Source organism: Leucopleurus acutus (assembly GCF_964270905.1).
Source record: "Leucopleurus acutus genome assembly, chromosome: 12".
Lineage (NCBI taxonomy): Eukaryota > Metazoa > Chordata > Mammalia > Artiodactyla > Delphinidae > Leucopleurus > Leucopleurus acutus.
In genome coordinates this window covers 58969338-59041426 of record NC_139154.1, presented here as the reverse complement: position 1 = coordinate 59041426, position 72089 = coordinate 58969338, and the positions used below count along the sequence as shown (strand labels likewise).

Sequence of the window (72089 nt, the reverse complement as noted above, 5' to 3'; positions counted from 1 at the left end):
GGTCTGCTGCTTTGACTCATTTACTTTTTTTGTTTGTTTCTTTTTGCAGTACGCAGGCCTCTCACTGCTGTGGCCTCTCCCGTTGCGGAGCACAGGCTCCGGACGCACAGGCTCAGCGGCCACAGCTCACGTGCCCAGCCGCTCCGCGGCATGTGGGATCCTCCCGGACCGGGGCACGAACCCGTGTCCCCTGCATCGGCAGGCGGACTCTCAACCACTGCGCCACCAGGGAAGCCCTCATTTACTTTTAATGGAGGCCTGAGCAGGGGAGGGCTGTCTAGCTGGTCCAGGCACACTGTAAGCATCTCTGCAATTCGCCAGGAGGACCCAGGAGATCTAATTACGCTCAGAGTATCTGTGACCGGCCTGGATGCTGCGTGGAGCCAGCAGCAGCTCCCAATAGCGAAAGTGCAGCTGTAGCCTCTTAGCTTTTGGAGCAAAGCCAGGCTTTCTTATGCAAGTAATTATTTTCCTCTTAGAAATAACTCTTGCTATGGAGGGCCTGACCACAGGAGACTAGGTGACCACGTGACCTAAACTGCCGAGCTTGCAGTTTGATCCACCAAGCCAAGAGTTCAGTGGGCCCAGCCCGGCAGCACACCCTCATCAAGTGGGAGTGGTATATATCAGCACCGGGGGCCACGTAGCGGATGGTGCCCGTGAGCTGCAGGGACCTTATCCTGCGAGGCGCCTCCTGCCTGCCCCTCCCCGCCCCTCCCCTTCCTCACAACCATGGTCCCGTGGAGAATTCCCAATGAGCAGTTTGCCAGAGGAAAAAAAAGTCAAATCTGGTTTGGAGACGGCTCTGCCAGTTTGGCTGGCACCTGCTGAGGCATTTCAGCCCCACTTGGGGCCGAGGGACAATGGGGAAAGGAGATCGTCTCAGGGACCAGAACTTGGAGTGGTCTGCACTGTATACTTTACCTAGAAGGAGAGATGACCTGGGAGGAAGGTAACCCACCACGTCATGGGCAGTGGCTACCACTCGGAAAGGATGGTCGGCGACATGGAAGGAGGTCTGGGGTAGAGGAATGTGGCTGGACATCTTAGGACGGGCCCCAGTGTGGGAGAGTCTTTGGGTCTTAACCACCGGAAAAGTCAAGAATTCCCACCATGCATGAGGTTCTAAGTGTTCAAACGGCAGATTGCCTGCCCTGTGCCTTCGGCCCCTGTCCTCAGCCACCCTCGCTCAAAGGCCTCATGGACAAAGTGGCCATGGTTTCAGGGACAGAGATAATGCATTGGCCCGACAAGGACTTCTCATCAAGGCTAACTGCCTACTGCCCCTGCTGATGAATTTTCAGCAGCAGTGACCAACCCCGAGACTTGTTATAATACCCCATCGAGGAGGGGGGTTAGAGTGGAGACCCTTCCCTTGCAGAGAGGGCAGTCATTTGTCCTCACTGGACTAACTGCTCACTCTGGACTTGGATTCTCCAGACCAGACACACCTTTCATGAACTTCCCAAATTGCCTTAATTCACTATCATTTGTTTCCCGGCCACAATGCTTTTCACCAGAGTTCAGTTACAGTGGTGTGTGTGAGGCAATAGACCTAGGCTCACAGAATTTCTAGTCTTATAGCATCTACGCATCACCTGAAACGTAAGGCCTGAGGGCAGGGTGGAATGGGCTACTCGACACTCAACTGTGCCAGCAGAGAAGTCCTTGAGAGGCTGAGACACCTCCCTGCAGGATGCTGTGTGTGCTATGACCCAGCGACCAGTAGATGGCGATCTTTCTCCAAAAGTCAGGAAAAAGGGACCAAGGGGTGAAAGTGGGAGGGATGCCTGTTACCATGTCCCTTCTAATGAAACAGGCACCATGATGGAATCTGCTTTCCGGAAGGGTGTCAGAAGCATCTAGCCTCAGGAGTCAGTAGGGACAGAGCGCAGCATTCAGGGCCCAAAAGCAATGGTACAAGCTGTGTTATGGGCACCCAGCAGAGGCTGCAGTGGGTCATTGTGACAACAGCCCTGTCATGTCAGTTGGTTGGTGTTCCTGGTTGAGTAGCCACCTAGACTAATTTCCTGACCTCTTGAACACCTTAATATATTTTTTCAATGAACTCCTTTTCTGCTAAACTACCTAGAGCCTATTCTGTCGATTGCAGCTGGAGACCCTGCCCCACACACCCGGGTTACTAAAGCCCACTCCTGTCCTCCAGGCACTGCCCATCTCATTCTCAGTAGGATGTTCACATCTGTTTTGCATTTATCCTTTTGCCGAATTTTCCAGGTCTGTTTAATAGTCTTTGCCACCTCCCACCCAAAATTGCTTTTAATGTTTGGGCCTCTCAAAGATGTTGAACGATACAGTCTTTTTCATTCTGTGCCTAAGCCTTAATTGAATCTTTAGGAGAAAAAAAATGTGTGAAGGTGGACATCTTTGTGTGTGTAACCAAGATGCAGCAAATGGCAGGTAGAAAATGTGCTTCTTCATGGACTTGAATGACAGTGGCAGACATATTAAAGGCAGTGCTTCTAATTACCTTGGCGTACTTGGCAGAATTAAATCATGGTTTCAGTGTCTGCCTAAATAGCTTTAATATCAAGTGCACAAGAGATAAAGCTTTTTGAGAATTTTCCACAGTTTGAGGATATCTTCTAGTTGGAGTATTCTACAGGACTTTTTCCCCTTTGGCACAGGGTGTGGCCACCAAGAACAGTTAATATTTCTTGGACTAAATTAAACTGGCTCCTATTAGAAGATAACAAATAGACGCCTGTGGATCTGAGGACAGTGAACCAAAGGGACACCCAGAAAGCCATGCGAGAGACGGACAGCTGTCAGGGGAGACACCTACTCTCTACATGACCTGGAAAACTAAGCCTCATCAGAGATTCAAAATATATTGATTTTTCAAGAGGAAACACTCACTTGGATATTAGGTAAATATGATTGTGCAAGGAGCTACGCAAGAAAGCTTTGGGGCAAATATTAGGTGAGATGCAAGGTCTTCACTGAAAAATCTTGGTAATAAATCTTGAGTATTTTCATGCATGTTATACAAACACTACGTATTTTCAGAGTGTTTATAGCCTTTTCAATTCTCTTATTCTTTCGCTCATTCATTTGCTCCTTCATTCATTCGACTGCCAAGCATCTCTGGGAACTTGCTGCATGTCAGGCTCTGGGGATGCTCGATGGTAAAGCAGCCCTGCCTGAAATGCTGCTGTGACAGCTCTCCAGGTGAAGAGGCAGGCAGGGAGCAGGAAAGTGATAGCCAGAGGTCCCAGTGTATGACAGATAGGGTTATCCTCGACCTCTGGAAATAGAGGGATGAAAGCACTCTCTGAAAAAGCTCGACAAAGAGAGAAAGATGAACAGAGTCCAGGAAAGTATTTGAGAGTGAAGAAGAATTGATTTGTGGGGAGTTTAAAAAAAACAACAACTGAGGGCTTCCCTGGTGGCACAGTGGTTGAGAGTCCGCCTGCCGATGCAGGGGACACGGGTTCGTGCCCCGGTCCAGGAGGATCCCGCATGCAGCGGAGCGGCTGGGCCCATGAGCCATGGCCGCTGAGCCTGCACATCCGGAGCCTGTGCTCCACACCGGAAGAGGCCACAACAGTGAGAGGCCTGCGTACCGCAAAAAACAAACAAACAAACAAAACAACTGAAAACATGCCTAGGTGTGGTTAGCTTCGTCTTTTAGTTACATCCTATGAATTTAACATGTTCAAGAAAATCAAGAATTTGAAGTGTCATTTTGCCACCTGAATGCCACAATCATTTAATGTTGTCAGTTTTCATCAAGTTTCTTCAGCAAGTAACTGCCTTCTCAACTGTGTAACAAATGAGAGCAATTACAACGGGTCCACCCCCTGCCCATCCCCCTCCTCTTACACATTTTTCCTACCACTGAGTGGCCATCCTTCTAGCTGCCCTTCTGTGGCTCCTGCCCTTGGTATGTCTACGCTATTTGCGGTTGGGCACCTTGGAAGAGTGCGCATATTAACCACATATTCTGCCAGGCGTCCCCAGATGCCCAGTCCTGGCCTCTGGGCACTAACATGATTCACTGGGCCAGAGGTTTTTTGGTTTTGTTTTTACGTAAGTCAGATGATATCACTCTCTTGCGCAAAACCCTCCAGTGATTTTCCATTTTCCTCAGAATAAAACCCGAAGTCTTGACCTGGCCCCTGGCACCCCTCTAACTTCATCTCTAACACACCCCCTTTCATTCTGGCTCCTTGCTGACACTGGAATGTTGCAAAGCTCTGTCCCATTTCAGGCCTTTGGACTTGCTGGCCCTCTCCCTGGACATTTCCCTGTACGCCTACACTGCTCAGGCTCTCTGCTCAAATGCCCGCTTATGAGCATGGCCCTCCCTGGCCTCCCAACCTAAGCCAGCCACCAAGGCACCCTTCACGCCTAGTCTCCTAGCCACTCCTCCATGTCTCTTCATGTGGCTGACATGCTTGCCTGTTGGCTGTCTCTCAGCCATGACAGTGGCCACTCCATAAAGGCAGTGGCCTCTTTGATTTGCTCACAGTTTATCCCCTGTACTGAAGTCAGTCTCTGACACGTACTAGGCACTCAGTAAAGATTTGGTAAATGAAGGGCCCCCGTGAAGATTCCCTTCCATAGTCATCTGCCAACCAGACGAACAGAGCCAGAAAGGCCCCGGATGCTAGAGCAAGTTCCCCCTCACTCTAACCAAATCCATGCCCTCCAAAAAGGAAATGTGTTCAACTGTTATTCCCTGCAGGGAATTTTTTTCCCCATTCTTCCTCTGTGATATTCGAATGTATGGAATCACGCAGCACATAACAAGCTGCTCAGTCGTTACTAGGTAAAAGCCTGACATTTTCTGTGCTACCCTTCTTGATTACGTAGGCGTATCACAGCCCCGCAGGCTGATTGCTTTTAGAAATAACGAAATTGTACTAAATTTCACCTTAACCCATGACATTCTTCACTCCTCTGGCTCCCCGAAGTATCTGATGTGTTGTTCTGTTTGTTTGTTCTGACAAGGTTGTGAGAAGAGGGCGTCCACTTGTCCCGCCCTGCACCCTCTCAGCCCCTCAGCCCATCCCACATTCTTCCCTCTCCTTCACTTCAGTTCTCTTGAAAACCCTTTCCCACTCCTGTGAACACTCTTTAAGCTGTTACTTGATTTGGAAAATTCTTTGTTTAAGAACTGGCTCATCCTTCAAATCAATACTGCATTAATCACTTGTCTTATCTCCCCCAGATTACCTTTCACACTTGGTTCAGTTTCCATTCCCGAGTCCACTTTATCTGAGAAACATGTTGGCATGATAGCGATTTACTGTATTCACAGCAGAGACATATAAAGCAGAGGCTGATGCCACCTCGACATGTGTGCAGGAATACAGATACCTCCTTTGGCGACCTCAAAACCTCATTAGCTCATCTGCTGGGGAAGATTAGACACCTCACCAGAGACTGGCTGAGAGACCTTGGGTTAATACTCAGAGTCTCAGTTTCCTCTGTTGTCAACAGGATGACAATCAGAGCCTCCATGGACCTCCCAAGGCTGTCTTGAGGTTTGGTTTGGCTTTTGGTTTGGTTTTGAAGTCACCATGCAGCGACCAACCTCTCCAAGAGAAAGTATAAAATGAAGTACTCTCCTTGATTCATAATAAAAACCTTGGGGGACATCCTTGTTTGACTCGACATCAGACGGCTTTACTTTATTGCCTGTGTAATTTCCATGCCCTGTTTTCAAAATCAGTTCTCATTCAACTTGGATAAGTAAAAGTTCATAGAGGTATTCAAAGTATTTCGTGGGCTTCTCAAAAGTGTGGTTATTGAAAACATCCCTGGAAATCACATCAGCTCATGGAAGTGTCCAGAAGTTCTGTAGAGATGACTGGCTTTCAGGACCACACATCAGGACAGTCACAAAACAAGGACTAAGATTCAAGAGTCTCTGAGTTCCTATCTCTAACCATATAGCCTCCTTTTGTAGTAGTTGCTTTTATTTAATAATTTTTTTTTTTTTTTTTTGGCGTTATGCGGGCCTCTCACTGCTGTGGCCTCTCCCGTTGCGGAGCACAGGCTCCGGACGCGCAGGCTCAGCGGCCATGGCTCACGGGCCCAGCCGCTCCGCGGCATGTGGGATCTTCCCGGACCGGGGCACAAACCCGCGTCCCCTGCATCGTCAGGCGGACTCTCAACCACTGCGCCACCAGGGAAGCCCTATTTAATAATTTTTAAAAAGCCATCAGGAATGCTTTCCCAGGACAAAGGAAGGAGGACCTGCCCACTTAAATATTAATCTTTGAGCCACCCTGACATGGGAATTTCTCAAAATGTTCTGTCGGGGGAGTGCCAAGAAGGTAATTAAAATTGCTGTCATACCTTTAGGCTACTGCAGGGGACAGGGTCTGCTGAAGGTCACTCATGTAAGGAGAGTTTCCATGCTTATAAAAAGTCTGACATTCTTTACAGAATTACAAAGGGCAGTGTGTACTCCGGTTTAGAAATGCAGCAGCCTGAGGCCTTCCCTGGTGGTGCAGTGGTTGAGAGTCCGTCTGCCGATGCAGGGGACACGGGTTTGTGCCCCGGTCCGGGAAGATCCCACATGCCGCGGAGCGGCTTGGACCGTGAGCCATGGCCGCTGAGCCTGCGCGTCCGGAGCCTGTGGTCCGCAACGGGAGAGGCCACAGCAGTGAGAGGCCCCGCGTACTGCAAAAAAAAAAAGAAAAAAATAGAAATGCAGCAGCTTGATTAAAAACTGCAGAGCAATAATTTCCAAGGGGAACCATGAAAAACGTGGGGGCCGGTGAACCTATGTAGATGTATAAAATTTTGAAAACTAAGCTCAGATGTGGTTCAAAGTGCACTTTAGGTGTTTGTGCTGCATTTCGTGTAGGTGATGTGGATGTCATGTGGAAAAGTGGAAAGAGAAACGACTTTGGCGTGAGCAGGCCAGAATCCAGACCCTGGCTCGGCTACTTGGTACCGTAGGGAAGGTGGTTTAACCTCTAGGAGCCTTAGTTTCTCCATCTATAAAGCAGAGGCTAGAAAACCAAGATAAGGTTTGTAAGGAACATGGCCTGGGACCGTCCCTCAGGAAACAGTCCATCCCTTCAGCATCTCATCAATGTCGAGAGACAGAACTGGAGAGGACTTGAGAATCAGAGCTTTCTTTTCCACTTCTCATTTATATCTAACATTTACAAGCCTGAAGGAGACCTAGGAATTGATAGGAACGGGACTCCAGCACCAGCTCTTAGAATCAAGTGCTTTGAAAGTGGGAAGTGGTTTTTTGAGCACCTGAGAGAGTCCAGAACTAACAAATGGAAACCAGGGCTTAGGGAGAGATGAGAAAACCTCAACAATTTATGCAGGTGTCTGGGTCCCTTTTGTCCTCCTATGCTTCACAGCTTCCATCGGTGTGATGAGCTGTGACGTGTTTCACGTGTGGGGAATGAGTTTGAAGCCCACTGATGCCACAGCTGGGTGAATTTCAGTTCTGGCGTGGCCAAATCCCTAAAGCAAGTATTGAAGTGCTCATCACAGTCAACTTGATTGACAGGCAAAGCCATGAGGATAAAAATAAATGGTGTTTTATAATTCAAGAACTAAACATGCTGAGCGTGACATCTGTCTGAGACTGTGAGGGACTTACTGTGTTCTGAGGGCATTGTCAGCGGGGTCCCAGGCCCTTCGTGCCAGGATCTAGTGGAGACTTCATGAACCCCCGATCCAGCAGTGCTTCCATGCATTTCCCAGAATCCCCAGAGGATGTCACGCCACATCTATGCAGCTATTGAAGGAATTTACCTCTATGGTCCTGTGTAGATGTAGAACGTTTCCTAAAGAGCCTGACGGTACAGCTCATCCATCCTCACCAACCCACGCTCAAGGTGATGGCATCACCTGAGTTTTGGCCATCCAGAATGAGCAGATGACGGGGCAGTTGTCTGTGCATTTTGTGAGTGTCAGTAATGCCAGCCCTAAGACATGATGGAAACTTAACGAAAGCAGGGCAATAGTCTCTGAGGTAGGATTTAAGCTGGGGGTGGCCAGGGCGTGACATCTGCCTTACCATTCACTCACAATCACTATATCCTTTCCTCTGTGGCTGGACTGAAATCTTCCCAATCACCACTAATTGATCAAGTTCACACTCAAACTGAATCCTATTTGCCAACCCTGGTATAGGCAGCTTCTGGAGAACAACTAGAAACCAAAGAGGAAGAGGCTGGCCATTGGATCAGTTAGAGAAAAGGCGTGTTGGGGTCATTGGACCATATTCTCAACTATGGCTTTTCAATCCTGGGCTCCACTCAGTTAAGGATTTATCCTAACCTAGGTGCCATCCTGGGTGACACTGGATTTGCCATAAAACTTTGTGGTTTTTTCTTTTTTCAAATTATGGTGTCCCCTTTTTGATACAAGAACCATAATTTCCTTAGTAAATAACCTAACTCTCAAAATTACTTAGTTGTCATCCTTGATAATATCCCTTCTTTCCCCTCTCCATCCACTTTACCAGCACACCTCATCAATTCCATCTCTAAAATCTATCCGCCCACTTCTATCTTCCTCGCCGTAGTCGTGGCCACCATCGCGTCTCCTGAACTCCAGCAACAACCCCCTCCTCAACGGGCTTCTCCACCTCCAGTCTTGCCTTCTTCTAATCCATTCTCCATCCAGCGACAACACTGACATCGTTAAAGCAGAAATCAGATCCCACTGTTGTCCTTTAAAGACTTTCATTGCTTTCTATTGCCAGAATAAAACCCAGTGTCCTTATGGTGGCCAGCAAGGCTCTGGCTATCTTGGAAATCTCGCCTACACCACTGCCCCCCTGGCTCTTGCCACTGCATTCCTGTCTGCAGAGAGGCCCTGACAAAAGTCCATGTGTAGCCCAAGGTCTTACACATAGCAGGCAATATTTACAGTACATGCTGACAAGAGAAAAAAATAGGAAATAAAGACAGAAAGGTATCTTACTTTTTAGCCAACCAATTTGTTTTCCTCTTAAGGTTGCTATAAGAAGACATGTTCTATGAGGTTTTAGAACAATTAGAAATCTTGCTTTGAAGCATGGCAAAATATAGGTTGTGTATAAAGAGGAAGTATGTTGGATAGCTATGTTCCCAGTATGCAGTGGGGTGCCCTGAGTGTCTTCAAGAATTTGTGGTTGTCCTACAGCAAGAACTTCCAGTCAAAGGACAGGGCCTGGGGAAATTCAAATAATGCCATTTCAAAGGGTTAGGACTTTGCTGGTGGTGCAGTGGTTAAGAATCCGCCTGCTAATGCAGGGGACACGGGTTCGATCCCTGGTCCGGGAAGATCCCACATGCCGCGGAGCAATTAAGACCGTGCGCCGCAACTACTGAGTCTGCGCTCTAGAGCCCGCAAGCCACAACTACTGAGCCTGTGCACCACAGCTACTGAAGCCCACATTCCTAGAGCTGGTGCTCTGCAACAAGAGAAGCCCACGCGCCTAAACGAAGAGCAGCCCCTGCTCACTGCAACTAAAGCCCACGCGTAGCAACGCAGACCCAATGCAGCCAAAAATTAAAACATAAATTAATTTTTAAAAATAAAATAAAATAAAAGGGTTCTTGGTCAGTAAAGCTATTTGCTTTCAAAGGAAATCCTTTTTGAAGCACTCCTTTCAGAATTCCAATTAGAGATTTGAGACATATCGGCGCATAAATGGAAGAGCTTTAAACTGTAGAACAATATTGAGGTTACTAACGTAATACCGTTTGAGCCATCAAATAAACGTTCCACAGTATTTAGTTCATAACACGTTTCAAGTTATATCTGTGTTAGCGTGAGTTAATGGTCCCTTTAATTATGCTAATGAGACCCCCTTGCTTGCCAAGCCACGTTCTCATTCCATTCAGCCTGTCACGCTACCGTTCATTTTCTCATGGGTTCCCTAAAATTGGTGGTAAGGGAGTCAGTTCTGTCCAGGGCAGCGGGTACTTTGTCTCTGTGACTCTGAATTCACGCATTTCTTCCACAAAGGATTATGAGCACCTGTTGGGTTCCAGGACTAAACCCTGGAGACAAAACTCAACCAAGACACAGTTTACACCTTGCAAGAAGAGTCTACGATCCAGTTAGGGGTGAGCAGGTGATTAGCATGCAGAGTGCAATTGGGCAGGAAAGGGGTTAAAGCAGGGGAGCGTGCTCAAGCCTGGCTTCTAGGAGTGTTGTGTTGAAGCTGAGACACAAGGAAAGTCAGCAGGAGCCAGGGAGAGTAAGAGCAGGTGTCCCAGCTCAGAGGAAACAGCCTGAGAAAGACCTGGCGGCATTAGCATCCCATACGCACTGGCCTCCACTGGGTAGGTTACCTTGACCTTGTGGCCTGAGTCTCCAGGATCCCAGGTCCCTCTTCATTCTTAGCTCAGATACCCTTAGGAACCAGGTTCCCTAGCTCGGGTGACTGAGGCGTACTTGTGCAGTACACCTTTGTGTTCTCAGATTTCAGTTTCAACTGGGAAATCCTCGAGAGGCAAACTCATCCCCCACCACCACAAAAAAAGTTAAGAATGTACTTTTTATGTTACTGAGGATAGAGTCAAATAAAATGATATGAAGTGAAATATACAGCCAATGAAAACGTAAGTCAAAATAAACTTATTTTAATAACTGGGTTCAACTAATTTAATCTGGGATTTATGAAATCATGTGGGGCTTGAAAGGGTGACTTGACTTTTTTACTTGTACTGAATTTTACTAGAATAAGCTTCACAGGGGCAAGAACCTTGGTCTGTTTTGCTTCATGGATGTTTCCCAAGTGCCTAGAATACCACTTGGCACACAGTAGGAATTCAATAAATATTTGTTGACAGATACAAGGACTTTTATGGAGAAATTACATTCTGGGTAAGTTTCCTACATCCTGGACCCTTGATTCTCAAGGGTCCATGGTGCTGTAAAGAAGGAGGGGGTAGGGTTCCCTTGGAGTGGGCAGCAATGTTCTAACATTGCAAATAAACCAAAAATGACATTGGTAAGAGGAGGGGCCTATGGGGCCTATGGTTGTCTCATCAAGGATTTGGGTAGAGCTCTTTTTTGGTAAATGTTGTCTATATTTGGCAGATGGACATGAGTCTTAGTCTATAATCTCAGGTGTCCTGTAAATCCATTTACTTTCTATCCACAGTCCTTTCTTGTGGGTTTGGGGGGAATTAGCCCTCATTCATTACTGCAGACACACACACAGCTGTACCAATGTCCCTGGACCTTCCAAGGGTCAGACTGGCTGCCACTGAGAAGCCCATTATTCCAAGGCTTGGTCCTTCCCAGCCCATTGATTCTGCTGCTCTGAAACCACGGTTGGGTCATGAGAGCCACTGTACCAAGGGCTCCAGTATCTCTGGACACCCCATATAGCCATCCTTGCCGAGGTCCTGATAACCTCAAGAAATGCATGGACCCAGCTAATCACAGGACTGCCATCCTTTTTCTTTCCAGTCTCCAGGATGCCCTTAAGTACTTCTAGCCTACAAAGTCAGCCCTCTGGCCTATCCTCCCTTTAGGGCTCAATGCATCCTCACTTCAAGAGATCAGCTACCTCGGCCTTCTGCCCTGCAAAAATTGCCCAAGGCAAAAAACAAAACAAAAAAAAAACACAGTGTGGCTATAGGCATGCAACTAGAATTGGGACAGAGGAAACATAGGAAGAACAAACAAATTATCTCAACGAATTCTTCTGCTCATGCAGTACTGTGCAGCCATTTCAATTACTCCTCATTTGCAAGCCAATTAAGAAAACACCCCTAAGAGAAGCCTAAGGACTGGGAACCAAATGCAAGACTGGCAACATTTACACTCTGTGAAATGTAAATAGAAAGGAAGGAAGCTTGCTCTGAGCTCACTTTGGCTGAAAGGCAGGGAAGCTCTGTTCTTGCCAACACACACTTGAATCCGAAGTGAACTCCCCTGGCTTCTGGGCAAATCTTTCTGGTGTGTGAACCCTTCAACCTTCTGTCATTCCGAGGCTCTCTTCCACTCACACCTCAAACCCCTGGGAAGCTTCTCAGAAACTTCAAAAGTCACTCACTCAGACGCTGCTTTGGTGGTTGGAATATAAATGCTCAAGAGTCTTGACATCTTCTATGGGGAATCTTTAAAGAAAACTTCAAAGAAACAGCTCTCCTGCTTTGAAAAGTAAGTAATAAATGAAAGTAATAAATGAAAATAATTGCTCCTTTCTCTATGTCTCTGATCTCATCCAGAGGGATGGGTTTATTAAACAGGCCGGAGAGATTGCCAGGGAATACAGCCACAGGCCTTGGTGAGAGCTTGTGTGGTCACCGGGATCACCTAACCTCTTCCAAAAGGCTTACGTAACAATATGTGGACACCGTCACTTGGAAACCAGGCTTGATTTTTGGGTGGGGGTAGGTAGATTATCATTATCCTTTTACAAGTACCAAATCAGGTTTTATAATGAAAGGGAAAAAAGCATTTATTTTTTTTGCTTTTGTTTTTTGCGGTACGCGGGCTTCTCACTGTTGTGGCCTCTCCCGCTGCGGAGCACAGGCTCCGGATACACAGGCTCAGCGGCCATGGCTCACGGGCCCAGCCGCTCCGCGGCATGTGGGATCCTCCTGGACCAGGGCACGAACCCGTGTCCCCGGCATTGGTAGGTGGACTCTCAACCACTGCGCCACCAGGGAAACCCGGAAAAAAGCACTTTTTATTAAATTAAAGTCTGAAGCACTGTTATACTTCTGGTATAGCACCTTCCCTCTTTTACAGACCATCTTTCTCGTGCGTACAATACAGGATAATGATGGAGTTAAAAGGAAAAGTGTAAAAGTTAGCTAGTGCCCACCCTTCCATTTAAAGATAAAGAAATACCATGGAAGGGTTTTAATTTTGTCCTACACCCACGCGTCGAAAAAAATGAAGCAAATGTTCTGAGTCTGCCCTTCAGCTTCATTATCAGTAAAATGGAAGAAGAGTTACCTACCTGTATGGTCAGGCCGCCCCAGACGGTTCTTCTCTTGCTCTTTGTACATTCTCTGCTCAACTCAACCAGTCCCTGCTTCACCTACACCCTTCTCACAGGAATGTGCTCGCCTCCTGACCCTTAGGCCAGAAGGGCTCCACCTGCTAGTTTATTAAAGTGAAACAAATGCCCTCGTGATAGTCTTAACCTGAGGGGCTGTGAGGGACTTGCCTCGGCTGCTGGTTTCCTTGGTAACTGATGAGCCAACCTGACATCAATTCCCCCTATAAATGGGGGAATTCCTCCTTCTCCCCCAGGTAGCAAAGTGCTGCCATGTCCTGCCTGCCGTCTATGGTGGGGTGTCCCTCCAAGACCTTTTGCTTCAGATGTGTAAGATCCCCTATCCAGTAAACAATTGATGTCTCTGTCGCTGTCTCTGGGCTCTTTCTTTGGTGTTGAGGCCGGGCATCCACAAGGCTTGCAGGCCTGCAGGGTGCAGCCCAACACTACCTCATAGAGCTTTTGAGAGGATTAAATGCAATTATACCTGGAAAAAACAGAGCCCAGTTACTGGCACACAGTAAGTGCTAAGTAGATATTAGCTATCAAGGAGATAACTGTAGCTCTGGCCCAGTACAGTGGCTCTAAATCCCAAATGAATATCAGAATTATGAGATTTTTTTTTTGAAAAATACTCAAGCCCAGGCCCAGCTGCAGACATTCTAAGTCAATTGGTCTGGGGTGGGGGGGGGGGCCCAGTTCAGGCACAGGTGAAGATGATTGATCAGGTGATCGGATGTGCAGCCAAGGCTGAAACCCACTGGGGTAGGAGGTCCAAGGATACCGCCAGAGACTGTGAATCCTTATCAGTGGCTAAATACCAGGCAGATGGTAAACACAGACGAAGAGGGAGAGAAGAAAACTCAAAATACTATGGTAAGGTTTTAAAAGAAGCTTGGAAAATGATCTCTATTGTCAAGAGCATGTGTGTGATTGCTACAAATGATAAATAAAAATGACCAACCTAATTGAGACGAAGCAAGTCTCTTAAAAACAAAGAGTTCTCACCTGTCCGAATGGCTAGGGAGACCTACTGCCACGGCTGAAAGACAGGAAAACACACCCAGATTAACAAGGGGGCAGTCATTTAATGCAGAAATCCAGTTAACGTAAAGAGACAGGTCGAACGACAGATATGACTTCCCACAATACTGCATAGCATTACAGGTTAGCTCTTCCAGGGTTGATCTGTTTCTCTTATGATTTTGATTCCAGTACAAAGATGGAGAAGAGACTTCAATTGAAAATAAATAAGGCAACAGAAGAATCTCCCTGTGACAAAAAACATCCACAAATAATGCACAAATGTTTGGTGCTGACACAAGAAGACACCATTAGGACAAGTTCTGAAGGTGCTGCATTAAATTTAACAAGCATGGTACAATGACAAGAAAATTATACTCGCTTTGTCGTGAATCCTTTTGCAAATAGAAATGACTCTCGGGTAATTGTTATGTACAAACTCTCTGAAATAAATGGCAATCATACAAATTTTTCCATTGCGGTTTCCTCTTTTCCTGAACCCAGAAATGTTCCACGGCTCTGCTCCCTACTCCTCGCCGTCAAAGCATAAATAGTCATTAAAGCACTTGAATCCACAGTAGTCTTGTCCTTAGAAAGGATGGAGGTTCTGCATGATTTGACATCAGTCATCCAGAAGGGGCTGGCAGGCAACAGGCTGGAATGTACAAGACCGATTTTGTGCTTGGGATCCTGACTCAGGCTCTGCTCCGTCCCCTTCAAGGTTCGTCCGCACTGTGGACGGGCCACCAAGCAGTGGACTTGAGTATGGACAGTCATACCGTGGAGTCCCTGCCAGACTTTAGATGTGCAATCTTGGTCCGGCTAATAAATGGGTAAGCGATGCAGAGACCTCCAGCTGCCACAATGAAGCCTAAACTGCACCAGGCACAAAAGATAGACCAGCTGTAGCCGTGTTCCACATCATCAGGCAGGCTATAAATGAGCTTCGGGACCCGGTTCAGATCATAGGAGATGCTGGCGGCGTAAGTACAGAGGGAAATGGTGCAAAATATTCCTATAAATAATACAAAGAGAGCAGGGTGATGGGTTACGGTTTTGCCTGCTACAAGGCAAATGCCAGACAGGCCTTCGTGAACATCAGATCAACAGATGAGATGATGAATCCAAATGGATAAAGGATTGACAATTCTTTCAGTTGAGTTACTTCATTCAACAAACATTGGCAAAACCTTTATGTGCCAGACTGTATGCTAGGTTCTGGAGATACAGGAGTGAAAAAGATGGGGAAATGCTGATAACTTGAATTATTCCGAATTATCTCAATTCAATTGGTATGTATACATGAATTTTTTTTTATTCTTAAAAACAACGTAGTAGAAATTTTAATTATTTTTAAGGAAAAAAATAATCACTCAAACCTAATACAAACCATTTTCATTTCCCTTTGTTCTACACCTGAGTTGACACAGTTTTAGATAGTTGCAATCATCATACCAAGTCTTTCTTTTTCAATTACCATTATCATTAGTATTTATTATGTTGCCTGATAATATCTTAAATGAATTTTTACAAGTTTTTTTTAAGGCACAGAGCCTGGCACATTCTAGGGCCTCAAAAATCACTTTTTTTTTTATAATGAATGGATAAAAAGATTTTAAATAATATAAATTAAATCCAGGATGTTGGAATTGTCGTAAAATAGCTGACATCATATATAGGGGATCTATAATTCAACCACTCAGAATGCAGGTAATTTAGGTAGCCTAAGGAAAATGAACAGACCCCAAATTTTACTTTTTTATACCAACACGTTATATATAATTGTCCTTTCAGAACGCTAAAATCAGCATTCTGATAAAAATGCTTCAAAAGCCCAAAACACAGGATTTTTACTACTCAAGGATGTAGATGCTTCTATTTCATCACAGTGGACCCCCAAGGCTGCTCCTTTTGGGCGGGGGCATGGGATCACAGTGAGGCAGTTGCTGAGCTGAACGTGGGTAATCAATACAAAAACTGGCACCCAGTCAAGTACCAGAATGTTCCATTCGGTTCCGAGTTCTACACATGTCTTTTTCATACTTTGGTTCATCCCTGTGTACAATGGAGGTTACAGCCATTTGCTGAAAAATTGCTTTGGTAGCCTTAGGGACCTATGCAGCATCTCCATAGGAAACAGAGACACAGAATTGGGAACTGAAAGGAGACGGCTAAAAGTAACAGATCTCCACACCCCTTTTTAATAGAGCTTTGGGGATCAGAAACACTAGCAGAAAAACAAACTCAGAGCAGGCAGCAACTGGGAGGAAATAAAGATCACCATAATGTCATTTATTTTTCCTTAACGTCATTTTTAAGTGCTAGAATTCTGCCTGCACTCAAATCACATAAGAACACATTGCCTGAACCCTTTTCCAAGTGTGCATTTAGAAATGTTTTAAATTAAAAGGACACTTGTTCTGAGGTGATTTGATCTCTCCTACTTTTTGCCTAATTCTACTTTTAGACTCTAAAGTGATTCTGTTTTTCTAAACAGGATAAAATCTTGTTTTCTTGCTCCAAATTGTTATGGTAAACACATCATGTTTTGAGTTCTCCAAAGGACGATCATGATGGAAATAATTCTTTCATGAAGGAATGGCACAGTCAAAAACAGAATACTCTGCTTTTTTCAAACCTTGTGAACAGCAAATGTTCTTACATCTACATGAATGCTTCCACTGGCCAAAACAAAGACGGTGTTTATATATAACAAGGTCCTTCTAATGAATGCTGGTAGTAAGGCAGTTAGAAAAATGTGATCTCTGGAGTATCAAGAGGTAAAACAGAAACAGAATAACCTGTTCACAGGAAAAACAACTCTTCTGCATTTAACTGTCTGCACACAGCTGAATACCTGAAAGTGAAGCTGTTTACAAGTAACATCGTTTTAATGACCTGTGAAAGCTTGAATTCAAACTAGGACTCTTAAGCATACTTTCGTGTCCAAATGCATTGGGCTGGGATGCAGGGAATATGTATTCTGGTCCCCAGCTCTACATCTAATCACTGTGTGACCTTGAAATTACCTAATCTCTCTGAGCTTCATCTAGGGGGAAAAAAAATGGGGGATTTGGTTCCTCAAGTCCCTTGCAGTGGCAAATTTCTGTGACTCTGCTATTCCGTAATATGGCATTGAGCGAGGACATTTCCCAAAATTTCCTAGTAAATCTAGTACTTGGTATTATGCAGCTAAATAAAAACTTGAATGTCATGGATTTTTCTTTCTGCACATACTCTTTGATTTTATACTAAACATTGATTTTATTAGCACCTCTCCCCTGCCAACTCCATAAAATTGCTTTTGGTGAAATGAATTTTAGCATAACAACACCAGTTCATACTGAATAGAAAAAGATAAGAAAAACCTAACCTGAGGATTTAACCTCAGGATGAGTAGTTGTGCTTTCCCAGGGCACTTAGTTTGTGCTTACCTCATGGATACTGTGAATGATGTCACTAATAGAATGTCTTTTTTTGACCGAGTTGCCAGAGAGCTGAAACTCCCCTAAAGCTAAATTAGTGGCCCCCCAGGGGCAAAAACTGGGGACTTCATGGCATGCTTTTTGGCTACTAATCTCACCCTTGGATTCATCTTGCCCTACAAACCTGATTGCTCCTTTGTCTTATTTGTATCCCTTATTTGTATTTATTTTATCTTGAAATATTATATACATCTCTGTGCCACTTAAGTTATTTTAGGATTAGGGCATCGCCAAACCTTGATGAAAACCTGCTTTATTTCCTTCTGCCTTTACTCACTCAGCTGAGATGGAGGGGTGGAGGAGGTTACGTGAGCCCATAAATATGCCTGATGTCTGCCCCTCCCCTTCCCACAAATGTCCCCAGAGACTGCTCTCCAAGGATATTTTTTCTCCCTCCAAGATGCTCCTGAAGTAGTTCTGAGTGAGAGAAAAGCAAAGATGAACCAAAGAGCATATCTAAGAATTTCCCCTTTTTGGACCCTCACATATCTAAGGAAGTTTGCAAATGCATAGCTGCCATAGCTGTTATCTGTGGGATGGGCAGGACTGTTTGATTATTACAGAGAAATGTAGGGAGAGGAGACAAAGCAGTGTTTCCAATGTAGGCAACTAGCTTTTGTAAAAGAGGCCTAACCCATTCAAGATATCTTAATAAGGGGAAAGAAAAACCCTTCTAACTTTGAAGACACTAAGGAAAAGTGTTTAAAGGATGAAGACATCTTTGTTGTAGCTAGATTAGTAGTCATAGGTCAGTTTTGATCCTGCGGAATTCTATTTTAGTTCCACATGCATGTCTTACAGTCCTCATGTGTATTAGTTTGCTCGGGCTGCCTTAACAAAGTAGCAGCAGACTGGATGGCTGAAACAACAGAAATTTACTTTATCACAATTCTGGAGACTAAAACTCTGAGATCAAGGTCCCAGCAGGGCTGGTCTCTTCCAAGGCCTCCCTCTTTAGCTTAAAGATGCTGGTCTTCTCCCTGTGCCTTCAGTCTTCCCTCTGTAACTATCTGTGCCCAAGTTTCCTCTTCTTTATGAGGACACCAATCGTACTGGATTATGGCCCTACCCTAATGACCTTATTTAGTTAGTTTAATCACCTCTTTAAAGACCCTGTCTCCAAATACAGTCACATTCTGAGGTTCTCGGGGTTAGAACGACAACATATGAATGGCAGGGCTGCAGGGCGGGCACACAATTCAGCCGATAACATTGTGTGTGTGCGCGCGCGCGCGCGCGCGCATGCGTGTGTGCGTGTGTGTGTGTGTGTGTGTGTGTGTGTGTGAGAGAGAGAGAGAGAGAGAGAGAGAGAGTTTGTGTGTATGGTCAATGTATGAAGTATATTTCCATCCCTTTTACAGGCCTAAGCAAGATTTTACTATTTTAAGTGTTATTTAATCAGTCATTCAAGAATTATTTATAAGCATCTACTATGTTCCAGACCCAGTTCTGATTATGTTAGAGGTAGTTAAGTTGAATGAGTTCTTGATGGTCACAGCCATCATTGCTTTGACGCTGATGTGATCAGGAACCCCAAGTGTTCTTTCCACTCACTTTCCAGCATGCATGTCAGGGAAAAGGAGTAGAGACCCCTGGACTTCCTGTAAGTTCCACATGGAGCCTAATAGCACTGAGGACACGGAGTGCGCAAAACCTGCTTAAGAAAACTGAGTTCTGCAATACGGTGAGTTCTACACACCTAAGAATCAGTTCATCCTAAATCACCTCCTGTAGGATTTACCTAGATGGCAAGTTATTTCCGAAAATGTTGCTTTCTTGTCAGTAGCAATCTAGTTAATGCAAGATATGGGATGAGGGCATGGAAAGATAAGGTGCCAGCCTTGCATTTCAAAAGTTCAAAATCTAATGGTCATTCCTGAAAAGCCACGAGGAGAGAGGTCACCTCTCCTCCCTTCTTCTTCTCTTAGACATTTCCTTCCCTTTCCCTTCTCCCCTGACCAGCCAGGAGTTCCCTTGGGCTACCACCACTGATACTCTTCAGCCCAGCTGGTGGCGCCAGGGGAGAGGGGTTTATAAGTCCCAAACTCAGTCCTGGCTACCGCTGGTAGCATCTTCAAAAGGGTGAGTAACTACTTGTTCTGAAGAGCGCTGTACGCAGCGACTTTTCTTATAAAATATTAAAAGGTGTTCCGCCAAAGTTCTTCATTAGAAGATACAGTGATATCACAGAATTACAAGACCGGAAAGGATATTTTTGGATCAGAAGAGAAATAAATGTATGCTGCCATCCCAGATCATCAACCTAATTTCCTTCCCTAAACTTCATGGTGCCTATGGCCAGCTGGTATGGTGTAGTTAGGGTAACGGCCCACTCTTTCGACCATCCTCTTTTGATGTGCTTGAAAGGCGGAAAGGAGTGGAAGTTGCTTCACCCTGGTTAGCCTGCTTGATAAACATAGCTGCAACACCCACAGACATAAACATTGATTTTTTTTTTTTTTTTTCACTCCTTCAAAGGACGGCCTGCCCATCATTCTGGCCTCTTTGCAATTCCAGAAAAAAAACCGCCTCAAGCTAATTTTCACACAGATTGCTCAAAAAGCCATTGCTAAGTTGCCTTAACTAAATGACTGGGCAGGACTAATAGAGACAGAAACCACTTTTTAAAAAAATCAAATACAAGACCCACAATCTGCAATTAACTAAATCCGAAAAACATCTGATCTTTTTCCCAAAGATTGCAGCAATCTCACCGACCGGCAAATCTGGCCTGACGTGACATAGGCGATTTAGAGTCCTTATTGATCCCACCTAGTGTGAATATTCATGTGTTTGGCTGCAGAAATGTTAATGTATACTTGATTTCAGACCCTGCTCAGGGTGTTAGATAATATAGAATACATGCACTATATTACCTTTCTAAAATAAAACTTTAAAATCCTGAATTCCAGGGACTTCCCTGGTGGTGCCGTGGTCAAGGGTCCACCTGCCAGTGCAGGGGACCGGGGTTCAAGCCCTGGTCCGGGAAGATCCACGGAACAACTAGGCCTGTGAGCCACAACTACTGAGCCTGCGCTCTAGAGCCCGTGAGCCACAACTACTGAGCCTGTGCTCTAGAGCCCGTGAGCCACAACTACTGAGCCCATGCGCCTAGGGCCCGTGCTCTGCAACAAGAGAAGCCACCGCAATGAGAAGCCCGCACACCACAACGAAGAGTAGCCCCCGCTCACCACAACTAGAGAAAGCCCGCGCTCAACAACAAAGACCCAAGGCAGCCAAAAATAAATAAACTAAAAAAAAAAAAAAAAAAAAATCCTGAATTCCAAAATGCACCTGGTCCCAAGGGCTTCAGATACAGCATTAAGGACCTGTAGTTTCAGATCATAATCAGTGGATACCCTAGAGAATTCAATACACCTACAGAGGAGTCTTTGTTTTAATTTGAATGTATTGAAGCAAAAAAATGGGTGGCCTAGCGTGGGTGTTACCGGTCCCTGAGCTTTGCTGGGGCAGCCTGGGCTGTCTCTTCTTTCTCTACTGACCCGAAGGCCCTGCCTCGTAGGCAGTGGCCACTCAGAGCACAGCCTATGAAGGGGAATGGAGGCCCCCATCAAGGGAAGATCAAGCTTTATCCAATTTTTAAGACTCCCAGTATATTAAAGGGTAATTAAAACCCTACTACAGAGACATAAAAATTGTATTTAAAAATATTTGCATTGAGGGCTTCCCTGGTGCCGCAGTGGTTGAGAGTCCGCCTGCCGATGCAGGGGACACGGGTTCATGCCCTGGTCTGGGAAGATCCCACATGCCGCAGAGCGGCTGGGCCCGTGAGCCATGGCCGCTGAGCCTGCGCGTCCGGAGCCTGTGCTCCGCAACGGGAGAGGCCGCAACAGTGAGAGGCCTGCATGCCGCAAAAGAAAAAAAAAAATATTTGCAATGAATAAATTAACCTTTTAAAATATTTATATTCCTAACAAATGATAATCATCATACTAGCACAACAGCAATCTAATAGAATGCATCATTTAAAGCTGATGGAAACGCTCACTCGTAGTGCAGGAGGCAGTGTGGTCTGGTAAAGGGCAGCCCCTCACCGTTGGATCGTAAGTCTTATTCCCTTATCTCTGGATATGCCTCCGTGACGGTGTGTGTGTAACTTCAGAGGACATGAGGTCAAAAGGCTACATTTGAGGCTCTGTGCCCCTGGCCCTGCTGGAGGACCCCCTGAGAGGCCCCAGGGAATTAGGGATGGGAAGTGACAGTCAGCAGCCCTGCTGCTCCACGTGTGGGTTAATCAAGAGCTGTCAGTATGCAATAAGGCCTAAGGAGAGAGATTGTTTCCAAGTTTCCATTTTAACATCTCAAACTGTCACATCACTGATGATCTTCACTGAAGGTTTGGCTAATAAATTCAGGTAGAGAATGAAGATGCCAGCGCCTTAGAAGAGGCTAAGTTTAGCATCAAAAATCTGCGGGGTGATGCCGACTAAGACTGCTGAAGACACTTCTGCTTCATTAAAATCAATTCTTTTAACCCTATTTGCTCTCATCTCCTGCTGCTACGTGGGAAGGTCCTACAGCTAATTTATCTCATGCAATGGATTAACATAGTTATCTTGGTGTTTACAAAGGAAATGGAAAGGGATTATTTGTAGTAGCGGAAATGGAAAGGGATTATTTGTAGTAGCAAAAATGAAACAAACCTCCCTAAATCCCACAGTAAGGGAATATAACGCGGCAAATCTACTCCATGGAAGAACATGCAGCTATTAAAAGCTATTACAAACCGAACACAGAACAATATAAGGCCACCGGGAATGCTTACGGTATGATGATAAATGGAAGCCCAGAAAACAAAATATTCAATACTTTCCACGTGATGATGGTGGCAAACATTTTTTCTTTCCTTTTTTTCTGTTGTTGTTTTTTTCTTTTAAATTTTTCTTTTGAAATAATTGTAGATTCACATGCAGTTGAAAGAGAGAACACAGTGAGATCCTGTATACCCTTCACCCAATTTCCCCTCATAGTAACGTCTTGCACAACTCTAGTATAATAGCACAACCAGGAAACTTACGATGATACAATCCATCCACCTTATTCCGATTGCACCACTTTTACATGCACTCACTCACTTGTGTGTGTGTGCACTTAGTTCCACGGAATGTCACCACGTGGGCAGATTATGTGGCCACCATCACAGTCCAGACACAGACCATTTCCATCGCAAGGATGCCCTGAGCTACCCTTTGAGAACCACAGCCACTTCTCTCCCTTTTGTTGTTGTCTTTAGTGAGACAAAGACTTGGGCAAGATTTGGTCCAGGATAAGGAAAATATTTTAACAACTAATTTTTCAGATGGTGAGATCTATAAGTGGGTTTTCCCTTTATTCCAAAAAAAAGCAAAAAAAAAAAAAAAAGCCAGTGTTATGTGATAGGTCTGTCCACCCTTCCGGACTGGTCATCAGACTTCAAGTTTATAAGTTTAGGGTGTTTTGGGGTTGCAATGGGTTTTTGCTACTATGGCTATTGTTCCGCTTGTTTTGTTTTTAACAGTTGCACAGGGGCTTTTGATGATAAATCCTGCTGAGCCCCGAGCCAGTCTGGCCCAGAGTTACACAGATGGCTCAGGAATGAGGGCTGAGCAGGGGAAGGTGGGGCTGGCTTTGGAAACTCAGCTCCTAGCTCTCCTCTGAACCAATGCAAGACTGAACTCCCATCCTCCTTTCATTTAAAACCAAACCAGCCCCTCTGCCTCCCAAGAAACGCTCACTGAGCCTGACTTTATGGTCCTGCGATTTATTTTCATGCCAACAATTGTTTGATATCTAAGAGCATCCTAAATTATTCATGCATTACCCACATTACACGGGTCCTTTAAAAATTACTACTACTGAGGCTTTTGTCTGGCCCTCAGCTCCTTTCATTTTCCTGAGGATGCTCCGTGGGGCCTTTCCAGGGCTGGGGGGTCGTGAATACTTCTTTGATGTATATGAGGACAAGAGTTAGAAAAATGGGGGCCCAACTAATAAAGGAAGGGAAGAAAATGGGGGGAGATATTTCATGACCATTAAGCTTAAAGAAATCCCCTGGACAGCACAGGCCTCTATGATTCTTTGACACCCTCACCTGTTCATTCTACACCCTGAATTTTTTTTTAAAATATTTATTCATTTATTTATTTGGCTGTGCTGGGTCTTCGCTGCTGCACGCAGGCTCTTAGTTGCGGCATGTGGGATCTAGTTCCCTGACCAGAGATCGAACCTGGACCCCCTGCATTGGGAGCGTGGAGTCTTAACCGCTGGACCATCAGGGAAGTCCCTACACTTTGGATTTTAATGAATCCTTTAGGCAGACATCCTCCCAATGGCTGGTCTTGAAGGTTCAAATCCTCCTCCAAAACCTCAGAAACTAGAATTTTAGCCTCCCTGGGCTACAGTCCTGCAGCCTCTGTGTATTCACCCAAGTCTGGAAAACCTAAGTTGTTTTTCTGCTAAGAATTATTCAAAGGCCAGGTGACTTTTTTTTTTTTTTTAATGCTCTGTCAGGACGCTTACAATGATCATCCGTTATTCCAGGTCACTACTGGTTACAGCACCATCTCATGGGGTCGGAAAGGCGCCGACAGGACTTAGAAAGAAGGAAGGACGTCTGTCTGTGAATTGGGTTACAGGAGCTGACTGGTTGATCAACCAGAAGGCAAAGCACCACCTACCTGTCAGCCCTGAAAGACAGAAAAAGTGGTGCCAGTCACCAAGGGGTGCGGCCGCCTCCAGGGAGCACGGGCCTGAGTGAGTGGCCATGACAGCAAGCAGTGCTAGAAACCCCAGCTGTGGTCGCTTGAGTAACAGAACTCCAGAGAAGCAGGAATAAGCTTATTCAAAATGGCTACACATCTAGAGTACTATTACCCCTGATGCTCAGCGTACTTTGTGAAACTGTTAACTTGACATTCACTAATCACAGACACAATTTTCTGGGAAAAAGCAGGAGGAAAGATTTCTTCCCCGCAGCCACCTTCAGTCAATTTCAGCCATCAACTCAGCTGTTGACTCCTTCTCAGACAAAAATGTTCTTCACCCGACAATCGAAAAGACCATAGTCGTGTCTCCACACACCCCCTTCCAATCTCCTGATTTAACAGCAAGTCACTCCTCGGCGTAAAGCCTTCTGGTGGTTCCCACCACCCTTAGATTAAAATCCAAGCCCCTGCCTGCTTCTCCACCTCATGGGATACTGTCCTCTCCTTCCCTGCCCTCCAGCCACTGGTCTCTCTGTGGCTCGAAACACATACATCAAGCAATCCCTGCCTTAGGCCTTGGCACTGTTCCTTCCTCTGCCCGCAGCGCATTCCCTATGTGGAAGAGGGTCCCCTACACCACCTCCTTTACCGTCCTCACAGCTTTTATCGCTATCACAAATTATTCTTTGTGTCTCCCCACAACAGAAAGGGAGAAGGATTTTGTCTGCCTTAATCATTATGTGTCTTTAGTATGTAGAGAAGTGCCCGGTCCATAGTAAGTCCTCACAAAGCATCTGTGGAGTGAAATGAATGAATGTTTTGTGTGTAAAAATGACACCAATGACTCCATCACTAAGAAATAGACTTTGAGTTGACCTTCAGCCCAGAGGCATGGGCTGTGCTGAGCTATCACCCTCTCCCGGAGGGCTCCTGAGAAGCAATGGCCCATGTTTGCCAAGAGTCCATGCCAGGGTTAGGGGCACAATAGGAAAGAATGGGACAGAAAAATCAGACCTGCCTCATATGGAGATTAAACCCAAGACATTTCCATCTAACCTTGTAACGGGCCACAATGGGGAAATCAGGGCTGCATTTTTAACACTGTTGTTTTCTTTAAATTCTGTATTGCCCACCAAAGCCAAATGACCTTCTGGTTGCTTTTCTCACAAGTGAAAACAAAATTAATGGATAGATAACAAAGTGAAGCTAGCTGCCTGCAGAGAGGCCTTTGCTTTTCCTGGGAGAGGTGTCAGAGGTGTTCCGCGTACCTGTCATGAGGAAAAGGAGTCCGGCCACATGCTGGGTCAGGCTTTCCTCCCAGAAGAAGCTGACCATGGCCACAATGCAGCCACAGAGCAGGACGGCCACAGCCATGCCCAGGAAGCCAGCAGTGATTCTTCTTAAATCTAATCTCAAAACACAAACATTCAAAATAATAAGCAGAAGAAGGAGAGTTATTGAAAATTCGAGAACAAAGAGCTTCGTATACATTGTGAAAACTAATACGTTACATGGACAGGTGTAGAGTCTTCAGGGCCACGGTGATTTAGGAAATAAACTTTCTAGGTATTTCATAAGAGGACAGATGGGGTGTAACAAGTCGAGGGGTCAGCCTCTACCCTCCCTGAGTCCATGGAGAAGTCTGTATCAAGTAGAAAATAGACCAGCGGACACCAGGGTAAACAAGGGTAAGAGGTAACAAGTGACTTAGTAAACTGAGAGTGAGGAAGGTTTGCAAAAGATCTTTATTATCCTCCAAAGAGCAACAGAATCATAGGTCACCACCACTGTAGTGGCTGTAATTAATCTGACTTTGGGGAAAGAGCGCGCCAAGGATGCCAATTACTTTATTTTTAAGTTATACTTCCTCCTGCTGATTTTCAAAAAGGATTTGAGAAAGTGAAGGCAACTGTAACTGAAATAGCGCCCAACATGCACATATAGGACATCTACTCATTAAGGCCCTCTTCCCTTAAACATAGGCCCTACAACCCAAGCTCCCAAGTACCCAGGTTAAGAAAAGGCTGTTCCCATGGGCCAAGCCCCATTGAACACACAAGAAGTTTGGTCTATCACAAAAACACGACTGTGATCACTGGGCCAGGAACCCAGGCCCTGGCCCACCTTCTAGACCAAAGCAAGAGATGGACTGGCTGGATGTATGGGTACACTTCCACTCCAGTTGCCCACCCTCCTGCTATTTTGCTGTTTCTTTCTATTTCTCTCCCTCTTTTTTTTTTTTTTTGAATGAAGCTAATTTTAAAAATCATGAGCTAAATTTCTCTGATCCTTCTTAGAGCAACAGATCCCAAACATAAGTCTGCCACTGAAGCCAGTGAACAGGTCTAGGCAAGGTGGACCATGCACTCCTGCACACACATGGAACGAAGACTAGAGGCACACCCCACTGCGTGAGCGTGGGCTGCTCTGCGAAGGTGCCCAGGCAGCCACCACCTCACTGTGTGTTCCTGTGGCCTCTGGCAACTCAGGATGATGTATACAGGGTGGATCACGGTAGCTTTCAGTCTTGCCCTTGTCACACGTGGTCCATCCCTTTCTTTCCAAGGGATTTTTCATTTCTAGCTCAGAACATCTAAATTGAAGCAGGGCATTGCAGCCTAGAAGGGGCAGTGTAGACCATCACAGAGCTAGGGGTCACGGGCACTGATCATTTAAAGGGGCTGTTTAATATTAAGATGTAAGTCGTTTTGAGACATCCAGTGTAATCATAGTTCAGTCACCATTCTCTCACAACCTCCTAAACTCCCTGTGGTTCGAGTTTTATTTTCTATGGCCGTTAAAAGGCACAAGGTTCAGATATAATCCACATGGGATTTGCCTTAGTACGGGATATGCTAAGCTTATCTGATAAACATGGTACAGATCACCAAGTGTGACTTTCTTGGAAAAAGCCATGCCTGAGACTGCTGAAAGCATCTTTCCATGAGAACCTCAGAGAGGATTAAGAGGAGAATGCTCAGTACTGTCTTGCTGGGCAGTAACAGGGTACAAACTCTTAGAGTAAAGAGATAAGGCTCTTTTTCAGGACCCTGTGATGATCTTTTCTTGCCGAAAACCAGTGACTGTGTGGCTTTCTGCATAGATGATTAAGGCAAAGAACTCCAAACATGCTCATAAAGAATGAAGATGTAAGAAGCCTTAGATAAGGCTCTAACTAAGATCTGCTGAGAAATGACCATTAAGATCAGCCAGCAAGAGATAATTTTCAGGAAGTGATACTACTCAGAAATAAACCACATTTTAGCCAATGACTTTCCAAGTCCTAAATTTGCCGATCATAATATTTATAACATTATACCACTGCTGTGGGCAATATCTTAAGAGCTTCCATTTACATCTTTGAGATTCAAAATAGAGCCCTTTGATCTGTAGAGAGACTTGACTTTACAAAACGAAACTCTATTTGGCTTCCTGTAGTGACTTTGGTCACCAAACAAGATCACTGAAGTCCTTGCGTTGATTGCATTGGAAATGACAATGTCAACCTCTGATTAGGGTAAACACTAAAAAGGATTAGGCCTAGTTTTTTGCTTTTCTGAATTATCTACCCCTAGACAACATGAATCGACAGTTTTCAGGTAAATATCAGTCCTCTTTGGTGTCACACTGCACAATCCTTTCTACAGTTTCACATTTTCCTGACGGTAAAAAAGATAGTTCCTGCCATCGGGATGTGGAGATAACAGACACCGTCTGAGAAAATTACAACATACACTCAAAGATATTTTAGCAGAGATACCAAGGTCTGAGACAGACACAGTAACTAAAATGAATATTGGATAAAGAAGACTAAAATAACACACCTAAGGTATAGTCTCCTTGGTTTACTAAGATAAGCGCCAGATCAGGGCCTTGTACCACATGGCTTGGTAGAGACTGCTCTCAGGAGGTGGCTTGTATACCGATGCCACAAGGACAGACACGCTCGCTGCACTGTCTCACAAAGCCCCACGCCTGACTCTCACACATCTGATCTGCAAACAAGTTGTGACCATGGCACAGTGAAATGACTCTCTGAGTCTCTGACCAAGTCGGATGGGGCCCAGAGGCCCACGCAGGATCAGCACAGCATCTTTCAGTCCAAATCTGAAAGGGCTGGTGGGAAGGCTTTTTGTTCAGAAAGACACCATTTCCTCTCTGACCCTCTCTGACCCTTTCCCAGAAATACTCACGAAGCAGGTGCCATTCATCTTGCTGGATTGTCTTGGTCAAATTGAAAGGAATGTTTCGTAAGCGTATCGGCTGAGAAAAGTGGTACTTGATAGCTGTACATCGCTGTGCAATACCTTGAAGGAAATAAGAAATGTGATTTACTAGTCCATGCATTTGTAATAGAATTCTGGAAACTGAAGGCAGGACAATGCATCCTAAACTGGGTTGAAGGGGCAGGGGATAGGAATCTCTTGATTACTCTCATTAATAGAGACAAGTCAGAGTAGTAAAGACCCAAAACGTGAAATAATTTTTTAAATCATGTTTCATTTTTGAATGTATTAAATTTGATAAGAATCTAAACTCCCCTAATTATTTTTTCAATGTTGAATTTGTATGAACTAAACACAAAACTCCTCAAGGAGAAATGGCCTAAAAGTATACAGATGATTGGGAGAAATCAGCTTGGAATTTGAACACAGATAAATTTCACGCATCCAAATTTGATCCAACCTCAAACTCTCAAATGGGCTGAATCAAAAAGTATATCAGGAAGTGTGTTATCTGGAAACCAGAAGACATTTTTCAATAACGAGCCTTCTACGTAGTGGTTTAAATAGTGATTAGGTCTCTAGACAGCCCACGAGAGCCTAAGTAGCCCTACAGCAGCTGATATAATTCCTTAATACACATTTTACTGATCTGAATGCTAGGTTCTAAGACAACGGGTAATATTAAAAGTAGAAAGGAGAAAGAAATTTCCTCCCTTTCCTGGTTGTATGCACAATATTTTGAAATGGGTAAGTATCCACTGCTTTATCTAGTATCTTTTCCTACCTTCCCTCTCAATCCATGCTTTTATTGCATAAATTAACACAGGCCTATTTTTCCCCTAAAGTCTTCTGAATCCCACGAAAGTATCTATCTTCCTGTCCAATTAAAATGAAAGAAAACTTCCTTCTTTCCTTGTAAATCACCTTGGCCAGCTGTTTGGATAAATGCAATCTGATTAGATTAATTTTAAAAGAGCTGTGAGTAAATGTTAATCTTTTCGCTCCGGCAGCTGTTAAAAAATATTCTCATAGATGCCAATAAATCTCTAATAGGTGGAATTTGAGTAAATGTAATTAAAAAAGTGAAATTTTTAAAAACTCAGGCATTGAAAGGGGAGATTAGTATTTGAGCACAGTTAACATCGTGAGCCACTTAGTCCCTGATGGGAAGGCACCTACAGGATCACCTCCCTTGTTTCTCAATCATCAGTATGCATAAGAATCACCTGGGGAGCTAGTTTAAAATGTAGACTCCTGGACCCAACCCAAGATATTCTGACTCAAAAGATATGGGATGGAGCCAGGAACCTGACTTTTAACAAAACATCCCAAGTAATGAGGATGCAGGCAGCTGAGAAACTACCCAGGACTATCTCTGCTTTTTTGGAAGCTTTTTTTTTTTTTCCTTATGAAACCACAGATTCTCTAAAAGCTCACAGCTCTTTCTATTTTTTCTCTTTGTTTTTTCAACATAGGCCCCTGGCGGTGGTTGTGAGGTCTAAGGCATATAAGTTCGGTGTTTACATATAAGTTACGTGTTTATAAGTCAGAAAATGCCTGTGCTTACAAAGAGCAAATGACCTGGTCTGAGAATAATAAAAGATAACAGACTGCAATAATAGCTCTCATTTGTGTTTTTCAAAACTGTCATTCCACTTGATACTCATCCTCGGGCTAACCTTGAGGCTCTGTGTAAGCAGGAAGTGAAGGTTAAAGTAGAGTTGAACACATGCCCCAACACACACACAGAGCCCACTGGCAAAGACTGGGGGACTTATTGGTTCCAGGCAGTTAAGAACACTTCTGTCCAGTCATTAGCATCCCACTAAGCTAGCCAAGCAGAGGCTTCAGGGCCCACATGTGACAAAGGATACAGACTTTACAGAATTAGTTCAGTAGAGTCACTAAAGGAACAAACAACAACACAAAAACAATAACAACCCCTGAGGAGGAGGGAGAATCTAAATTCCAGAGTTGCTATATTATTTTAAATGTCCCGTTTCAATTAAAAAGTATAAAACATACACAGAAAAAGGCTCCTACATAGAAGAAAAATGTCAGTCCATAGAAACTGTCACTGAAGAAGCCCAGACATTGGATTTACCTAACCAAGACTTTCTGCGCGGCATGTGGAATCTTAGTTCCCCGACCAGGGATCGAACCTGCACCCCCTGCAGTGGAAGCACGGAGTCTCAACTACGGACCACCAGGGAAGTCCCTACCCAAGACTTTATATCAACTGTTTTAAATATGTTCAAAGAACTAAAGGAAACCATGTCCAAGGAACTAAAGACAAGTGTGAGAATGATGTCTCACCAAATAGAGAATATCAGTAAAGTGATGGAAAGTATGAAAAGAGACAGAAAAAAAAACCAAATAGAAATTCTGAAGTTGAAAAGTATAAAAATGGAAATTCAAAAATTTACTAGAGGGGCTCAACAAAATTTTGAGCAGGCCGAAAAAAGAATCAGCAAACTTGAAGATAGATCCATTGAGATTATCCAGTCTGAGGAGTATAATGGGAGACCCAAAAAGGAGGAGAGGGAAAAGGGGACAAAAAGAATATTTGAAGAAACATCCTAAATGTGATGAAAAACATGAATCTACACATCTAAGAAGTTTGATGAAGTACAAATAGGATAAACTCAAAGGGATTCATACCCAGACTGTTGAAAGCCAAAGACAGAGAATCTTGAAAACGGCAAGAAAAAAAGTAATGTATCATGTATAAGAGCTCCTCAGAAGATTAGAAACTGATTTCTCATCAGAAAACATGGAGGTCAAAGGGAGTGGAATGACATATTCAAAGCACTGAAAGAAAGATTATCAACCAAGAATTCTATATTCAGCAAAGCTATCCTTCAGAAATGAAGGGAAAATGAAGACATTTCCAGTTAAACAAAAACTGAGAGAATGTGTCACTAGCAGACCTACCCTACAAGAAATACCAAAGGGAGTCCTTCAGGCTGAATGAAAGGACAGTAACTGAATCCACATGAAGAAACAAAGAACATTTGTAATGTTACAACACAGGTAAACATAAATGGACTAAAATATAAATAGACCAAACACTCCAACCAAAAGCAGAGATTGGCATTATAGACAAAACAACGTGATCCAACTATGTGATGTCCACTAGAGACACACTTTAGATTCAAAGACACAAATAGATTGGAAGCAAAAGGATGGAAAATGATATACCATGAAAACAGTCACCAAAAGAGAGACGGAATAGCTATACTAACATGGGGCAAAATAGACTTTAAGACCAAAAGTGTTATTAGAGACAAAGAAAGACATTTTATAGTGATAAAAAGGTCAATCCACTAAGAAGATATAACAACTATAAACATATTTTATCCGCTTACCAACAAAGCCCCAAAATACTTGAAAAAACTGACAGAATTAAAGGAAGAAATAGACAATTCAACAATAATAGTTGGGCACTTCAGTATTCCACTTTCAGTAATGGTGGAACAACTAGATAGAAGGTCAACAAGGAAACAGAAGATCTGAACAACACTATAAACCAACTAGACAAAACACACATCTACAGACCACTCCACCAAACAGCAGAATACACATAATTTTCAAGTGCAAATAGAACACTCCCCAGCATACCCCATATTTTAGGCAATAAAACAAATCTCAATAAATTTAAAGAAAGTCATACAAAGTATGTTCTCTGACCACAATACAATGAAATTAGAAATCAATAACAGAAGGAAAATTTGGAAATTCGGAAATTTGTGGAAATTAAGTAACACACTTCTAAACAACCAATGCATCAAAAACAAATCACAAGGGAAATTTAAAAACACTTTGAAATTAATGAAAACAAAATCACAATATATGAAAATTTATAGGATGCAGCTAAAGCAGTGCCTACCGGGAAATTTATACCTGCAAATGCCTACATTAAAAGAGAAAGTCTCAAATCAATAGCCTAACTTTCCACCTGAAGAAATTAAAAAGAGAAGAACAAACTAAACGCAAAGCAGAAGGAGAGAGATTACATAATTAGAGTGGAAATAAATGAAGTAGGGACTAGAAAGATAAGGAAAATTAAAAAAAAAAAACTTGGTTCTTTGAAAACATTAATAAAATTGACAAGTCTTTATCTAGACCATTTAAGATAAAGAGAGAAGACTCAAGTTACTAAAATCAAGAATGAAACAGAAGACATTACTAACCGTCTTAGAGAAATAAAAAGTGGTATAAGAGAATACTGTGAAAAAATTATATGCCAACAAATTATATAATACAGATTAAATGATAACTTCCTAGAAAGACACAAATTACCAAGACTGACTCAAGAAGAAACAGAACATTTAAACAGATCTATATCAAGTAAAGAGAATGAGTTAATAATTAACTTAGTAAAAAAATTCCCACAAAGAAAAGTCCAGGACCAGAGAGCTTCACTGGTGAATTTTACCAAATGTTTAAAGACAAATTAACAATGTTTCATACACTCTTCAAAAAACTACAAAAACAGAAACAAAAACAGAAGAGGAGGGAACAATTCCCAAATCATTGTATGAGGTCAGTATTGCCCTGATACAAAAAACAAAGGTATCACAAGAAAAGAATATTACAAAATATTTCTTATGAATATGTATTCAGAAGTCCTCAACAAGGTACTAGCAAAGTGAATTCAGCAACATATAAAAAGGATTGTACATCACGACCAAATGGGATTTATGCCAGGAATGTAAGGTTGGTTCAACACATGAAGATGAATTAATGTAATATACCTTATCGATAGAATAAAGCACAGAAATCACCTCATAGATGCCAAAAAAAAAAAAAAGGCATTGACAAAATCCATTTGATACTCACCAAAATCCCCTATGAGCTAAATATGAAATAGGTATTATTAGCTCCATTAAGCAGGTAGAAAAATCTGAAGCTCAGAGAGGTTAAGTAACTAGCCCAAGGCCACAGTGCAAAGCAATAACCAAGCTTTTAACATATATGGTGTTACCCAAACTTTGTATAATGCTCACTCAGGAAAGTTAGAAATCCTTACGCTTTTAGAAATGCATCTTAATTCTGTGGGTAGTGAGAACTGCAGCTTTTTTTTTTTTTTCATGAAAGGCATTTTATTTTAAACATAGCAGGGTGTACATGTCAATCCCAAACTCCCAATCTATCCCTCTCCCCCCACCCTTCCCCCCTGGTAACCATAAGTTCGAGAACCGCAGTTAGTAAATGAACTGTCAGTTTGAAGTGAAAAACAAATTTTTTCAGTTTAGTACAAACATATGCTCTTTTGGAAACAAAGCGGATACCTAACTGAGCCTTCTGTTTGTATATTATCCATACCTTTCAACACACATTATTTGGAGACTGGATTGGCTCGTGGCTGACTTAGTGGCTTCATCCTTCCTGCATCTCACGGAAGCTACTTAATGCTAGAGACAGGGTTTGGATTGGGGAGAAATTCTCCTCTCGGACTCAGCGGGGCTGGCCTTCCACCAACTCCTGTGCCAGGGAAATATGTGGTCCCTTGACATCATTGCTAATACTCTCAGAGCCCATCTCCTCCTCCGCCCCTTGCTGGGAACAGGCGTGATCCCAGTGGACAGAGAGAGTAGCAGAAAGGAGGCAGGCAGCCGGCCAGCCCAGTGCTCTCCTGCTCCCCCAGGAGAGCGCCACACGTGTGCCAGGAATGAGGTAAGCAGTGCACACATCACCAAATTACCTTTCCTTCCCCAGTAGGCTCCCAAGTTAAATTTAGACTGCCAAGAACTTGAAATGAGAAGAAAAAGGAAGTGGGAAGAGTGACAAGGTCTGGACGGGAGAGTAACAAGCAGTAACCCAAAGGTCCCAAAGACTGGGTGTGTGGTAGGGAACCCAGAGCTTCTCTCTTGAGTTTGCAAGAAAATGCTCTATAGCCCTGGTGCTCTACTCCCTTGGAAGATGATTAGAGACTTCAGGCAGAATTGGAAGAGAAAGATGGAGTAAAGGACACATCAGCAGTAGTGTCAGAGGCCTGCGATTAGCTCTTTTATTTCCTTTTTCTTAAACACTGTTAAAGCAGAAAGTGAAACAGATTCGAAGAGTAAAGTATGCTGTTAAGTTTTGGCTTCCTACAGCACACACGTAAAACTGACAAAATGAAACTTGACAAAAATCACACCAGAAAAGACCTCTAGTTGCTTAATTTGCCGAAGACAAATTAAGTCCTTTCGGTAAAAAGACAAGTATATATATATATATATATATATATATATATACACACACATAGACAGTGGTAAACACAGAAATGCCATGCGATATGTTGGAGAGTGATACTGTGAAAATCCACAAGGAGGCATTAGATGCAAATCTTTTCAAAGCCATGCATGCGAACTTTGAAATGAACTGGCTTTCCGGGTTTAGAGAGCAAGGAATCTGGCTCTCTGAAAAGGAACACAAAAAGCATGAGCTCATAGCACCAGATGGCATCTCACAATGGGGGGGAAAGAGACACGCAGGGGGTTGAAAAGAACAACTTGTGGTCTATATTTAGTGATTAATTAGCTTTTTAAAGGGCCAAGTGGAGCCACTTTAATGATGATATAAACCATAGAATAAGATATATAAAATATGCTGCACAGGGGTTAAAAATGGGGCTTAGGGGCTGGTGAATTTCTGTTGTTTCTGATGCTTAGAGAAAGGAATCAAATTCTAAGCTAACTTACAGAAACTCACACTCTAGGTTAAATGAGGGAGAAAAGTGAGAAACAGCAGAAGATGCTGTTAAAAGTCATTAGAGTCAATCAATGATGAGGCAGTATATGCAGTGGCTAAAGGCTTTGAGGTCAGCCAGACTCGGATTTGACTCCCAGCTGTGTGACTTTTGGTAAATTACCTTACCTCTCTGAGCCTTGGTTCCCTCATCTGTAAAAGAGGGGGAATAACGGCAGTTACATTACGGAGTTATTGCGAGGAACGAAAGAGACGTCGCACAGGATGTGGCCCACTCTAAGGCCCAATAAATGTCAGCGCTGGATTATGAATTACCTCTCGGCATCTGCCCACGCTCACCGACAGAACAATCAGACGCACTAGGAGTCTGAACCCTAAATGAGCATCGCAGATCAACCAAGTACACAGAGAGATAAACAGACACATGAAACAGCTGCCTGAACAAGGGTCTAACCAGTGGCTCTCATGTTTCCTCTCCATTCTCACCACTTCTCAAGACTCCTAAAGAGTCTTCACTTCACTCCTAAACAGTTGGCTAACTGGCCTCTTTGCCACTCTCTCCCCATTTTCCATCCCATCCTGCACACCGCTCTTAGATAAACCTGCTGTGTGAAGACCTGGGGTCTCTGGAGCCTCAGCTGCCCATCCGTAATGCAGAACATGAAAACCTTTAAGATTTTTGTTATATCCACCTGCCTTTCACGGTATCATGAGCTTAATATGTTTCTTTAAATTGATAACGATAAGTGGGACACAGCTTTACTTGCCATCATGTAACGTTGTATTTATTTTAGAATTATGTGTTTATTGAAAACTAAGGTGCCTGGCAAAAGGTAGGTGCTACGTAACTGTACACTGAATAGCTTTAACGCTGTGCCAATGTACCAACTTCCACACTTAGGCAAACAGGAGATGAGAAAATTTCTGGTGGTCCCTGAGAGCAAGAAGCCTGGGGTTTTCATCATCCAGCTCTGTTTTGCCCCATTGAGAACATACCATCAGCTTCCCCTGAATCAAGCCCAGGCTACGGGCCCCTATCATCTATCCCTGCCCCCCAGCTCACTTACACTTACATGTGACTGGTCCCCAGGGGCTCCCCCCATCCCTCCCAGACGTGTCCCCTGGCAGTGTCACGCCCATTTCTTCCTATACCTACAGCCTTCACCTTAGAACGATCTACAACCTACTAAGCCCTCCAGGCCTACAGCCTTCATTCAAAAAGTCTTCCCCACGCATGCAGCCCATATAGCTCCCCCCCACCCCGTGCTCTGGCTTTATTTTGATTTTAGAGGCTAAGCCACACAATCTGACTCTAGTTACTCAGTCTTCGTTATTTCCTAATAGGTCAGCAAGTCTGCCTCCCCCTGAATGTCCCAAGTTCCTCAATAGTCGAGGCTGTGACTTCTCTCTGGATCCATGACGTTTAAGAGGTTGCTGACAACTGCAGTATAATTGATGCTTTAGGTCCTCTAGCAGATGAAAGTGTCGGTGAACAGTCTGCATTGTTTCCTAAAACATTTCAAAGGCAACTTGGAATTCCATAACTAGCCCATGGGCAGAAAAATGAAGAACGCTTTTCCTACCAGCTCTGCCTGTACACATCCCAATTTAAAAGGAAAGATCAACTGTGGGGCACACAGGGCAGGGTGGCTACCATGTTCTTGTCCATGAGATTTAATTTCTGAGGGAATCAGGTGCTAAACAAACAAAAGAAAAGGTTTTCCTCGTCCCCTCCTTGAATGAGTATGAACAGCCCTCGCTTAGATAAATAAACTAAGTACAGTAAGCTTAGTAGCTTAAAGATGACTTTTAAGCCCCAGATGACCAAAACGAGTCCTGAAGGGCAAACCCATCATGAAGTCTTCAGAATTGAAAGAAGAAAGATATAAAATCAGTAAATCTAGAGTGTGGACGTCCCGTAGAAATAGAATGCAAGTCACATATACAATTTTAAATTTTCTTATAGTCACACTACAAAAATAAACAGGTGATATTAATTTTAATATATTTTAACACGCAATCAAGATTTTGAAAATTATTAATGAGGTATTTGACACGCTTTTTTTCACACCAAGTCTTTCATTTCAAGCTCTCAGCCGTCTCATGTGGCTGGTGGCTTCTGTACTGGAGAGAGGAGATTTCCAGATGAAGGTGAATAAGACTCCAATTAAAGCAAAAGCAACTAAGAGCAAGAGGGGGTGATGCCGCAAGTGTCTGAAAGGTGTGAATGTTATTCTTTGCTTAGATTCTTTCTCCACAACATACTAGCATGTTCTGCTATAATTACTTCTTATTACTCATGGAGAATCAACTTCTTAGAAGCATATAATTATATTTGTGTTCCCTCTGTACTCTCTTTGGAGCAAGACAGCATGGATTTGCATTCTGGTTTCACCGCTCGCTAGCTGTGTGCCTCTGGCTAGTTCTTTAACCTCTCTGGGTATCAGTTTCCTCAGTTGTAGTATATAGACAGTAATAGTCCATCTATCTCATAGGAGGATTCAATATACCATACTTACATAATATAATGCTTATATAATACTATTACTGTAAGCTTCCATTATTATTATTATTACTACTACTACTATTACTGTTACTACTCCTGCTGCTGCTACTTTATTTATCTGAACAAACCCAGACAACTGGACTATTCCTTAAAGGCAAGACTGAAGTGAGTTCCTTGAACTGTAAACACATGATCTCTAGGGGCCAAAGAGGGAAGGTTCAATGCCAAGGCTGAGGGATTCAACCTATTGCAGAAAGAGTGAACATCATCACAGCAAGTTTTTTTTTTTGAAAAAGTTACAGTGGAGAAAACCAGAAATAACTGTTCAAACAGGCCTGATCCTGTACAAAGGTGGAAATTCTCACTGGGTTACGGTAGTGGATGATGACTGGTTTGCTGAATTAAAATTTAAATGTCCTTTAATTTAGTTATGTTGCTGTGTCTACAATAAAAACTAATACAATATTTAAAACTTTCAAGCCAGGGATTCTCAGTTTCTCAGAACCATCAGAGTATACAGTCAATGATGTATCTGGTGGGTTGGGGATTTACGATCAGAGGCTGAAGAGAGGATGTGATTCTATGCGGCTTAACGGGGGATTTCAGCCCAGCTGGGCACTCTCTGCCTCTCTCTCCCTCCCCATTCTCTTATCCTCCCCTGCACCTTCTCTCTCTAGCAGGAGACCAGAGAATCGAAATGTGGAGACAGGCCCTGGCCTCTTTTTGCCATCTCAGAGTTGCCAGTGTGGGAAAGGGGGACACGATCATGCCATTGGAGAGAAGGCAGACACATTAATAACCGACACCCCATCCCATGCCTTGTGCCCTGAGCCCCATCTCATGTGAAACCAAATACAGCCATCGACCCAGTGGATGCAGGAGTCTCACACACTGTGGTATCTTCCCTCCCACAGGGGATACCGTGTTACAGGGACAGGCCAACAGTCACTTCTAGTTACTCTTGCTCTGGTCACAACATGCTGACCTCAGAGAGATCAATAAAGTCTGGACAAAAGCTGTCTTAATAGCACCTGGGTCTCAAGCTGTTGTTAATACACACTTGAAGTTAAAATCTCCTGGATTCAGGGAGACATCCAAATAGTCAGTGTGGGAAGAAAACCCAAGCTGTCTTCCCTCTCCCGTCCCCATGACTTTTTCAATTCGTGTGAATATGAATGAATATATATATTTTTTAATCGGAAGGTTCAACATTTACACTCTAAATATTGGGAGAAACTCGGGAATATGGGGCTTTTTTTGCATTTAACATGTGCGTATAAGAAGCAGCATGCAAGAGTGCAAACTAGAATGTTGGCTTTGGAAGCAGCTGTGTGACTTAGAACAATAACCTGGACCACTCTGAGCCTCCGTTTCCTCATCTGTAACATAGAGGTAATAAAACCTCACAGAATCGTCGTGAGGATCAAACGAGATAACATACATAGAGTGTCCTAACACCGCCAAGTCCATAGTCGATGCTTAATAAAGGACAGTGTCTATCCACCCCTTCCCCTCCCATCCCCCTTCATAGGCAGGACCAGTGAAGCATGAGTCCTGACCTGAAGGACAGCAGTAATTTTGTCCTCATCTTCAGCATTGGCGAAAAAAAATTAGTGGCCAAGTGTCAGTCACTGCCTTTTGCCAACAACAGTCAATCACCTCACCATTTATTCTTTCTTTCACTTACTCATCTGTCCAACAAACATTCAGCAAGTGACTTTTAGGCGGAGGACCTACTTTCTGAATCTACAATATAGTTCCACGAAAACTGAAAAGTAACAAAGTGCAACTAAACAACAACTCTGAAATGGGGAGGGGGGAGGGAGGGAGAGAGAGAGAGAGGGAGAAAGCTATCTCCCACCTGCCACACGATGACCTATAAACACTGATACCTTTAGCAATTTCCCAAGTACTCAGAAAAGAGCAGCGTACTGGAGAAAGGCTGCCCACTTTAGAGCGTGTTGGCAGTGTCCCAGGGCAAATGATCCTTAAAAACAATGCACTCGGGCTTCCCTGGTGGCGCAGTGGTTGAGTCCGCCTGCCGATGCAGGGGACGTGGGTTCGTGCCCCGGTCCGGGAAGATCCCACGTGCCGCGGAGCGGCTGGGCCCGTGAGCCATGGCCACTGAGCCTGCGTGTCCGGAGCCTGTGCTCCGCAACGGGAGAGGCCACAACAGTGAGAGGCCCATGTACCGCAAACAAAACAAAACAAAAACAATGCACTGTTGGCCCCTTCCAGGTGCCTTGATAGAATCCTTCAAATTGAGCTACACTTTCAAAAGTTTGTTTCCTTCATGAAGATAAGTCCTGGATAGAGCTGAATTGACTAATTGCTACTGTACCTGGAGATGAGGAAAGCAACGTCTGGTAGAGCTCATTTATGAAAATATAGACATGGGCAATGGCTTTGCTCAGACTGTGAAAAAATGTAAACATATTTGCTGCCGTGAACAATGTTCTTGTGTCCTCTTCACCAGATGAGCTGCTGGATTTATGCTGGGAGGTGTCACAGATACACATCAAGATAAATGGAAACTAGGAGCCCCTTTAAAGCCAGCCTTCAGGATCTAAAGGGAAAGCCTATCCTATTGCTGGATCACTGATAGAATTGTACTCCTGGGTTTTGACAGATGATTGAAATCAATTTCCAAAACCAGTACAAACTGTTTTTAAACGATATTTTCAACTTTTTCTAAGTAATGATCAAGGCTAAGCAATGATTAAGCAAAACTGACAAGTTCGAACCTCACTCCCTTTTTTACTAGCGATACTTCAGTCCACCCTCTCATAGCTAGGTGGCCTGGTGGGTGCCAGAGACAAGAAGCAAAGGAGCAATGAAATCTCCAGATTGGATGAATTATCAAGGATTCGCTCCAACAAGAGCTGAGGATGGCACTCACCGCCTTCCAGTGCAAGAACCTTACAGCAGAAGAAGCCAAATCTCAAAGCCATTTGCAGCAGCGGCAGGAAGATGACAGTCAGGACAGGACCGTTGTTTCTAGAAGCTTTGACACTATTTCCCATGTGTTCCGGCTCCTGCAACAGCTCCAGGCATCTCTAAATCAGGACATAAATCTGCAGCCAGATAAGCACACTTTTGAGACCCCCAGAATTGCTTTAGTGTGGTTATAGGAAAATGATAATCACGCTTTTATTTATTGTACGGCCTGTGATGCTGTATTGAAAGTGCCTTCTTCCGCATCCTTGTTAGTTACATAAGGCAGCTATCCTGTCCCTCTTACAAATAAGGCACTAACTAAGGCACATAGCTAAATAGTGATGATGATAATTTACTGAGGACTTGCTATGTGCCAGGTTCTATCCCCCATGAGATAGGTTCTATTTTACAGAGAAGGAAACGGAGGCTCAGAGAGGTTAAATAATCTGCCTGAAATCCCACAGCTAACGACTGACAGAGCTGGCACTGAATTTGCATCTGCTTCCAGAACCAGTTCTTAGATATCTTAACAGACTTTGTCAGATGAGAGTCACTATGACTACCTCTGATCATGCCTAATTAGTCCTCTTAAGTGAACAAGGACAGAGCAGGCGGGCACAGACTGACGCGTGGCATCGCTTTTCTCGTCATATTAATTTGTGTATTTCCATCCCCTTTGCTCTCACACTGCCCTCTACTCACAAGGAAGCACAAACAAAGACTGGAGGAAACCACTGTCTAAAGCGCTGCAGGCAAAGACTTCCTTCCCTGCTTGCCGAGCAGGTTTTCAGGTGCCTAAACCCCTGACCGAGGCAGAGGAAAAACAAAAGGGGCACAGGAGTGGCTGGGAAGACAGAGGAAGGTGTGGGAATCATGGACGGGAAGGAGGGCCATTTGGGGCAGAGATTCCATCCCAGAGCCCCAGACCCACAGAGGTCCCAAACTGGGGGAGCGGTGTTGGGATTCAATACCTAAAGCGAGGATTGGAGGGGTGAACCTCCTCCTTGGCCAAGTGGAACCCGCCTCCGAAGGGAATCTCTGTTGGAGGGAAGGCGGAGAGGGCCCACCCCACAGATGCACACTCCAAACTGAAGTCCCCATCCTTTCTCCTACCAGAACTACCCACCTACCCACATAGTTCAAGCAGCCAAGATAACCGTCGGGTGCTTGAGCCTGAAACACAAATGTACCTCTGGTCCAGTTCCAGTGACAGCGTGAAGGAGAGCTTTAATTCTCTTTCTGTTTTCCACCTGCGCTTATCACATGTAGTGGTCACAAGTCCTTGTCTGCGGACGAGGACAGGATGAGATAACTTGCATAGAGTCCAGAGCTGTAGCTTATTTACTTCCGTGCTCATTGCACCTTATAACGCACACGTGGGTGCTCGTGCCACACACACACACACACACACACACACACACACACACACACACACACACACCACCTTTCAGCCCACATCTCATCCAAACATGCCCACGAAATGTTTCCGACCCTAATTTTACATCAAGCAGCATGAATGGCATAGACAACTGGGCAGGAAAAAAAAAAAAGTGCCAATAGGCAGTTTTGCTAAGCATCGCTTCAATCAGCTATTTGAGGATACGGTGCTAAGAACCCAGGAAGCAGGCAGAGTTGATCAGAATCACAAAAATTACAGGTTAACCCCCAGCCCCCATTCATCCAGTTGGGTCAGCAGCCAGGCCGTGAGCCTCTCCTCTGCTCCCCACACGGTCCCCCAGCCCTGTGCTCAGGGAGGCCTCTCCTTCAGCTGCCAGCTCAGCCCAGAGCTACAGCCCATTAGCATTCCTATCACTCCCCTCAGCCCAAGGGGAAGAACTTCCAGCTGCCTCATACTTAAGCATCACCCTCAGCGCCATAAGCCTGAGCCCGTGCATAATTGACAAGGAATATGCTGATAAGGAGTGGGGCCGTTCCAAGTTTCTGAAGGATAACTCGGTAATTAAAAGAAAAACCTAATTTAAGGAAATACGGAAGAAATGTTTTAAAACTCTCTGGCAGCATCCTTTATGGATTATTCTCTTTTCCAGAGACTTCTGTTCTGCCTCTGTCTGGTTTTCAAAGCCTGAGGCTGGATCACCGGTGTCCCAGGGCCTCCACAGCCCCCAGCCTCCTCTGGGGGTAACTTTAAAAGCCCGGGACTAGAAGCAGAAAGGCCACCTCCGTTGCCCTGCAGGGCTCAGAAGTACCTGCGTTTGCTCAGGTCTGAGCACCTGGGGACTTCTTCCTCGGGATTTAGCACTGTGCCCTCTGAGGACCCTGGGACCCTGGCCAACAGCTGCCCCCACTTCTATCGGGCACATGCAAAAGGGCTCAGAGAACACCACGAATTCCCAGGAGCACCAATGTGCAGAGATAAAATCAGCCCCTGCAGGGCTCCCTGCTTCTGGCCGCACTGCTTCTCTCTGCCTGGCTGGTTTAAGGCCATACAACAAGCCAGCCAGCTGCCCAAATGCATCCTGAGACACACAAACGAACACCTGGGGCTCCACCACCACACACCAGGAGGTCCGTCACCTCCCAGTAGACAGCCTGGACCAGCATGTTCTTCATTCCACACAGCCCCCGCTCCTCGAGGTTGACTTAACATTAAATTATGGCCCTCCCCCCTGCTACCTTCATGAAAATCTCTGAGTCTGAGTTCAAATGAGGCTGATAATGTTGATTTCATAGGCTATTCCAAGAACTATAGGAGATCACCTCTAATCCATGCGTCTGGCATTGCCCCACTTGGTGACTTGGGACGGACCTGGTCTCATCTAGCTTGATTTGTTGGTAGCCTTTCTAACGTCAGCTACTGGACCTTGCGATTTTCCCCCAAGCCAATCCTACCTATAAATGAAAACGAACACAAGTCTCACCCTCAGAGAGCTTAAAGTCTAGTGAAGGACAGCGGCATTATTGAAATAATAGCACAGACAGATGCCAAATCACAACTCTGACATAAGGGAGAAGCACACAGTGCTCTGAGAGCACAGAAGAGGGTGGCTGGGTGCTGAGGGAAAGGTGGAGGCCGTCCAAGAAGGCTGAGGTCCCAAGGATCATCAGAAGTATCCTCGCGGAACAGAAGGAAGGGCAGGTATGAGGGCTTTGACGAGGAAGGCCTGCGAGACTGGGCTGAGGAGATATCAGGGAAGATGGCGCTGGAGAAGAAGACGGGGGCTGGATCGCAGAGAGCCTGAACGTGGATTGAGACTTGGCCTCTATTGTGAGCCCCAGTGGAAGCCACCCCAGATTGTAAATGACCAGAATCAATGATCAGAATTGATTTTTTAAAACAAACCGGCCAGAAAACACTTCCCTCTTGCCCTAGCATGGAGAATGCACTGGAGGGGGCCCAGAGTCATTTGAGTGATGGAGATCCAAGCAAGTCATTACAGAACTGTCCAGAGAAACAGGTTCCCGATGAGGGAAAGGCAGAGAAGGCCTCCTGCAGGGAACCTTAGAAAGGAGCCAGAGACAGCCAGGTCACAGGGGTGGTGGCATCAGAGGCAGGAGTGGGCATCCCAGATGGCAGAAGAGCAAAAGGGAAGGTGCAGAGGTAAGGAGTGTTGAGAGGAACTGACAGACAGGAGGTTGTTCAGTGCTGTGTGAGATAGAGCGTGATGAGAAGTAAAGAGCTAAGAGGAGAGGTTGGCAGAGACCAGGCAGGAAAAGCTCCTTCCCCCACACAGCGAGACCTCATCCAGCAAGTAATCAGGAGCTGCAGAAGGATTTAAGCAGGGAAGTGATAGGATCAAGTTTTATTTCTGGGAGATGATTCCGTCAGGTAGACAAAAAAGGATATGAGGAGAGGCTCAAGTAGGAGAGACTAGTGATTAGTTAGCTAGAAGGCGACGCACCCACATATTAAAATACTTTGCAGATATTAAAAATGATTAAAATTGGAAAATTCTTGTGGCTCAGTGCTGGATACAAAGCAGTATATATCATATTATAGAAACATGTCTTTGTATATATATTTGCATAAAGACTGGATGAAAAGAAATCAAACTTTGAACAGGATTCTATAACTAAGTTGGAGGGCTACAGTTGATTTTTGTTTTCTTCTTTGCAGTTTTCTGCAGTTTCTATAATGAGCATGTGTTTATGAAAGTTCATAATTAGAAAGAAAGATATAAACTACATGGAAGCAGCATGAATGGTCCTATCAAACCGATAGCAACAAGTTACATTTCAAGAGTGTGTGACACTTAGCGACCCTAAATCTTAAGTCACAAGATAAACATCATTCTCTCTGTGTTCACAGAGAGAAAAATGAAAAACAGGGAAGCAAAATGATTCATTTAATATGACACAAAGGGCTAGAGGCAGAAGCAGATAGGAACTAGGTAGATGCATGTACTCTTGACCTGGTTCGATTCTTTTTTGCTGAGAAATTATTTTAACAGAACAGGTCCTGCACAATCCAATAATTAAGATAGCCAAAATAATTAGAACCAGCCCAACAGACTGCATGAGTATCAGCCCAAATCAGTAAAGAAGAAGTCAAAGCCGTGGATAAATAAGGCCTCAGGCTGCACTGCTACAAGGACTGTAATTCCAGAATCCTGAGAGCGATTATGGCAGTAATTTTCTAGAAGTCAGGAGGGGCCAGCCTTAGAAGGGAAGAAAGCAGATGTTGCTTCCACACTGTACCCATCCTCATCCTTCCCGATGGTGTTAAAAGAGAGGAAAATTCTAGCATAAGTGGGACACAACGGTGGCTCACTTAACTCCCATGCCAAAATGGGTGGCACAGTCCTGTTTCTCTAATTACCAATCATCTTCTGGCTTTTCCCCACACCCCCAGGAGTTACATAAACACAATCCTGGATGAAGCCACAGCTACATATATTGGACCCTCCTGGCTTCCTCCTGCCCAGGATGAGCTCCTATCCCCCTCTTGGGCAGGGGAGCTGTAGCCCCAGGACAGCACCAGGCCTGACTGCTTTTCTCCCATGAGTGCCCAGAAAACGCAGCAAAGAGAGCCCCACAGGAGACTGGCCCACGTGACATTCATTCATTCATTCATTCATTTATAAACTTCAGAAAAGCTTAGAGAAACCCAGTGGTATTTTTAAAGTATGGCTCCTACAGCCTAAAATAACATTCTTGGCTTTGCTGGGTGGGAGAGGGGAGATCGTGGGGAGGGAGGATGGAGGAGGTAGGAGGCTGCCCCAAATTGCCAAGCTTGCAGATTAAAGAAGTGCAAATTAGTCAGTGTCCACGTTTATGCTGAAATGGATGACACTGTATTTTGCAAGCTAATAAAGCGGCACGTACGTGTAAATACACAGAAATGAATAACCGATTTACATTTTCTTAAGCAACCCGCAAGTGGTCCCGAGGATCAAAAGAATAACAATTAACCAGAAGTTCAGCATCCATGGGTCCTAATTCAACATTGCCACTGCCGATCCCCCTGTATCTGCTTCATCTAAAGAAGGCAGTAATGGGCTGTCATGGTGGAGAATGGCTGCAAGCCAAGGCTGTGAACAGGATGACCTTGTGGGACGCCCTACAAATGAGGCTTGGCCCTGCCTGTCAGTCACCTGGACACTGTCACGGATCCGCACACCTGCCCTCCTGCTGACACGCTTCTATTTCTGAGCCCTCTTGTAGTCCCTTGGGCTATGGCATTCCTGCCCAGCTCTCATTCTTATTTTCTCCTCTAGGAAGGATGGTCACAAACATTACATCATTCCATAAACAGGAAGAGCCAGACACCTCGATACTGTACTTACCCAAGGGCCGCTTACTGCGACACAGACACCCCAAAGGCCTCAGGCAGTGACCTGAGGAAGTCACCAAATCGCCACTCTCAGGGCTGCCTCCCGAAACCCCTCACCTGGTGGCCATTTGCCCTAACTTCAGACCTAATTCCAGCTTGCTTCATCCGTGACCCCCTGTTCCTAGCCCACTAGAAGCAGCAAAGTGGAATACAAAAAGGGACAGCTCGAGACAGACAACGGAAACAGAAAGAAGTGATATTTGGAAAAGCAGCACACACACACACACACAAAATCAGAACCTCACAATCATTTCTGTGTAAAGGACAGTGTGCTGCGTCATTTGGTTCTGAGGCACACAGTTCTACACACCTCTATGTTCCCCAAGGGGACCTGGCTATTACATCATAGTTCATAGCAACAACCTTGAGTCATTCAGCGAAAGTTAAATTTAGTGCTCTCTGTTTCAGAAAGCAGAGATGTGCGTAATGCATTGAATAATATATCCATCCAGTCAGATAAAAACAAGTTTTTGAGGCACAGAAAGGTAGGTTTTGGCTCTCTGGAAAACTCACCCTTTTCTTCTGATGCTCTAAATAATCATAAAAGGTAATAATCTGGAAAACTCTTTGAAATCATGAAGTTCAACTTTAAAAATGAGATCTAGAGATCTAGAGAGGTTTAAATGACTTGCCAAGGTCCCACGGGTGGCGGAAAAGCCAGGACCAGGGCCACAGCTCCCAGTTCCCAAGGTTGCTCATCTCCCCCACCGCCCCCTCCACGGGGCCACCTTCCCCTCCCTATACAAGCAGTAATTAACAGCAGTCCCAATGTTATTCTCCTCAATCACGTATGCTTAGTCAGAGAACGTGTCTCCTTTTTCTCTTTGTAAAAACCGCTCTGGGTTATGAGGAAGGAATCTGCTGTGGAAATTTAAAGTGCTTTTTCTCATGAATTCCATGAATATCACACTCCTCGTCATATGGCTTCTACAGAGTAATTTCAGTTCCCTAGTTCATAATCTCCCACAGACTTTGTAAGACTCTTCCTAGTGTTACTGTTTGTAAGAGGAAACAAACAAACAAAATTCCAAAAGAATGAAGAGGCTTTCTAAGAATCAAGAGACCAAAGTTGGGCTTCCCTGGTGGCGCAGTGGTTGAGAGTCCGCCTGCCGATGCAGGGGACACGGGTTCGTGCCCCGGTCCGGGAGGATCCCACGTGCCGCGGAGGGGCCGGGCCCGTGGGCCGTGGCCGCTGGGCCTGAGCGTCCGGAGCCTGTGCTCCGCAACGAGAGAGGCCACAACAGTGAGAGGCCCACGTACCGCAAAGAAAAAAAAAAAAAAAGAGACCAAAGTTAAGACGGTTATGTGATGACTCTCATTCTCCATGGGGTTGCCTCTTCCCCTCTCTTCCCCATCACCATTCAGTGCAGTGCTGTCAACTTGTTTTGAGCAGGTTCTTTTTTTCTTCCTCTTAGATAAACTTCTAAGTCTTCCAAATGACCAAAATGCTTATGATGGGGCAAAGGTGAGGTAGTACGCTTGCTACCTTCAGCCATATCCCCTCTTGTCTTCTGGAACTCACACTCTCTCTCAATAAGAATCAGCCTGACTGTGATGGGGATGATACAGATGATTGTCTCGTCTACCTCATCTCTGCTCTGTGTGGAAGGATTTAAGTAAAAACTGGTCCAACCCAGCATCAGAAGTGGAGCAGCAGATCTGCCATTATAATCATTGCCATGGATGCCTAAAGAGGTTTACCTGGGCGTATCCTTTCATCTACATAAAGGAAGAAATTGGGGGTCAAGGAAAGTCATATCATGTTCAAATTTTTTGAATAGGGCTTTCAGTGAAATTAACTATTAGGCCAATTACAATGTGTGGCAAGCCACCTAAAATATCATCTGAGGGGAAAAAAGAAACAAGCGAATACTCAAGATTCATAGTATGAATTAAAGTGGTCAAATATAACTTCCAGGTATTTAACACAGCGGATTATTAAATTCAGAAAGCGTATCTCTAAAACTTCTGAACAGCACGAATCGTAACAGATCATTGTGGATTTCTATTTAACTTCACGTGGCTTATGAGTATTAAATACTCTCATGAAGCAAAAAAGGAATAAACCTAGGATTTTTTTACCTGTAGTAACAAAAAGAAAGTATATGATTTTCTTTCTTCCATCAAAAGCTCTCAAACTTCTTCAAAAAAATTTAAAATGGGCAGGTAAGGCAAAATTTAAATTATACGATGCAATTTTCTAAAGGGTGCTCCTTTTTTGCTCTCTATTATGAACTCTAACTTCAGTTCCTAAAACCAGATATAACTTATTATTACCAATTCCCTGCGAAATCATCTAACAAGGAAAAAATTATACAGTTCAGTCCTTCCAACCAAATGGCAAACACAGCTCCTACGGAAGAGAATTCCTGGAACAATATAGAAAGTCCTGTTTTCTCCTTTGAAACCCTCAGGAAATGAAAAAGAAAATTAGCAGTAAGAAAGCATGTCGCATTCAAAAGAGCAAAGGAACGGCACGTGGGTGAACAACTGAAAAGAGACAAAGGCTCTTAGATTTGGATTGTCCTAACACTTAACCTGCTTCTAGGGAGAACCGACCTTTTTCTATCCTTACACTTTGTGGAGTTAATTAAGCTGCTGTTTGCTGGGCATCCTGTAGTTACAGCCAGTTAATGCTCCAAGAGACCCAGCAGGTTACACTGATCCAACCTCTGTGTGTACAAATGAGAACATGCAGATCTGCAGAGGTGAGGTGACTTGCTCAAGGTCACACAGCTAGTTAATAGCAGAGGGAAGAAGATGCCTCAAATCTCTGCCTGCTGTCACGTCAATAACCTTCAAAATAAACTTGCTGAGAGGGAGATCATTTCAGCACACCAGAAAAGCCACCAGTCTCTTGGAGAGCTATCTCAGCTTGAAGAGTCCGAAAGCCCACTTGAACCCCAGTTCCTCCTCCAGGCTTTCTTTCAGCATACAGAAGTCTCCCTCCTAAGACGTCTGACACAGCATCAGAACAGCTCAGTAAAGAGCCTGATGAAGGGCAGCCACCAAGAGTGTTTCAGATTCATTCTAGCTATTGTGCTTGCTGGTGAAAGGAAGTATGTAACTGGACTTGCAACAGTTTTGCTGAAAAACAGAATACTTAATAAGTCAAAACTGTACAAGAAAATACTTGGAATAAACCTAGGAAAACAATACCCATCTATTGAGTTCCTAGTATCTGAAAACCACCCAGCTAGGTCCTGTGAGAGAACAAAGGAACAGTTCCTTGAAGGTAGGGACTTCCAGTGGGGTATAAGCAGAAAGACAAGAAAATCGCAATAATAATGTAATCCTTTTGTTAAGGATTAAGAACATTTTGTGAGGCAAATCCTCCATAAAAAGCACCCTGTTAGTTTTACGCTGATTTCTGGAATATGTTCAATATAAAAGCCACCATAAACGCTTCTTTTTTTACATATACTACTGCTACTGCTTTTTTTTAATGCCAATTACTTCATCTCCTTTGAGTTAATTATTAGTGTCCTAGTCTCCGAAAGATTAGAATAAGTCTCTCTTCTCCTTGTCCTTGAATTGAACGAGAAACTCTGGAGTGGGTGAAAAAGAATGGACCAGATATGACGGTGATTTGAATCAATCCAGTGGAATTTTTTTCAACAGCTATTCTATGGGAAGATCGCCATGTGCCAGATACTGAGCTGGGTGGCATCCATCCCCAACCTCAAGGTAGGGGGTAAAGTGGACAAGGAAATAAACCACAATACAATGTAGAAAGCACTATAATAGTACAAAGCACACTGGGGTCCCAACTAATAAAGCAATTAATTCTGCAGGTAATGAGAGGCTAAGGGGAGAGTGAAGGAAGTCTAGAGAGGAAGTAACAATGGCACTAGGAAGCTTTCAAGGAAGAGCGACCGGATGGACAAGAGAAGGTGGCATTTCAGGCAGAGGAAACAAGTTCCACAATGACACAGAGTGAAGGGAACATGTATTGAGGGAAAAGCAAATGGTCTGGTGGAGCCTGACCCTAGATTTCATGGAGAAGTGTCTGGCTACACAACCAGAAAGGGAATTGGAGCCACATGGCAAAGGCTTTTTTATGACCTTCGAAGAAGTTTAGACTTGTAGATGTGGACAGTGCAAAACCATGAGCGATTTTGGGTTTGGTTTTGGTTTTGTTTTGATCACATTTTTTAAAGTGTGTGATTCCTTGTCCTTTAGTATGTTGCACAACCATCCCCACTATCTCCAGAACATAGGTATCAACCCAAAAGAAAACCCTATACCCATGAAGCGGTCACTCCACATTCCTCCCTCCTTGTCTTCTGTCTCTATGGACTGGCTTATTCTGGATATTTCATATAAACGGAATCTTACAATACTTTGCCTTTTGTGTCTGGCTTGTTTCACCGAGCATAGTGTTTTCACGGTTCATCCGTGTTGTGGCATGTACCAGTACATCGTTCCTTTTCATAGCTGAGTAATGTTCCATTATATAGACATAGCACATTTTGTTTATCCATTCATCAACTCATGGACATTTGGGTTGTATCCACCTTTTGGCTATGACGAACAGTGCTGCTATGAACATTCATGTATAAGTTTTTGTTTGAGTCCCTATTTTCCATTCTAGGGTATATTCCATTCTAGGGTATATTCCTAGGAGTGGAACTGCTGGATCATTGAGTCAGTCTATTTTTAACTTATTGGGGAATCCATCAGACCGTGATTTTTAATCAAAGGAAAGACATGATACGATTTTATTTTAGAAAGAGAAACCTGATAGATATTTAAAGAAACAAGATCCCAGAGAACTGGTTCCCCAAAGAGCCACCCAATAGTTGTTCATTTGCTCCTTCCTGCTTTCCTCGCTTTCCTTCCTCCTCACTTGCTTTTTTTCTTTTTGAACCTACAAATTGGCGTGCAATCTGGTGGTCCAAATATATGTCCTCCCACATACCTTGTGGCTCTACACCATCTTTTGAGGCTTCTATGCTGACACCCTGCTAGCTCAGCCCATCTGCAATAGTTCAGATTGTTTTCCTGCTTTGTAATTCCTGCTCTAAAGAGGTATCCAGCTTTAATAAATAGGCCTCTCAGTTTCAAATGAGAGGTCCAAGAAGAGCATAGCAATTCCATCAGGAAAGGTGAAGTGCCCTGGAGTGGTCTGACTTGAACACTCCTGCCGAGATGCCTGCGCTCCATCAGAACACACTCTCCCTCCATCCCACTCCTCCAAACACAGAATCATATGTTGCTAAATAACCACTTCCTCAGGTGGCCTTCCAGGTGTGTAACAACACTGACCTCATCAATACAGTGTGTATTAAATTAATAACAACTGCACTATCAGATCTTGGAGTACATCAAAATCCCCTAAAATGCACAGTTTTGAACGTTTTACATCCTTTTTTTTTTTTTTTCCGGTACGCGGGCCTCTCACTGTCGTGGCGTCTCCTGTTGTGGAGCACAGGCTCCGGACGCGCAGGCTCAGCGGCCATGGCTCACGGGCCCAGCCGCTCCGCAGCATGTGGGATCTTCCCGGACCAGGACACGAACCCGTGTCCCCTGCATCGGCAGGCGGACTCTCAACCACTGTGCCACCAGGGAAGCCCTACATCCCATTTTTTAAAGTGCAATTATGAATAAGCCTCCTTAAAAACAACCATGCAGTCCCTGGGTTACCAGAGATTAAAGAGTCCCAAACAGCTCTTTGGCAAGCAAAGCACAGGGCTTTCAGGGTGCTCCGATATGCCCATGAAGAAGAGCAAAATATGCCGCCCCCAAATATGCCACTTTGACATAAGAATTATTTTGAGCTGAAGCAATCGAGAAGCAGCAGATACAAGAAAAGCTTTCTGCCCTTCTCCTAAAAGCAGGACATAAATTTATAAAGGTGCCCCCTCTTTCTTCTCTGTACCAGGAAGGAAAGAAGTGAATTACCAGAGATACGTCTAGACCTTTATCAGCCAGAGCTGGTACCAGAGGAATCTACGTAACGATCCTTGCCAATACTAGCCCTGATCTACCATTAGTTTCTCCTTATATTTGCCTTCCCACAATTTGTCAGCCCTGGAAACTCAAAGTCCTTTTCCTTTGTCTTATCACTTCCCTAAAAATGTATTGTTCTTAAAAATAAATAAATAAAAAATAATTTTTTAAAAAATGTATTGTTCTTTCGTTAAGATGCTATATAAACCCAAGTTCTAACCACCACTTTGAGTTACCCATCTCTGACAGCTCCATATGCACGTTAATAACTTCTGTTTTTCTCTTGTTAATCTGTCTTTTATCAGTCAATTTATAGGACCCAACCTGAGAATTTAGGAATATAGTGGAAAAAGAGGTTTTTCCTCCCCTATTCCCATGAGGGCAGGATGTGGAGAGAGAATACGGTAAATCTGGAAGAGCTAGCAAGACATCGGGGTTCTCCTCTCAGTCCTGTTCTCCCTATGGAATGATCACAGGTAGGACGGAACTGCCATTTGGACTTTCCTGCTGTGGCAGGCACTATGGCTGTGGCCACAATAGCCATGTCTCCTGAGCTAACAGTAGCCAGACTTTATTCAGGTGTCAGGCAGGCAAGTGCTTCCTGGGGAGACTGAACCCTTAGCCATTGTCAGGAGAAGCTTGATTGGTCTAAGGGAATCACCATAATCCCATTCTACTCGCCAAGGATTGGTTTAGGAATGGTCATGTGACATAATTCTAACCAATGAGGCCTGTGGGAAATCTTCTGGGAGACCTCTGGGACATTACTCTTTTTTTTTTTTTTTGCGGTACGCGGGCTTCTCACTGTTGTGGCCTCTCCCGTTGCGGAGCACAGGCTCCGGACGCGCAGGCTCAGCGGCCATGGCTCACGGGCCCAGCCGCTCCGCGGCATGTGGGATCTTCGCGGACCGGGGCACGAACCCATGTCCCCTGCATCGGCAGGCGGACTCTCAACCAGGGAAGCCCTACGCTCATTTTGAGAATGGTTTAGGAAAAAGGGGCATGGCCTCTCTCTCCTGCTTTATTAGCCTTTGAACTATTGCTATGTGATGAAGTGACTGACACTCCTGCTGACGACCCAGCAAGAGACAAGCCTGAAGGCAAAATCGCCCCTGTTGTGACAACTAAAGCCCAACAGAATTCAATCTTTAATTAACCAGCCTAGGTACAGGCTTCCTCCAGAGTTCTTGTTATGGGAGATGATACACTTTCCTTGTAGGTTAAGCCATTTTTATTTGGGTTTTCTACTATTCGGCACTAAAAGATCCTTAACTGATAAACCCACATATGTGAGTGGATGAATGTTTATCAAGCACTTTATTAATTGCATTTTAAAAAATTAGACTGACAACCCAAATTATTATGTTTCATACCTGACCTTTTCAGGAATAAAAACAACTCCGGAAAGCTAGATATATGGGAGAATACTTAGCCAGGGGGGAAAAAAATTAGGTCTGCCATTTTAACCTGCAAATAGAACTGGAAGAGTGCTAAAACAAGAACTGTGTGATAATTTAGGAAATAAAAACATGCTCTCGAAAATACCTATGCCACAAATTTCCCAAATGAAAATCTGGGGCATATTAGTAAGAAGCATCAATTTCTCCCATGGCATAATCAAATATGACTGCAGAATCCTCTTGTATGTGTGGTTTACTGAATAGTCAGCTACTCTGTTTAATGCCTTTCAGGGGCTCTCAGACAGATTTATTTCAAGAACTCTGTCACACTTGGAGGGCAAACAAAACTGTGACCTTTTATGATTTCTCCTGTCATTTTTTTTTAACTTTCTTAAATCAGGTATGTTGGGACCTGTTCATAAGGCTAACAGGTAATGAGTTATTAATACAGCTCCCAATTTCCAAATCGGTGGTGGTGCCTGGGGACGACTTTGGGAGACTGAAGTACGCATGCTCACAGTGTCCACCAGCTCCCTGTACCAGCCTCACCCCTGAAAAACACACAACCTGGATAAAGCCCCCACTCCCACAGCCAATCAGATGGCTGTCTCTAAGCCTCCTCTAAACGAGATCAAAGGGCCTCCCCTGTCCAAAAGCTAGACTCCGTTTTATAAATTAAAACTGATCGAGATTATGCTGATAACAACATGCCCTCCGTCACAGGCATTCTGAAAACACGCGCTCAGAGAGAAAAGGAGGGAGTCAGAGCTGGTATGCTAGGAATTGCATGTAATTGACAGAAGTCTGTAGGGCACATGAAAATCCTCTATCAAGGCATCACAGGAAAAAAAATTAGGTGAGGATCACGGCTCAAAGTTCCTTTCAACTCTGTGAATCTTTGATTCTACATGTGCTTACCCATTTTCCTCCAACCAATCTGAGTTTCTTTCAGAAAGAAAAGGTAACGCTGAGGAAAAAAGGAAAGAAATACATGACTTTGAGGCTTCTTCAGCTGACATCTTCTGGCTGGATTTTATCTTTTACTGATGAATAGTAAACAGTTTCCTTGTGCCCTTTTTGTTTTGTTTGTTTCAAACACCTGAACAGAAAGACAGTATTTTTCAGAAACGTTCCTGTCAGCAGTCACTGTCGCTTCTCCTGCCACTCTAGTTCAGCCTCTTTATTTGTCTAGTATTTGTTCGTTTTAGCTTCTTTCAGCCAACACTTCCATTGTCTGAACACCAAACAAACTCTCCCTAAAATATGTTAGATGCTAAGGATTAAATCACCTGGAATAAGTGATTAAGTATCAGGGGCATAAAACAAACATACTGAGCTTCAATTGGCCCACACTCAATTATTATCATTGACCATTGTATTTTTAGTTTCTTCCCCCCTTACAGTTTATCTTCCGCTAGGTCAAATTGTCTCTCTGATGATGAGTTCCATAATTTTTCAAACCCATGACAAGTGATCGATTCTGTTGCTTTTCAGGATAACCTCCTTGAGTACCATTTAACAGGATGCCCATGCTGAAAAATTCCATGACAACTGTAAACATGACTGTAAGCAGTTTTCAAAATTGTGAGAACACAAGAAATGGCATTCGAACTCAAATTAACCAACAGCCCCATCCGCCTGCTCAGACCCTCTTCCTCACTACTCTGGGGGTCCTTAGAGAAAGCACAACCTCACGGGGCAAGGAGGATACCGCACCCGTGTTTTTCACTGAGCAGCCTCTTCTTTGCAAAAGCAATTCGTTTCAACACTCATTAGTAACATTTGTTGACTGATTTCTGAGTGAAGCAAATGTTTACATCCCCCGCACCAAACAAAAATTCCTTAAAATGTAGACAAGAGAGATCCAAGTCACATACAGCCTCCCACCCCTACCCTCACGCCCCACTCTCCCAATCTTGCCTGCTATAGACGCTAAGGATACAAGTCAGTGCTTACTGGCATGGTAGATGGAGGCATCAGTGTTGATTTACAGTTGAGGTACCTGTCGTAAAGGGACAATGAAGCCTTCTGGAATTATCTATACATCCAGAATTTCCCACATACTTCTGGAATCACTTCCCCGTCTACCTATGTGGTATCAAATAACCCGGAGAAACCAAAAGGGAACATATTACAACCTTCTGGTCCTTGAAGGAGAAATGAGTTGATTGATTTTTTTCCCATGAACAAAATACTTAAAAGTCTGAACACTGGGGGACATCCAGCAAATTACAGAAAATAATTCAGTGTGTCCTCAGTCAGTCAAGATAACGGAAACTGAAATATGGTTTGTATTGTTCCCCTTTTTTCACTTGCTAATGCATTCCCTGATGGGTGTCCCCATGACATTATTATTTGGTCTGCAATCAGCTTATCTGGCTGAGTTACAAGAAAGATGGAATGCAGCCTGTAGTTTCCCCGTACTCTGCAGCAAACAAAGGCTGTCAGCTTCAAGAGGGCCGATGTGGGCTCTCTCAGGCTCCAAGAAGTTCAGCTACATCCTTTTAGTTAAAACTTGCAATAAAACAGATTAATCACTGCAATCACTTTTAACCACAGGGAAACACTGTAAAAAAGTGAAAAAATAAACCATCATAAATGTTACCAGGTGTTGAAGATAAAGTCCATTTTCTACTGAAAAACGCCTTTATTTTGATAAAAATCTTTACAACCAGTTGTGCAAAGCTTTAGACAATAGCAATGGTGTAGTGGGTTTTTCTTATGGGTTTTTTAATTTATTTATTTATTTATTTTGCGGTACGCAGGCCTCTCACTGTTGTGGCCTCTCCCGTTGCGGAGCACAGGCTCCGGACGCGCAGGCTCAGCGGCCATGGTTCACGGGCCCAGCCGCTCCACGGCACGTGGGATCTTCCCAGACCAGGGCACGAACCCGTGTCCCCTGCATCGGCAGGTGGACTCTCAACTACTGCGCCACCAGGGAAGCCCTATTTTTATTCTTTTAACCAGCAAATAATACAGGAAAATGGGCCTCAGATGGTCACACAACTGAGTGTCAAAGAAGGACAGTGGAATCTCTCTGAAAGACAAGGTGGACACACACAAAAAAAGACGGACTCAGGAATAAGGACACAGTCAACCCGAGGTCACAGTTTGCTTGGCAGAGGTCAAAGGTCAGTAACCTGGGGTATACCACACTGCAGGTGGGCTCAAAGAGGAAAGGAGCGTTCACCCTTGGTAACTGTTGGGAAAACCCTAGGACCTGCCTAAATTCCTTCAATGTGGCCACTCCCCATGGTCTCCCATTTAGCATTGACACTGGGAGACTCGGTTACTCCCTCAGTGGAACGTAACTTCCAGATGCTCCCCAAACAAAAGCATATCTTCTGTGGTAATCAAGAACACTTGCAATTATGAGCAGTCTGCCTGATGGGGTTTAACGGCTCATTTTGAGCTTTGAAAAAGAAAAATCAGGAGCTAAAGAAAAAATCACAGCCACTCGGGTATAACTGGATGTGAACTTTCTATGGCATAGCCAAAACCTCTTCCGTTTTTCCCCTCAAGGCCATTGCTAAATGTTATCCATGAGACATGGTGGATACAAATGGCACTGACTCTGGCAATTTTGATCACAAACCACTTAAAGCACCAACCACTTTTGTGTTTATGAATCACTTTTAAAAGGTGACTTCCCTGTGCAGATGGAAAGAATGGAAGCAAGTGTCTTTATTTTTTTGATAGCAGAGAGGCGAGTAAGAATCTAATTTCTATGCAAGATAACCTTCAGGAGTGTTAGCAACAGGATGTGTTGAAACATAGGGTATCACACTTGGGTAATGCTGTGCCTAAGGTCAGAAATGATACAGAAATAAAATGCATCTTCTTCTGTCCCCTGTGCAAGATGAATATGTGTGATACAACGGTGGCCTAGGAGACCCACCACAGAGGTCAGCCATGATAGTAAACAAACAGTCCTTCTTCTGCCCAGATGAGAAACTCAGCTTTGCTGATGTGCAGTGAGAACAGCAGTCTTCCAAGAGGAGTGTATACATGCCAGGGGGTACACAAGCAGTCCTGTGGAAAGTGTGGGTGAAAACAGTTGAACTTCTTTTTCTATTTATTACCCCATCCCTTCAAGGTTTGCTTTTGTCTGTGTTCATGATGTATATGTCAGGACAGTCCATGCACCTAATTTTAAAATGAATAAATATAAATTACATAGAGTGAGACTGAAGACAAGTTTGGAGACCACTGCCTTGCGAAGTAAAGAAAGAAAAAGGAAGTCTTAATGATACCCCCAGCACCCCCAAAACTGAGGAATCCCTTTGCCAGCAGCATCTTCTGGTCCAAGAGAAGGTCTGAGAACAGTATGTGAACAAATGGGTCAGGGAAGAGAAACAGTGCTTGCCTCTCAGATTTCCCAGATACATCTGCTCTTGGGAGATAATTATTCTAATGCAAATGATACTTTGGTCTACAAATGAGTTGGAGAAAATCATCAATCTATTTCTGTGTCAGGTAGAACGTAGTGGGTCCTGTACAGACTACTAATTTCATGGAAAATAAGCCAACAGGGGAAACAGATATATCATTAGCAGAGTGAAGAAGAGACCCAATGAATTCCTACCAATCCTCCTACTTTCTTTTACTTGCAGAGAGTGAAATGACAAAGTATTTATGTCCTACTGTCTTTGATATCTCTGTTTATCTCATTAAAGGAAAAATGCTTCTGAAACCACAAGGACATGCTGTATTTCAAGTTTCAAGAATTCAATCCCAAATGATTTATCCAGGTTAACAGTATGCCTACAGAATTAGAATCTTCACATTGCTGAAATTCTTTCACTTTTAATTTCATAAAAACAAAACACTACAACATTCATTTTCCTTTTGTTTATTGCAGGCAATATATAATATTAGGATTTGGTGTACATAAACAAAGTACATCTATTTGAAAAATAGTGTTAATTGTTTTTAATGAAATTTTTTAATTAAAAAATTTTTTTCAATTAAAGGCTAGTAAGAACAGTTGGCACTTTTGATATCATTTCAATGACTAACTCCTATTCAAAATTAATTTCTCCAAAGTTCCACATAATGTATTCACAAGACTCTTCAATGTTTATTTATTAAACTCAGTGTTTTCAGTAACTGAAAGAAGCATTATAGAATGTTTCCAACTGAGTCTCCTTCCATCTGTCCTCCTATTTTACTGTTCAACCAGTAGTTTAAACCTAAGAATTGCACTTGGAACAGAATGGCCAGGCATCCCCCAAAGGGTATAGCTCTCCATCACTCTGCACTGTATTTTCTGTCACGTACTTACCAGCTCTAGCAGCTTGCACAGCGTTCTTCCCACAGCCTACTAAGAGTAATGACTATATAATCCACTAGAAAATAACTCCACCACTTGATGTAAACTCTATTAGGGCAGGTGTTTTTATCCATTTTGTTCAATCCTGTATCTTCTATACCTAAAATAATACCTGGCTTTCAATATATATTTATTGAGGGAATAAACTGGATGAATGAAGGAATAAAGAACCTACTCTTTTTTTTTGCGTTACGCGGGCCTCTCACTGTTGTGGCCTCTCCCGTTGCGGAGCACAGGCTCCGGATGCGCAGGCTCAGCAGCCATGGCTCACGGGCCCAGCCGCTCCATGGCACATGGGATCTTCCCGGACCGGGGCACGAACCCGTGTCCCCTGCATCGGCAGGCGGACTCTCAACCACTGCGCCACCAGGGAAGCCCAAGAACCTACTCTTTAAACCCATTCTCTCAAGTTCCTACCACAAGGCTCCTTCAACTATTCTAGCCCCCCTGTTGCTGGGTGGAGGATGACTTCATTTGCATACTTATCAGAGACTGTGTTTACTGTGACAAGCAAAGCTTCCTTAGCAACAAAAGTTAACTGCAAGAAGGGTCTATGTATGGAAGAATAAGTTAGTCAATTGACCAGCTCAAACACAAAAGAATCCCCACATGTGTAGCCGAAATCTCCCTAATATGACCTTGCACATAACAGCCTTTCGATGGGCATTTGTTTTATTGGGTAGTAAACTATGATAATATAGTGTGAACTTAATATCTCTACAGCATTTGTAAGTTCCCATGTTATCCCAGTGGGCAAGATAGTGAATGTGGATTAGTCAATACAGTAAGAGGAAAAACAGCAGTATGCAAACTGTGCTGCTGGCTGGTCTTTCGTCAGCCTGGGAGAGTAGCATCGAGTTCTAGTCTTGGTCCTTAATGGATTTATCTATAACTTTACCTCCATTGGAGGTCCAATCTAGGGGAGACCTTCTAGGGTCACTCTGGGCTACAAGTAAACAGAATCATAATGAAAGGGTGACAATCAGAGTTTGATGATTTTCCCAAATACTTGTCCCAATGAGACCGCTGCTCTTCTGGCTCACGTGATTTCTCTTAAGTAGATGAACACTACAGAGCCTATATGTTGCACTTCTAAGCCAATCTCTTATTCTCCACATTGTCTGTTTCTTTTTCCTCTACATCTCTCAGAAATATTTTCCCAGCCTCCAGGAAATGCAAGCAATTCCAATTGTGAGAGGTCTTCCATATTATCAACTCTACATTTTCCTCTCTGTAACTTTCACCCACCTCCTGGCTTTGTTTTTGTTTTTGTTTTTGCGGTACGTGGGCCTCTCGCTGTTGTGGCCTCTCCCGTTGCGGAGCACAGGCTCCAGACGCGCAGGCTCAGCAGCCATGGCTCACGGGTCCAGCCACTCCACGGCACGTGGGATCTTCCCGGACCAGGGCACGAACCCGTGTCCCCTGCATCGGCAGGCAGACTCTCAACCACTGCACCACCAGGGAAGCCCCCACCTCCTGGCTTTGTGCTCTAAGTCCACACGAAGAAAGGCTGACCTCTTTTTCCCTCAAAAGCTCATTAAGTATGTCAGGCACTTCTTGTGGCCCTTTCCACCCCTCCCCACTCTCCCATCTGAGTCTACTTTTCTTCATTTCCTATCGTTAACATTTCTAAATCTTAGGACTCATAAGGTAGTTCAGAGAAGAAAGTAAGAATGAAATGTGGGACCCTAGTTGTCCAAAGTTTTTAATTAGATGTCATGTTGATTTCTAGTTATACAGGGCTCATTTAAGACATTCATACCACAGCCACAGATGTCAAAATACACCACAAATGCCAAATTCATATCACAGATGCCAAAACAAAGGTAATAATGTTTACCTAACATGGGTGTCAAAATCATCTGTTGAAATTATTCTTAGAATCACAGAATTTTAAAGCTGTTCATTTCACCCATTCATCTCACAGATGATGAAACTGAGATCTAGAAGAGTTATGTAGGTAGCCCAAGGTAGATGAGTAGCAATACTGAAAGTACTTGAGGCCCTTCTGGCCATCTCCCAAACAACAAATTATGATCAAGGACGTAACGTACTGAACGTCTGTCATTTCCTCCAAACTCCTCATGTCAATAATGTCAGGCTTCCCAGGAAGCTAAATTTACATTGCTATTAGTACAACAATGACAGATTTTAGAACTAGAAAATCCCCTAAAGAACAGTGAGGCTTCCTACTATGAACTAGAAAACTGAAGGCCAAGGAGGCCTGGACACTTGTTGGAGGAAGCCCTGCGATTTAGCAGTAGAGCCGGCAATGGAGCCCAGGTCTTCTGATGACAACCTAGAACTCTTTAGTATCCTACAAAAAGGATTAGCTAAACACCATCAGTATTACAAATCTGAGCTCTTTTTTTTTTTTTTTTTTTTGGGGGGGGTACGCGGGCCTCACTGCTGTGGTCTCTCCCGTTGTGGAGCACAGGCTCCAGATGCGCAGGCTCAGCGGCCATGGCTCACGGGCCCAGCCTCTCCGCGGCACGTGGGATCCTCCCAGACCGGGGCACGAACCCGTGTCCCCTGCATCGGCAGATGGACTCTCAACCACAGCGCCACCAGGGAAGCCCTGAGATCGTTTTAATACAAACTTGCATTTATGACTAGAAAACTATAATTCTTTTAATTAGCACACAAGTTCTGTCTTAGCAAAGTGCTAGGCTGGACAACTGTTTGTCAGAAAGATGTAGAAGAAGGGAGTCAACAATGCGGGGGAGGTTGGATTGAATGACCGCTGAAGTCCCTTCAGCCTCTAGGATTATTCGATTCTGAACTTCCCTGGAGCTCGGCACCTGAGCTAGCCAGCCCAGGTGGGGAGGCGGGGAATGTGCAAGTGTCCTGTGGGACACCCTCTCCTGCCTGCCATTGGATTGAATGAACTCTACCCTGCTGTTTCAGGCATTATTCTATATCCAGTTTACATGCAATCAAATACTCTCGGCAGAGGAAGAGCGTAAGGAAATGCAGCTCTGTCATTTCCAAAGACGGACTACACTGCTTAGCTTTCAAAATTGCCTTGCCTAAGCGAGCCTTCCATAACCGAACCTCCAAATTCAGCTCTTACAGTTTGTTCATGTACTGTGCTACTATCCAAATTAATTATGCAGCATCTTCACGAGGAGAAATCAGATTTGGATGTGAGTTAGGAGAGGAAAGAATACAGCGCCCTTCCCAAAGGAAGGTTAGTGTATCTGCTTCCCCCCAAGAGCGCTGGAGTCCTTCCACACACAGACAGATTTCAGATGGCAGTCCCCAGCTGAGCTAGCCATGGGAAGGAAGAAGTTGACATGTTTGAGAGATGAGGAATACGCCAACGAACAACACTCTGAGGCCAACATGTTATTAACCCCCTCCTTTCCATGTAATTCCATTCCAAACCGGAATTCAACACAAATCTGCTTCTTTGCTTTCCTGAATGGCTACTAAATCTTTAAATGTACTGATTTTAGATGTCTTCTTTTTTCGCAATAATGAGTCCCAGGGAAGAAGATGGGTTGTTTTATTCTTTCCATCTCAGAGAAAAAGAATTTGTAATAAGGGTCAAGCTCGGAAAGTTAGAAGGAAGCCTCAGCAGTAGGACTGTCACACTGAATATTCTTGCATGAATGACATTTACCAAAAAAATTCAAACAATCCGATTACGCACATGGGAGCCAGGTGTCACCTAGACCTCAGAGGAGCAAATTGATGCTCTACAACTCAGTGTCAAATAACAAAACAACAACAAAAACAGCCTTACGAGGTATCACAAATTTAAGAGAGAGTGATTCTGTAGAGACTCCATGTGCAAATACGGAAAGCTCTACTTTAAAAGGCTTGGACCGGTTTTCCACTCTCCTCGCCCTGGTGTGGCTAGCCTAAGGATGGTGTGCCCAGTCATCAGGAAGGCTGGAAAAAAGTAGATGTCCTATCGGCATTCAGCTGCCTCCACCAATGCATTAATGTTATCTGAGGTCTAACCCAAAGGAACCCTGCACTTCGGGGGTTTAGAGGAAGGTTCCTCCCGCCTCCTGAGCTCCCCATTAGCCTGCCAGGCTGGCATACCACATCAGTCCCGTCTGCTACCAACATCAGCACAATACAAGAAAAAGCCCTTTTCCTCCTCTTCTGAGGTTTGCACCACTTTTCCTTCAAAGGTATTTCTAAAAGGAAAGTACAACTTAAGGGAAGGAGCCCAACTGGGAAAGGTCGGGTCTTTTTGATGTTTACCTTCCCGGGGAGCAGCGTCCAGAAAACAGACCCGTGCGTTCCAAGTCAGGCACGTGTACAAAGACAGCGAAGGACGAGAGGCGAGGAGAAGAGGGGGGAAAGGAGGCCAAGGAAGCAAAGGAGATAGAGGCGGGGGGCTGAAGCCCAGACTTGAGGGAAGAGGGGAAAATGAAAAGGAGGATGGAGAGGAAAGAAGAGAGCCGGGGAAAGAAAGAGGAGCGGGAGAGAACAAGGGAGGGACGGGGAAAGAAAGAGAGAGGGGAGGGGTAAAGAAAGGAGGCGGCGGGGGAGACGAAAGAATGTGCCGGGGACGCGGCGGGGAGGCGGCCGCGGGAACAGGCGCGCCCCTGGGGAGCCGCGGGCTGCGCTCCACGCGCGGGCGCCCGGGGCGCAGGGCGCACCCGCCGCTCACCTTTCAGGATGAGGGTGTCGATGTCCCGGTCGATGCCCAGGAAGTAGCACTTCCTCCAGAGGCCCGAATAGGTGGCGAAGAGCGGCCGGCCGCACTCGGCGTCCAGCCCGCCGAGCCCCAGCAGCGAGCGCCAGGACTCGGGGTCGGCGCGCCCGGGGCCGCCCGGGAGCAGCCGGCGCCCGAGGGGGGGCGAGTCCCGCAGCGGCAGGTGAGACAGCGGCATCAGGCGGTTCTTCTGGTCCGGGGGGTCGGCGCCCGCGCGGCTGCGCTCGCAGCTCTCCTTGTGGCGCCGGGGGTCGGTCTCGTACCAGTGGTCGGTGAAGATGGCCGTGACCAGCAGCCCCAGGGAGCAGAGGCTGAGGCCGAGGCTGAGCGCCGTGACGAGCGCCCGCGGCTCCATGGCTGCCCGCCCCGCCGCAGCCGCCGGTGGGCTCGCGCGCCGCCACCAGACACAATGCACTTGGCCTCCGCTCGCTCCGCGCTCCCCCACCTGCCCCCCACCTCCCGCCCGCCCTCGGCTCCCGGCCCGGCGCGCTCCCTCCTCGGCTCCCTTTCGACCGCGCGCCCGCCCCCTCCCCGGTCCGCCGCTCCGCGCCTCCCCGAGCCTCGAGCGCTCCCTCGCCCCCCGCCTCTCCCGCAGCCCCCTCGCCTCCCTCCCGGCGCCGCCACCCCCGCGCACCCCTGCGCCCGCTCTGCACCTCGCGACCAACCCGTCCTCCCTGCTCTCCCGCGATCCCCCTTCCCTTGTGGATCCCTCCTCGCCGCCCTCACTTCTCCCTCGTCCCTTCCTCTCTCCTCTTCACCCTGTCCCTACTTTCCCCCTACTTTTCTTCAACTCTTCCTCCCTCTCTTTTCGTCCCTCTGTTGGCCTCCTCCTTGTCGCTTTCTATCGCTGCCCTGGACGCGATGTTTCTCTCCAGCTACCCCCGAGCACACTGCCTGCCGTCCTCTCCCCTCCAACGACCTGAAAAGACATCCACCAACATCAGACCTAGTCTTGTCACTTGTCCAAGTTGATGTTGATCAGTGTCGCGTTTTCTACCCAGAAACAAATCCCATCCGGGTCGGGCTGCGTGGTGATATTTAACTCTTAGGAATCTCGATCTGGAGACGAAGACCCTTTCTCCGTCCTCCTGAAGGATGCAGCCTCGGAGACCCCTCGGCAGCTCTGTCTCCCTGTCATCCTCCCTTTCTCTCTCACTTGCCCACGGCTGCCTCTCAGAGCTCTCTCCGCTCCAGCCCCTCTTCTGAAAGAAAGGCACCGAGCGTCACTGGAGCCATAGGTCTCTAGGGCCAGAGATTTTCTCCCACTCCAGCCTGCGGAGATGGACTTCTTTTTCGTTGACCACCTCCATCTCCCGCCGGAGTGACGGCCTCCTGGCATTTCTAGAAGCGCACAGGATCAATAAGCCCTTGCAATGGCACCTGCTCTGTGAGGTGATTACTGCCTTTGAATAAAGAAAGCCCTTAGTAATAAATCAGAGGAATGATTTGTTTTTTATCTCCTGTGCAAGTTTCTTGCATGGACTGTGAGGGTCAGCAGCGAAGCAAAGTCAACATTTCAGCTTGCGTCTGTTTTCCAGGGCACTGGGCAGTCGCAGATGTTAATTCGGAGAATGGCAGGCAGATTCACATTTTCTAAAACGAGGAAACGTTAGGACTCAGGGTCCTGAGTTAATTGTGTTGTGCAGCCTCACGACAAAGGAGCAATACCCTCGTGCCACTTAGTGCCCCTGGGGCCACATCACAGACAGAAAACCATGCTGCGTGAGCCCAGGGATGCCAATTCTTGTGTTCTTATGCTGTGAAATATTAATGATCAAAAGATGATGAGGCATTCATTAGATGCTGAATGTCATTACTCCACGATTTAATGGGACTTACTAATTAGTGCCCCACGTCAATTGGTATGAATGTGATTTATATATTTCCTCTGAAATGACATCTGTAAGGGTGATATAAGAAACTTGCTGGGATTTATTTTCGTTGCTGTTTGTACTCAGCATCTTCAGAGGGTTTATTTCCCATGAAGACTGTGTACCTCTCCTGAGCACCTCCGTTCACAGATAGATCACTTAAGCAAATCCTTCAGTCATACTGGATGCCCCGTGCCCATTTCTGCTGACCTGACAATGTGAATTATTACCTGAATTTTATCACAGCTTCAGCAAGATCTATGGTGAGCTTCAGTCTAATTAAGGAAGACAAAGAATTATAATTTTAGTGTTCCTCTCACCTATAAGCTTTTCCTTAACAGGAACCGCTAAGCTCATCAAAGGAGTCTTATCTGGATTTACACAAAAATGATGAGACTTAGAAGCTCTCTTTTATTTATACTCTCTCTATACTATGTGTAAATTCCTAAATCTTTATGGATACAGAGAGAATATCTTTAACTGTGAGCCCACGGCCGATATCTGAAATTCGCTCAAGTTGTCATGTGTCCTTTTATTTTTTAAAACACCTCTTGAGATGAAGATATCAGATAAAGATAAAGATATTACAAACCTTGCAAGTTCCAAGGGTGGTCAAACCTTTAGCAACTCTTCACCCCCTTTTCAAACCCCGAGGTACTCTAAGAAAAAAATATTCTGCCACATTTCAGAGTCATCTGATTATCTTCACACAATAACCATGACCCGACTGGGGCTGACAGAAGGAAACCTCTTTTTCAGGCACTTACGTTTAACTTAAAAGAAAATAATGTTCTGCTTCATTTTCCTAGCCAGAACCCTTGATCATACCCTTCCCAGAAAACAGCACGATCCTTGAAGTTCATTTACGTCTATGTTGAAGACCAGTCTCAGCATATAATCCAAAGGTTACTACGTGATGGATTACCCTTGACAGTATTCCATAAAGAATGTCACACGTTACAAATACGGGCCAGCAGCAGGTAATGAGAGCATTGCCTCCGCTGGTATAGCATTAACAGCATCAGCGGGGATGTGACACATGATGTGTGTACAGGTTTTGCTACAGCAACTGCGTATCGTTCCATCCACGTTCTTACATCTTCTCTTTTGGATATTTCCAACAATGAACTATCAGCCACGAGCCCCACTCTGTTAAGGGAGTGGGAAATACAAAGATGAATCAATGGTTCCCATCTTCTGGATGCTCCCAGTCTAGTGGTGAGAGACAGACACATAGATCTTTCTGTGCACTCTAGCACAAAGCAGAACAAAGTGTGTGACAACGTGGACAATGAAGAGACCAACCACCTGGGGAAGTCAGGAAGGCTACTTAGAGGCAGTAACTTTTGAGTTAACTCTCAAAGGATGAGTTAAACTTTACCAAGAGGACTAGATCAGAGACACTGGCATTCCACTCAATATGTCTGACTTACGTATCTACCCGACAGATTTGGAGGCTTCCATATTTGAGCCCACTGTAAAAGAAGAATGCTCTTCTGTGTTTTTAAGTCATAAAGTTGACATCTTCTAATGCCTGACCACAAGCTAAATACTTGCAGGCGAGGAGAAGCAGGAGTCTAAGCCAGAGCACAGTCGATGTATGAGGGCATTTAGCCTGGCAGGTAGTCAAGATGATGGGAGATCACATACCCAACCAGAACACCGAGGCATGTCTCAGCAGTGCTGAGGGCGGTGCCGTGCCCTCAACGTTTTCAAACTTAGCTTGTTCTTCACTTGTGTTAAATTTCCCTTTGCCATCTCCAGATCTGATATCACCAATATCTCCCTGGAGAATAACTGTGTCCTAAAATGACAGGGATAGAGCTAGAGAATTTCCACCTGGGCGTTTCACTGTGTTGTAGAACTCAGTATGTCTAAAGGTCAACACATATTTCCCTGTGGTCCAACTGCCCCTCCTCACTTCTCTCTCTTTCTGGTGTTGACAAGTCAGTCAAGACACTCAGACCCAATATTTCAGAACTTTCTATCGCATTCACAAAGTGGTAGGGATTCTTCCTTTTAAATGTCTTTATAGCCAATCTTTCCTCTTCATTTCTACCACTTGCTATCACTATGCCTCTATCACCTCACATCTGGATTATTATTCCAGCTCCCTCCTTGGCCCCAGTGAGTCCAGGACAGCTGGGCTCACGGGCAGGTCATCCTGAAGTTATCCTGGACACTGATGCCAAATGCATCTTCCTCCAGTGTTGTGTTGATGACGTCATCCTTCAGCACCCAACTCTCCTTTCTAGGTTAGAGAGAACTGTCCTCTATATTACACTAGAGTCCTTCTTTGTTACTGTCAGTAGTCCCGTAGCATTTAAACATCGCAATTTATGTGTTGGCCATGTTTAAATATTGAGGAAACAAAACACTTTTGCCTTCTCCAAACACACTTATCATAATATCTAGGTGCTTTATGACATTCATCGTATTTCTCTACACAGAAAGTTCTTAAATAAATATTTTCTTACAAAAAGGTACACACACACAGAGCGGGAGAGAGAGAGAGAGAGACAGAGAGAGAGAGATCTCCAATTATCACAGAGCTATGGCAATGATTTATTGACATACCTATGCTAAGCTAACCATGCTAGCCATGAATATTCTAAAAGGCTTTCACCCTTTTGCCCCAGTGCTAAGACCAAAAGCAATATCTTTCCTCATCTCAAACATTTAAATTCCGTAGAATTTACACTATGAAGTTTAACCAAAACCACACACTGGACTTCCCTGGTGCCTCAGTGGTTAAGAATCCACCTGCCAGTGCAGGGGACATAGGTTCAAGCCCTGGTCCAGGAAGATCCCACATGCCGCAGAACAACTAAGCCTGTGCGCCACAACTACTGAGCCTGTGCTCTAGGGCCCGCGAACCACAACTACTGAGCCTGCGTGCCACAACTACTGAAGCCCATGCGCCTAGAGCCCGTGCTCTGCAACAAGAGAAGCCACCGCAGTGAGAAGCCCGCACACCACAATGAGAGAGTAGCCCCCGCTCGCTGCAACGAGAGAAAGTCCGCCCACAGCGACGAAGACCCAATGCAGCCATAAATAAATTTAATTAATTAATTAATTAAAAAACCAAAACAAAACCACACACTGGCTCTCAAAAAGAGGAGGGGTTTATTCATGGTACTATCAGACATTTTTCCAGCATTTAATGCAAGGATAGAGTCCATTATGTTATTGATCTACAATATGTCAATTCTGCAAATAATTGAGATATCTTATTTTAACATGATCATTCTAAACTGTTCCCCACTAACAATTTTATTTTAATTCAATAACATTTATTGAGCACCTCCAGGGTCAGTTATTGTGCTGGGTCCCACTGCATTATGCAAAGATGAAACAAAACCCATGGCCTGTGCCCTCAGGGAGCTTTAGGTTAGTGGAGGAGAAAGATAGAAATGCAAGAGGCTATAAAGAGGGATGCCCGGACTGAGTGCTGTCACAGAGGTGCAGACAAAATTCAACAGGGAAACCTAGTGCAGGGAGATCAGTTTCCAGTGGGAAGAAGTTGGTTAAGCCAAGTAGATAGACGCTACCTCAGGGAGGCCTTGGAGGAAGCAAGGCATCTTCTGTATATGTGTCAATTTAGTCCGGGGCAAAGCCAAAAGTAAATTTTAGAAGTAGCACCTACCATGGTCCTCCTCTCTACCCCACACATGTGGTAATTCATCTTGCCATTTTGTCACTAACTGGAAGCCTGGAACCAGAAAATACCACAAAGCCCTGAAATAGATGGTGCCTGATAAGTTTCTCATTTCACTGACACACCACGGAATGTCACCATTCTTTTTCACATTCCTGGATTAAGCTGTTTCCTTTTCGGAGCCTTTAAGCACATATGGTGGAAAAAAAAAAAAAAAAACACGTTCAAAGAAACCCAAAACCATGTTAAGTCCCACTCAGAGTGTGATGTTTTAGCAGATGGTGGCTCATTATTGCCATACCTAACTGTATTCCCCGCCTTATCTGTGTGTCTGGATACTGGCTTTCTAAGTTGAGGGCTAGTTCAGCTCGTTCAGGCCATGTTTGACAACCAAGGCAGAGCTGGACATAACTAAGATAGGTATGTACTCTCTCTGATTCACAGCAGCCTATGATGCTGCCCAGGTGAACAAAATCTATTGTTTCCAGGTGTCTCTCCTTTTTCTTACCCTTGAACCTCATCTCTGAGTTGTATCTACTCAGAGGCACCAGGATCTGGGGAATACACGTGCACAGGAGTCAGACGACCTATAAATTTCAGACCTACTACTTCTTACCTGCTCATCCTTAGCCAGTTACTCTGAGCAAGTTCTGAAAACCAGAGATATCAACATCTACCTCTCGGGATTAATGAGTCATCATTACCACATGCTAAATATGTTTCCTCCCACTCTTCCCTACTCCATCCACGTAAACACAGAGACATGCTTCAGAAAACCCACAGCCTAATCATATTAAGCCCACGTCATTTAAATGTCATAAATACAAATAGCTAAATAAGTTACTGATGACATGATTTTTTTCCTGTTACTTATTATTCATCTTATTCTTGTAGGAGAGGCAACCTTCTATTATTGTTTGTTCAGTTAACATGTAGTGAGCACCTGTGGGCCAGGGAGAGCACATTCCCGGGAGAGGGAACTGCCAGTGCAAAGGTCCTGAGGCATGAAAGAGCTCTGTATCACTGGGGAACTGGAAAGACACCACTGTAGCTACAGAGTAGTGAATGAGGCAGTGAGCAGTATGAGATTCAGCTGCAAAGTTGGTCAACAGCCAGTTCACACATGGCGTAGAAGGGCATCCTATGAAGTTTGGACTTCGGTCATAAGAAAACCTTTGCAGGGTTTTAAGGAGGGGAGGGGCACGAGTTGATTCATATACTAAACGTCACAGACGACTAAGTGAAAAATGAACTGGGGCTGGGGATGGCAAGTATGAAAGCAGGGAAACCAGTCAGGAGGCTATTTCAATAGTTCAGACAAGGGATGTCAGTAGCTCAGACTAAAGACACAGCAGTGGAGGAAGAGAGGTGGGTCGAGGTTGAACTCATGGAATTACTGGGAGTCCAGATGAGGGAAAGGAAAAATTAAGAACCAGGCCTACATTTCTGGTTTGAGGGTTTGAATGGCGGTATCATGAAGTGAGGTGTGGAATATTCTTGAGAACGAAGTAAAAAATTCTGTTTGGGGCATGTTAAGTTTGAGATGCCATTTAGAAAATCTCAATTGGATGTATGAATCTGAGAGTAAGGGCAGCAGTCTGGAAGGGAAGATTTCGATTGTAGAATGTCAGCAGATAGGTGTTAAATGCATGTTGATATTTAAATTCACAGGACTAGGTGAGATTGCGCCTAGAAAAACCAGTAGGTTTGGGTCAAGGCAGGCTTGAAGACACTGGAGCATTTAAACCTCCATGGGGGGAGGAAGAGCCACAAAGGAGACCAGGAAGGAAGCCAAGAAAATGCATGTCCCCAAAGCCAAGGCCGGGGAGTCTAACGATATGCTCTGATGACACAGCAACAAGACATATAGAGTCTGGGCTGTGGGGTCGGAGGGACTTGGGCTCAAATTCTATGTGATTATTTTGTGGGGAGTAGGATTTGCTTAGCTTCTCCAAGCTTCTGTTTCCTCATCTATAAAATGGGGATCGGAGTAATAATAGAGCTGCTATGGGAATCAAACACACAATAAACATAAAGCATTAGCAACACAGTGAATGTGAAGGCTGAGGTGTAATAAGTGCCCCGTGTGTATGGCAGCTGCTGTGACTGTTGTTATTTACCATCTCCAACAATAATATCTGGTGGCTGCTCACATCTGCAGGTCATGACCCTCGTGTGGTACAGAACGTTACTCTCCCAAGGGTTGAACCTCAGTGAAAAGCCTGGAGGCTTACCATAAGGCTCCTGCAAACATAAATCATCTGTAGCATTGGTGGAATGATGGGCGTTCAAAAGTGCAAGAAACCATTATGCTCTTTCAATAGGCTATTTTGTTATGAGCCCATAAAGGGGTTCAATGGTGTTTTTTTTTTTTTGCGTTACGCGGGTCTCTCACTGTTGTGGCCTCTCCCGTTGCGGAGCACAGGCCCCGGACACGCAGGCTCAGCGGCCATGGCTCACGGGCCCAGCCGCTCCGCAGCATGTGGGATCTTCCTGGACCGGGGCACGAACCAGCGTCCCCCACATCGGCAGGGGGACTCTCAACCACTGCGCCACCGGGGAAGCCCTCAATGGTGTTTTGTAAATAACCAAAATGAACTGCCAGAGTACGATAAGGTATCTCCAGTCCTCAAGGTCTGTAAATGGATTAGAGAGAAAGGCCTCTGTAGAAAATGACTGCCCATTTTTATGGAAACAAAACACATTAGGGGAACCTAGGTAGAACCTGGTTGTCCCCTCCCCGTGCAAGGGGCTGGGAAAGCCCAGAGAGGACAGGGGGACATTAAGCCAGCTGTAAACAGCATCTGGATGAGAGGAGAAAAAGAGACAGCCTCCTCTAAAAAGGGGCAGGCAGAAAAAGGCAGACTCGGGA

The 72089-nt window shown here is 44.6% G+C and overlaps 1 protein-coding gene across 1 annotated transcript; it reads right to left on the bottom strand.

The window, feature by feature from the left end:
• Positions 1-14757: 14757 nt before the first annotated feature.
• TMEM178A (transmembrane protein 178A) lies at positions 14758-64043 on the bottom strand (the record flags this gene model as incomplete). The annotated part of the gene is made up of 4 exons (XM_082852319.1): positions 14758-14999; positions 25442-25579; positions 28367-28480; positions 63644-64043. 4 exons carry the CDS (start codon positions 64041-64043, stop codon positions 14758-14760), a joined length of 894 nt encoding a protein of 297 aa, XP_082708445.1.
• Between the last annotated feature and the right edge of the window lie 8046 nt (positions 64044-72089).